At 46.4% G+C, this 56893-nt stretch overlaps 1 protein-coding gene across 1 annotated transcript; it reads right to left on the minus strand.

Annotated features, from left to right (window-relative positions):
• Positions 1 to 1064: 1064 nt before the first annotated feature.
• LOC119446081 (uncharacterized) lies at positions 1065 to 38670 on the minus strand. Its single transcript, XM_049663889.1, has 10 exons — positions 38442 to 38670; positions 28426 to 28868; positions 24054 to 24263; positions 20470 to 20886; positions 18310 to 18479; positions 17226 to 17340; positions 13686 to 13931; positions 4812 to 4942; positions 2186 to 2294; positions 1065 to 1538 (listed from the first exon to the last, which is right to left on the minus strand). The coding sequence occupies exons 2-10, from the start codon at positions 28846 to 28848 to the stop codon at positions 1401 to 1403; spliced, it is 1959 nt and encodes a 652-aa protein (XP_049519846.1). The 5' UTR covers positions 28849 to 28868; positions 38442 to 38670; the 3' UTR covers positions 1065 to 1400.
• Between the last annotated feature and the right edge of the window lie 18223 nt (positions 38671 to 56893).

Raw genomic sequence — 56893 nt, forward strand, 5'->3', positions numbered from 1 at the left:
CTTAGAAAAGAGGCACACTGCAGCCCTCAGTTCCCAATTACGCTCAATTTAATTACAGCGCAATCACCCCCGAGAATGGTCACATGACGCACGTCTACACTCAATGTACAAGGCGCTATGAAAGTTGTTTTAACGCCGCCGCGTTAGACGTATGGTTTGGAATGTTTTTATATCAATGTTGCTATTTTCAACCAATCTCTCTAGCGGGCACCGTTCTTGTATTTAGTCCCCGTGTCGCAGAAAATCTAGTGTCGGCGTGGGCTCGCCGGCGTCGGTGGCGGAATTAATCATTCCCGAAACACCCCGACGGGGCAGGCCCTTCGCGTGACGCAAGGCGTTAGGGAACAAAATTTAATTTCACAAAGTTAAATCTGTCAGAAAAAACCACAACCTAAAGACATGATAGCGTCGGATTGTAATTTGAATATACGAGAAAAAAGTCTGATAAGCAACTGCATATTTTGACAGGCGAATTGGCTTGTATATGTCATTGAATTATAAGCACCCCCATCTTGCTCGTCACTGGCTTTCGATAGTGTTATCAATGTTCTCTATAATCCATCTGGCATTGATATAGCATCGTAGCACACACATTATGTGCGTTCTCTCCCAGAATGACTTAGTGCGCTCGTCATAATCATGTTTATACCCTACTGTGCTCTGCTTCTGCCACTACGAGTACGCCTTTCTCTGTAAATGAGTTTGCCCTATTTCGCCCATGTGAATAAACCCCCTGTTCCGTTCCTCCAAACTCTCGTGAAAGTACGGACGACGGCGGGGGCCCGCTTAGCCTCCGTGCGACATTCCGGTAGCACAGGCCAGCTATCCCGTTTCGAGACGCTCTGGCAGCGTAGGCTAGAGCACGACCAATCCGTGTGACGCCCGACTCCAGAGACCATGACACACAAATCTTGCAACGCATATATGACAGGTGCATCACCCAATTTTGAGAGAAGCCTTTCCTGCATTGTCGACAATTGCCATGGCTATTGGCTTTCAGACAAAATAGAGCCGTCCGTTCCGTCAGTCATCGTTCACGCTGCATACGAAGGAAGGATGCCGCAGACGAAGGAAGAAAGCACTTTATTCCACTTCACGCCATCCGTTTATACAAGTCGCACACTACTGCACTACTCCAGAATAATGTGGCATTAGAGTGGAAGGCACAAGGCCTGCTCCCGCAATACTACGATTGTGATTGCACTCCACACTGAAGCAAACGATGCTCTGACGAAAGACACGCGGTGGGCAAACACGGGTATGCCCGTGTTTGCCCTCCGATCTTCTTTTTTGATTGGCTCGCGGACGAGCGTGTTCATATACGATCGCGATGGTTTGGTGGCTCACGCCAAGTGCAGCTTTTCCTCCATGGCCTGATTATTTCGAAACGGCATCAGGGTTTAAGAAGCGGCGGAAGGCTTCTCGTGCACAACCCTTGAAAGCGAAGAATTCGGGTCCCTTATTTCGATGTACCGGGGCGGCGCCATCAGATCCTGCAGCAGACGTTGTCTGCCCTCCAGCCTGGTGGTCAGCGCCAGCTGAAAAGTACGCAGTTGAGCGTTCACTGTACTTCACATATTTGTAACCTTGTTCAACAATAACTAAAGCCAACCTTCGATATATTAAACTCGAATTCAGCTCAAAGTATAGCATCTGATATTGCTATTTCTCTCGTTCCTGCGCTGCTGCTATGTTTGTTTGCCACGTCACGGAATCGGGCTCCAGTGTGAAGCGGCATGGTGAATAAGTGGAAGATTTGGCCTGTACAATGTTTACCACGTCAATGTCTCGCAGCTAAATTTTTGTTATAATAAACCAAAACGTAAAACTTGACTAAACGGAAGTTTCGAGGCTGATGAAAGCATATATAGTAACGGCTTTAAAACGACTGTCATTAGTGGCTGGTGTTAGCCGTGGAATATGCAAGCCGTCTGACCGAAACATTCAAGATTTTCATGCTTGGGCGAATTAGACTTGTCTGTGTATGGAAGAATAGAGTGGGCTCATGTGAGATCGAGCACTTTCTCGCGTGCTACTTGAGATTTCCGTGTAGCACACACTGCCAGCGTTCGTGACAAACTCTACAAGTCAGCATATATATCTGGCTATAGTGTATGAGGCAGATCTCTGCTATTAGTTTATTTTATGGCTCTAGCGTTTTATTGATTTTTTTTACTGTACTCACAGGCACCAACTCCGGCTCTTGCACGCGACAACCGCACGGAGTGCCGTCCTCTAACTTGACAGGGCACCGCATGCAGTCCGCGTCAACTGCCATTCGGCATACGCAGTCCCTGCAGAAGGAAAAAAAGAAAAATTATCGATACGAACTCTCCATTAATAAACCTGAAGAACAGTGTGGCCCTAGAAACCATTCCCGAGGTCCGCCCGTTTTTTCAGATGCATTTTCAAAGTTCCTTGCAATGCATCGTGCCCTAAAGATTTTATTGAACCATTAAATGCCACCACGTGAAATTTTGGAAATACACCAGAAGTTGTAAATCACCATCCTATAGGAGCATCTTATCGCAAGAATTTTGGAAAAGGCTTCCCTAATAGCCGAGATAGAAGCAAATATAATGTTTCGACATCATGGTGGGATGAGGCTAACATGCAGCAAGAGCTCTCTCCAATTGTCTGCAATAGAGTCCGCAAACGGCATTCGTCCCTTGTCTACTCCCTTATTGGAGGTCAGGACCCACATGACGCATACGTCCCGACTCCCATCTACGATTTGCTTGCTTGCGTGCTTGCTTGCTTGTTTTATATACTTGCAGCGCAGCGGATTTTCGCTGGCGATTTCATGAGCTTTCCGGTTCACGTAGTTCACGTAGCTGGCGGTTATTTTTTGTGCGGCAGGCGTGATGTGTGACGCGCATGCTAGGACCTGTGACGTCGTCTCAGTTGGTGGGGATGTTTGAAGAAGTCTCGGTTGGTACGGGAAAAGGGGCATGCGTGTTTTCATTTGAATTTCCGGCTGTTCTCGCGGAGTACGTCGGGGCCGTGATATTTCGCAGACACGATCATCACCGCGTGACGCACACACCACCCGTGTATGCAATGCCAGAACATTCACCTGGGTACCATTACTCCGCTGCTAGTGAGGGTTCTTGCAAATACGTTTACGAATACAACCTCTCGTTACATCCGGAGAGGGCCAGCACCGAACGATATGTTCAGTCTATGCGACAGCCAACGCTTCTAACATTCCTCACAAATTTGTTGAGGACTTCGTGGTTTTACCACAGACACCTAAGAGATTTACCAGTATCTGCGTACGCCTGCTCGGGAGCACTCGGAAAATCGCTTTTATACACGCTGAAAGCCTGCAGGAGGCAGAAGGGACGCGGCACACCATGATTAGCTATTAGTACCACGAATAATTCCAGCTGACACACACAAAAAAAAAAAAACATTAGGGCAATTTTTGAACCAAACTAGGTGACCGCCGAAGCTGAAGCTCATAACCGCTGCAGGATTAATTAAATTAATCACGAAAAAGTGCGGAAGCAACACGTGGTAGGTGGAGACAGTCTCAGTGTGCGCGACTATCGCGGTCACAGCTTTTCTGAGTGGCTTCGAAGGCAGCGCGTCTGATGCTTCCTCTGACGGTGTTACCTTGCTTGGTACGTTCACCTCATGGCTGTTGATGCAACGCTTACTCACGACGAATCCCACGGTGTGTTGGCATGAAACACCTCTAAATCGGATGCCTCCCTGCGGCTTAGAAATCAGAACTCGAAACTAAGATTTCTCTAGAGCCCACGTGATCAATGCCTGATCACCAAGGGTGCGCCAGCCTACTAAGCATTCCGCAGTGGGCACATCATACCATCCATGTGCCATGATTAAAACTAACATTTCTCCGTAGTCTGCACGGACAAGTAAACTCCGGTATATCACACACGATACTACTGAATGGTCCCTATTCTCTAAAAAAATGTGGATATCAAAAGCAATGGGGATCAGTTTAGGTGAAGTTTTCATTGGTGTCTGCAAAGAACGCTGCTCTTCCTTGGCTGCCATTTCTAAGTGCAAAGTAAACAGCCAACATGGACACATTTTGTGGCGCACACGTCACAAAAACCGGTTCCGAAAATGGTGTCAATCAAATATTTTGCCCTATACCTGGGACTAGCCAATCGTGCGAGACAGCAGTCACAACCCGAAAAGTGAGGGCAAGAGGCACAGGAAAGCTTCGTTTTTAAAGAGTTCATAACCAGACTAAGAATCGCTGCGCAATGCCTTGCTTTCATTAATTTTCTTCGGTTACGCTGCACAGCAAAATCGTTAAATTACACTTATCATTTTCCTAAATCGAAATTGAATACTACGTAGTGCCAGAAACTCCATTTTAGATCCCGATGAAGATTTCGCCCAAACCTGTAAGCCACCTCACAATTATGTGTCATATGACGTGCACACTTCTTCACAAGTGGTACACGCGAAAGCACGTAAAATGAAATCGCTCCTTCTGTATGGCGATTCACGCCAGAACACACAGTGGCGGAGCTGCATTCATGCGTTAGTGCAAAGTTCCTTCGCAATCTTTGCGAATCACGCCGCATGATCTTAAAATGGAAGTTTATATTTTATCCATATTAATAGCCCTCAGAAAGAGAAATACAAAGTGCGGCTGCTTTAATTGACGCGCGGTCTCAATTTATCTTCATCACCTCTCAACTACGAAATGTTTTCGTAACCTTAGGCTACGTTTGCAAAGGAAGCCTATGGTTTATTCGATGTAGCTCTTCACCTGTTTCGCATACCCGATTCAGGCGAAAAAAAAAAGCAAAAAGAGCGCGTCTCACCTGCAGATGAAGTGTCCGCAAAGCTCAGCATTTATCATTTGCTCGAGTGGCGTATCGGCCATACAGACGCCGCATTCCATCCCCGCGTCCTCTGGAAGTGACTCAGAACTTGCAGACCCTCTGCGGACCGACTGGAACGAAACAATAACAAAAAGGACTACATTTACCGTGCTCATACGGATGCGTATGCAATGTGAATATATGCTTTTTAATTATACGTTACGGGACTACGTACTTTTTTTTTCTCGGTCTTCAACATCTTGAGTGCCGGCGATTGGCGAAGTGTCGATACGGGACACTGCTTTCGAAGCATACGGTTGACAACATAGCCGCGCCCTTTCCGCGAGCTTATTACAGCTACTTCCCTGACAAATTTTCCCACTCGGCTCCAAATGCGCCGCAGCTCGAAGTGGGTGATCTCCAGTTCGGACACCACTGCGCCGTAGCGTCCAGCTCATTGAAACCGCCGTCGTCGGTTTCTACATCAAAAGCGTAGAACACCCTCTCCATTGGTCGCCATCATTATTACTGCGAAGTTTAGTAGTAGTGGTAATATTAACAATGATTTCCCACTGCCTGAACAGTGACTGAATCCAGACTACTAAAAAGTTTAGTAGTAGTGGTAATATTAACAATGATTCCCCACTGCCTGAACAGTGACTGAATCCAGACTGTTAAAGGGTAACGGAAAGGGCACTAAAAAATATGCAGCCTGAACCACAGTATTATGAATATCGACGTTAATGCGATTAGCATTGAAGCAATGCAGTGACACACCGTACTGCGACCGCCGAAAAGAGTAACTTACGAGGAGTTTACCCAGCCAGGCTCCTCTTTCGCGCCTTCCTCTGGACACGCAGGGCCATCTAGCGGTACTACCATGAGGTCTACGCGTGTGAAGTGTGTGACTATACATTTGGACAAGACTTACTGAATACACACGACACGGGTTCGTTTCCGCCCAGCACCCAAGAAACTTGAAAGATTTTAAGGCGAAAGCCCTAAATCTTAAATGCCTCATTAGACGGTGGCCTTGAAAGCGCGGCGTGCGGTACAGAAATTGGTTCCAAGTTGGTTCCAAGCGAACCAACTTGGAGCTCCCTTAGCACAGCAGCCCGTTGCTCAACTCCAAGGCTTACCTTTCTTTTCATCCCTTTAAACCCCTTCCCCCGTGTAGGGTAGCAAACCGGACGTGCTTCTGGTTAACCTCCCTGCCTTTCCTTCTTTTTTCCTCCTCCTCCTCCTCCTACCCAGTGACCAAAGTTGGCGTGAAAGACGTTAGGCGCGGGTAAACGGACAGACACACTAAAAACTGGGTGTAAGCTTCCCGAAGAATGGTAATGGGATTAAAACTGCGGTATTTAACGTGCCAAGGGGGCGCGGGGCATTGGGCTGTGATCTGACGCCTTTGAGTCGCTCGACTGCATTTAATACTACGGAGTTTTTTTTTTTATCACGCATAACATCTGGCGGACGCGGCGATTTCTATATAATTTAACTATATAAGTCACATACCAGCCTCCCGTTTATACGCAAAGTAGTAAAGTTATGTTGAGCGATCAGTTTGGCGATAATCGGGTGACTTATTTCGGCGGCTATTAGCATTTTACTAAAATAGGGCAACATTACCCTAATGGTTCTTCATATTAAGCCTACCGGGAAGCTAATGCAGGTTTTTGAATAACCAGCGGCTCCACAGACACTAACTCGTTTGCCTCATATATATGGCATTACCGCTTTGCATGCACTTCCCCGCTGATCCGCTGTGCTGCTTCACTGCATTATCACATGCATTGCCAAGAAGCTGCGCGACGCTTTATTTAGCTTCACAGCAATGCAGGTCAGATTACTGTGAAGCCGCACTACAAAGCACAATTCTCGTAAAAATTGGGAGTGGTTGTTAGAACGCACCTATTTTAATTGCAGATTAATACTGCTTCCCTTAGATCTTGTAATCTGCGGTAAAAAAGGAGTAAAAAGGGTGGGGATCACGGAACGCAGAGGCTAAAACGACATGGGGACACTTGGGAAGCGCTAACCTTGAGAAAACTTGTACACGGTGGTCTTTTCCAATGCGCTGTGGCTAGACTACGATGTGACCGAAAAGGTCAAGAGCCTGCTGTCCGCGAACGTGCGGTCAGAAGAACACCACAGATGATGACTCACACCTATATGTTTGTGCGCACCCGGGATAAGAAAATATGCACCAAGAGAGGACGCGCTCGTCTTATATTACCTATATTATACGCGCACATTGAAAGACGGTAAAATCCGTGAACCTCGATGACTCTATTGCGCAAGCTCGGGCGAGAGAGCCGGCGGGGCTCGCCGATTTCATTGGCATTTTGTTTCAGCAGCCATGGTATGCTGAAAGATACATAATTAAATGTGAAGCATTTCTTGGCGAACATTTGCTACTTTGACAGTATCTATCTATCTAGCCGCCTACGTCTTCGTGCTCTCATGGTCGTTTCGTTAACTTGATATGTACCAAAATTGGCACACTATGACAAAAGTATATGACGAACATAAATGATAGGTCATGACATGAATATCATGACATGCGTGTCATGTAGGTCATGAAACAGCCGCCTACGTCTTGGTGCTCTCATGGTCGTTTCGTTAACTCGGTAGGTACCAAAATTGGCATAGTATGACAGGAGTGTATGACAAACATAAGTGATATGTCATGACATGCGTGTCATGTAGGTCATGACAATGACCCAGCGAAAAAGATTAACACTCAAAAACCACTGGGTTCGGACGTGGGCACCGAGTGAAGGAAACACTAAAGGATGATAGTAGAAGTCATAGTCATGACCATCACTGAGCAAAAATGACAATGACTCATCGAAATAAGATGAACACTCAAAAGCAACTGAAATGGGTTCTGACGTGGGTACTAAGAGAAGGAAACACTAAAGGATGATGGTAGAAGTCATAATCACGGGAATGACTCAGCAAAAATGACAATAACTCAGCGAAAAACCATTAATACTCAAAAGCCACTGAAATGGGTTGGAATGTGGACACTAAGTGAAGGAAACATGGAAGGATTGTGGTAGAAGTCATAGTCATGACCATGGCAAATGTAAATGAGAATGACTCAGTGAAAAAAAGATTAACACTCAGAAACCAATAGAATGGGTTCGGATGTGGTACTAAGTGAAGGAAAAGGCTAAAGGTTGATGGCCGAAGTCATAGTCATGAGCATGACTAAGGCTTTCGCCTTAAGGTCTCTTAGGTGTAGCTAGAGGGACTCCTGAGGACTCATGACATGAATGTCATGACATGCGTGTCATGTAGGTCATGAAAGAGCCACCTGCGTCTTGGTGCTCTCATGGTCGTTTCGTTGACTTGGTACGCTCCCCGCACACTGCTTCGCATAACATCGATTCCCACAGGGCGTGGGATCTGCCGGCTTTTTTTTTTCTTTTTAATTGTGCAGATCGAATGCTCATATTCGAATCCATGTCAAGCGAGGTTTTTGTCAAGAGGCGTGCATGAAAACCCACAAAATTACCGGCTATCCGTAGAATTGCGCTTACTTGCATCCTATACAGCGTGCGACCCCATGCAGTGTTTATGTTTATCCCCCACAAGGTCAAAACATTAATCTCATTAATTTTTTTTATGTTTATGCGCGACACCGCTCACAAGCTACGCCAAAATGCAATCAACAAATCAGGTGGATGCGCAGTGCGAGACGGCTACTCGGCGTTGAAACGAGGGCGAAGGCGATGCATGATGCTTATCGAGAGAAGGATGGTGGTGGCAGGTGTACACACAGCAGAGTAGTGCGACACATATATTGCAGTAATTAGGATTTTGTGCCTCTTGTGCCACAAGGGCACATACGCAATCTAAAGGATTGGCTAAAATTGGCACACACACACACACCGAGTGGCACATACCGAATGACTAAATAAAAAGAATCAATTAAACAATTCGTTCAATACAATGCGTCGTTCCATTAAGGCGTCGGTGTGCTTTAGCGATCCCTATGAACCGATTTTATATGTCCACGTTTTATTTCAAGACGTTCTGTCTTTTCTTACCCAGAAACCCGTCGCGGTGGCTCAGAGGATATGGTGTTGCGCTGCTACAGCACGAGGTCGCTGGGATCAAATCCCCGGCCGCATGCGGCTGCATTACGATTCGGGCGAAATGCAAAAGCGCCCGTGCCCCGTGCATCGGGGGCACGTTAAAGATACCCTGGTGGACAAACTTGATCTGGAGTCCCGCCACTACGGCGTGCCTCATAATCAAATCGCGGTTCTGTCCCGTAAAACCCCAGAATTCAATTCAGTTACCCAGAACGTAGGTGCGTTTACTGGAACTACTTGGTTAGTTAGCAGACAGGAGTATCGTGGCACGACGAGCCTACCCTGAGGCACACGTCAATGAAGCCTTGAGGCAGTACTGAACAGCCTACTTTCGCTATATTGGTGACATCAAAAGAACTAGAAGAAGGATAAGAAAAGGAGCAGCTTTCTCGTTCCCGCCCCTGACCCGCTGAGCCTAGTTGGAGGAGGAGGAAACAACTTCATTGAGAGACATTTCAGGGCTTTATAGATGACAACTTTGTAGGTGGCCTCTTCCGCCCAGGCAAGGATTACTTTTTGTAATTTTTCTTCGCGGAACCGTATTAGGGTCTCCCATGTCGTTTCTGAGGGAGCTGGCAGAAGCTCTCTGGGTGGGGGAAGGCCCTCGCATTCCCAGAGGATGTGGCTTCGGTTTGCTATGGAATTTTTATCGCAGTTTGTGCATATTCTAATGTCTCTAATGGTGTGCTGTTTAGTATGTTTCACTTTGAATTTTACTTTTACTCAGTGGTAATGTGGGGGCTATGAGCGCTGCTGTACTAGTCCCATTTGAAGAATTCCATATTTATGATTATTGTTAGGTCGGGGGATGTGTTCCGACAGACACTGTTACCTACTAGGGTGGGGCGTTCTGGGTCGGCAAGGAGGGTTAAGCCCAGCTCTAGGGAGGTTGTCCATAGGCTGGCCCCTATCTTGTCACAAGACTGATAGCCCCATGCCGAGTTGTGAGCATTGAAGTCCCCTACTATAATTAGTGGCGAGTTTCTGGCATGTTTCTGCGCCTTTACGATAAGTTTGGAGGTTACTGTGCCGCTGTTCATTGGGGGATGATATGCGTTTAGAATGTATAGGGTTGGGAAAATGTATAGCGTCTCGGAAGTGGAGCGTAGTAGGCCGACACGGTGTTTTTTTTTCGTTCGGCGTCTTCTTTTTCTACGTCCCAACTTATTCCGGTGCCTCAACTGTGTTGCAGCCAAGCTCCAGGTAGTGTATCGACGGTCGTTCTAAGCAGGTCGCGAAGCTTGGAACAAAAGGCGGGTGAGGACCTATTGCTAGATTGTTTTGATTGAAGTGCTACTACATGCAAGGGAGCGGTACGCGAAAAAAAAAAAAAGGTTCACAAATGTTGAATCAGAAATTGTCAAAAAGTATCAAATCTCCTTGCAATAAATATGGGTGGGCTAAAACAGCAAATGTTTATTTTTTTCTATTTGACAATGTATTAATTGGTTCTTGGAATCGCTTTCGGTTACCCTTACCCCATGTATAGCTATTATGTAACCCATGTAACCCTCTGTATAGCTATTATAGCTATTATCTCGTGCGCAATAGCGTCGCTCCCTCGAACGCAGCATTTCGTCCGAGTTCTTTTTGTTTTCTTGCATGTTTGTTTAAGGTGTGGTGGTGCGCTTCCCTTCCAGTTTCGCCCGAGCAAGCGCAAGGCACTTATTCGCGAAAGGTGTGAGTGCAGACTGTCTGTTGTCGTGCATGTTCGTGCTGATGCATCCCACGGACGCGCTGTCTCTCGTCGTGAAGATAAATGCGAAGTAACGTCGCGGTATGTTTGTGCACTCTCCATAACACAGGCTCTGAGCGCCCTACAAGCAGCAAAATGAGTAGGTTTAAACGTTTTCTAAATGGTAATGTGGTGAAACGTTGCCTTGTCCGATATATGTTGGATACGAATATACGGTGTCACTCGGAATTATGAAAGTTTCCAAAATTCTGTGAATAAGTTTCGCAAATGTTACTGTGTGCTGGCCATAGTGCTCTTAATACATTGAATTTTATTTTGTCGTGCATATTGGCTGCATAATTCTATGCGAATAAAAGTGAAGCTGATTTTGAAAGCTCCTTGGCACTTATTCATTCCCATCCTATTCCATCACGTTCTTAAGGAACATAGAGAAGCAATTGCTGTCAGTAACTGCTTAATTATGTTCAGCTTAAGATACAGGTCCGTCCTATAGATTAATGACGCGCTGGCGCGTCAGCAGCGGCGAGTCGCAAGCTCAGAGAAGAAAATTAACCGCTCGCTTAGCGGTAGAAATGTCGGACTCTGAAGAAATTGAAACGTTTGCGCCACGCAGCATAAAACCTCGACGCCACTTTCATTTCCGGGCGTGACGTCATATTTTTATTTTCAATGTGTTGTCCCCACGACACACAGATGGCGACGGCTGCAACACGCTGCCACTTTCTAGACATGCGAGTTCCTATGGAAGCTTCGCTACCAGTTTACATATACCTTGGTGTATCTTCTGCGCGGGCCTTTTCGAAACTTTTCCGTTATCGAGGCGTAACAAGCATGCTCTAACATTTCTCTCGTTGACGGGGTACGCTTCCGCATCTTTTGCCAGGGGCCACAAGCTTTGCTTCATGGGGTTTGTCTACCACTACGTCAACTGACTTTAAAAGGTTACTATTAAAGTCAAGTAGCATTAATATGCAAGCGTGTAGCAGCTTCTTCCCTTCATGAAAGAATGCTGGCTACCGCTATTCAAGCTTCCTCTCATGTAGCAAGCCTCACTGTCACTGACGATGCAGGAACAAAACGTTCTTATACGTATGCCGTGACCAAGCTGGCAGCTCGTTAGAATAGCCGATCTCGCTCTTTAATGTGACCGCTCATACCCTGAACGTGCTGTAATTTTTTTTCATATCCATGCTGTCATCTTTAAAGTCAGGGTTGCACATAGTTGATGCGAGTCTTTTTTGCAAGAGATGCGCTGTATGGGTCATCAAAAATCTCTGGCTGGATGGCCCGGCAAGATGCGTCTACATAGCAACTCTTGTTTTTGGCGACGTTCCCTTTACACAAGCGTAGGGTAGCCAACTGGGCACGTCCTTGGTTAACCTCCCTACCTTTCTCGTCTCGTTTTTCTCTCTATATATATTCTTTGTCTCTACAAACGTCATACAACTGTCCCAAGCTTGCAGAAGAGGCAGTCAACAGATTTTGCCTTTCCCGAGTGTGATGTGCACAGCGTAGATGCTGATGGCACATTGCTTGACATGTAGAACACGTTCTCATGAACCTTGTATCGCAGATCCCTCGTTGCTTTTTATCTCGATGCGGGTAAACTACAGCAATTTCTCAGGCTGATGGCGTGGCGATGACGTCCGACTGTTTGTAGCGTTTGATGTCACTGGATCCATGTCTATTATACCAGCCAACTCACCCGAATTTTTTGTAAAGTACGTATTTGGGCCCGTTGTACGATTTTACGTATGTTACGTCACGTTTTACGAAAAAGAAATCTAATTCGCGAGACCCTTTAAAGGGAGAAAACCTAGAGCGTAGGAAAGACGAGACATGAAGGTGAAATACAACACAAGCGTCACCTTCCCCGTGTCTCGTCTTCACTGTGCTCTAGGTTTTCTCCGAGAATGCAATGCTAACTAGCACACCTATGCATGCTATTGCAAAGATTTAAAGGCGTTGAAAGACGGGCCGGTGCCAGATTGCAAACAAAATGCATGCCATAAAGAAAGTGTGATGGCCATTGCACCGCCTTCTTCTGACAGCGCGAGACAACGCATACCGGAGGGCTACTTAATTCGTTCGAGTAAGTTTGTTCAGACAAGTTCTCGAAGCAGGCGAAATCGGCATTGGCCATGTCACTGAAAAGCTCGCCAATTTAAAAAAAAAAGCATTACGCTTTTCAGTCCTTGCTGTGCCAAGTTTGCTACTGCGTATGCGCTACGTGTAGAGGTAAATCATCGTTGATAACGTGCACATTTATGCCACAGAAGATGTGTGCTTAAATCGAAGTTCTTAAAAAAAGCGTGCTACGAGAAATGCTTTTTTTTTTTAGTTTCTCGTTGCTAGCAGCCAACGCTCCATGGTGAATGTCGCTCTGTTGGCACTGCCGCTTCCGAAAAGAGATGTAGCCTCGTTGATTAAATTTATGTTTTGCGGCCCATGAGATAATCTCTTCGATATCATACTTTCCATGACAACAGTGTGCACGCAGGAATCCATGAGATTTCGTAAAACCGTTGACGTTGGTGGGTGCGGCCCCCGACAAGGCTTACGGTGCGCCAACGATTATTTCTCGAATGAATCGTCTTTGTCGGTGCTTTTCACGCTGTCGTCCGTCTCGCCGAAAGTCCGCTGATCCTGGGATTAGGCAGCATGTTTTGTGACACGACGGGCCGATCCTGAGGCGCACGGCAATAAACACTCAAGGCAGTACTGAGCATCCTGCGTTCGCTTTAATGGCGACATAAAAACTAAAAGTAGCAGCAGCATTGTCGTGCCCTCCGTTGATCCGCTGCGCGCAGCAGGCTGCCATTCTGCTTTCTCGGTGTCTTTTTTTTTTTTACTTTTATTACGTCCTAGCAAGGGGTTATATAACTCGTTTGCCGGCACTAGCATTCGACGCACATATAAGCTTCGTATATTTATCCACAAATGCATCCGCCGAGATACCAAACGGCCCGGAAGCAGACAGCAGCCAGCAGCAACAGCAGCAGCAGCGACATCAAACCCTGTAGCGTAGGCAAAGGAAGTTTCACCATGCGCTACGAGAATATATGCACGCACCTCATTCGCCTGTCCACCATCCAGGGCACCACCATCGTCGACCACGGAGCGAATGAACTGCTCGCAAGTCCGGCCCGGGTGGTTCGCGCTGCAGGTCACGCAGTACTCGCTCCGGCACGATGGGCAGATGAGACTTTGCGATCCCGGCCTGACTGAGAACTTTCCCGAACAGCTCTCGATCGGACACCGAAGAATGGGCAAGGGCAGCAGCTCCTTATGGAGTGCGTACTCCCCTTCAGTCATCACCTGCAGGCGCGGAGGAACAATATATCTTGCTACGAACGAGACGAATAGATAGAATTCGAGGGGCTGCATTTCTTTTCCTTAGTCGTCAACCGTTCGATGATACAATGAAACAAGGGAAAGCATAGGGGACGGTAATTATTATGTTTAATTGAAATGTCGAAGTAAAAGTCACGCAGATCCAACGCATATCTTGGAATCTATGTAAATCGAAGCTGGCGTGAAGCGCCCAGTCAAATGTTATAAACTTCCCCAGTTCATTCCGGCATCTTTGGCGCAAAGGAATACTGGCAAGCACGCATGTGCTCCTGCGCATCCGTGCTATACGCAATGTAATACCCGCATGCGATCATCTCAAAAGAGATAGTTGGCGGCGGCACGATAAAGTATACGTGCGATTTGTGGCCTAATGGTTGAAACACCAGGCTGCTGTGCCGGAGAAACAACAGGGGTGGTTCGATCCCACCGTCGGGCGCGCAACTCAGTTGCTTTATACTTGGAATGCCAGCAAACTTGGAAGTAGAAGAAATCGAGAAGAAGACATAGACAAAGTGACAGGAAGGTGGCTGGACTAACAACTGAACTTCATACATGAAAACATCGTCCCACAAGTCCGCACTGAACATGCGCAAGGCACAATATAACATAAATACGGTCATCATCTAATCTATACACGTCTACACTGATCAAGAAATAAAATCTCTTTCTTGGTAAGGAACACAGATGGCGCGCTTACACACTTCTCGGGCCCTAGTTTATAGATTTGATAGGCTTCAATCAGCTCTCTTTCCTACTGAGTCTTAGCCTTCCCCAAGATTGATACTTCACTGAAGATGGGATTACAACCACACTCCTTACAATGTAGCGGAAGATTACCTCCTGTGCCTGTAGGTATCAGATTCGCATGCTCACGCATCCGATCATTCACACAGCGACCGGTTTGTCCTATGTAATCTCTACCACATTTCAAGGGAATACTGTACACTACACATGTGTCGCACGTGCGGTGCTTCGCGACATGCTTGCTATTGCACGTACTCTTTCGCGAACTGTGCTGCGAGACCTTCATGCACAGTTTTGAAAGCTTACAAGGCGCGGAACAAAACCAATCTGACGTCGTTTCTTGCCGCAACCTTTTTCAATCTGTGTGAAATGCCATGTATATACGGCATAACCACCAAGTTCTTTTTTATTTTGTCTCGTACTTCGCGATCCCCTCTGTTTTTCATTTTCAAACGCTTGTGCACAGATTCAGCCACTGCAGTGATCAAAGTCCTTGGATATAGCCTGCCACTAACAGTCTCCTCTCTTGCTGGGAGGCACTGTCTTGCATTAAATGCGTACAACTCTTTTCCACCGCATTCGACAAGCACAAAAAGGCTATGCCACGCTTGATCAGTTTCGAGTGAGCGGATTGATACGGTAGCAACATCTTTTTAGTTCTAGGACTATAAGCCCAGCAAATGTGACCTTGAGTATGAAAGGTTAGAGTCAAATCTAAAAACCTGATGGAATTTTCTTGTGGTGCTTCGTGAGTGAAGCTAAGATGTCGAGAGCAATGCTGAAAAACTGATAGGATGCTGCAAATGATGTCAGTGAGACAATCACTTCGTCCGATATTTAAGAGAACAAGGAAATCATCAACATATCTAAAAATACGAGCAACACGGTAATCGGTAATGGCGTCAGAAAGAGACTTGTCAAATTTCGCTAAGAAAATACCGCACAGTACCGGCGCAACACTTGACCCAATACATATGCCATTCTTCTGTAAAAACACCTTGCCATCGAATTTAACAAAAGTTGCTGACAAGTAAAAAGATAAAAGTTCCATAAAACTCTCAGTCGAGAGGCCGCAACTACCTTGAAAAGAAGTCTCCCCTTAGCATTCAATAGCTTCCCGCACTGCCACAAAAAGTTCTTCGTGTGGAATAGAATAATAGAGTTCTTCAATGTCCACAGAAAAGGCCGTGTTCGCTGTTAGCACTCCCGATTTCAAGGCGTCGATCACTACGTTTGAACTGTCAATGCCGAAAGGGTCCTCAGTAGCAAGTGTATTCAAGGAACCGTTGCAAGAACCTTCCAACAGGTTTCTGCCACGAGCCTTCTTCTGTCACTATGGTTCGCATAGGGCAGTCAGGCTTGTGCGTTTTCACCGTGAAAAATGCGGAAAGCACATCAGCGTTGCTCTTCTTAACAGTCTTTTCTAACAACTCCAGGTTAAGCCTCTTTAGAAGCTCCAAAGCCCTTTTTTTCACTTTTTCTGGTTTTACGCAAACTACCTTGAAGTTTTTGTTGAAAGCTTCTTTGGCTTTCTTACTGTACGAAGTATTCGGGAGGACAACAAACCCGCCTTCCTTATCAGACTGTAGAATTGCAAGGTCATTATCAACGCAGAAACGTACAACGCCAGGGCGCATGAGCTTTTCCGAGGGACCACGAGAAGTTCCTGACCTTCTGATAAGCACCTTTCCTTCTCCTCGGAAGGCGCTTTTCGTGATATCTCCCGGACAGTGGCTAGAAGATGGGGAAGGCTAAGACTCAGTAGGAAAGAGAGCTGATTGAAGCCTATCAAATCTATAAACTAGGGCCCGAGAAGTGTGTAAGCGCGCCATCTGTGTTCCTTACCAAGAAAGAGATTTTATTTCTTGATCAGTGTAGACTTGTATAGATTAGATGATGACCGTATTTATGTTATATTGTGCCTTGCGCATGTTCAGTGTGGACTTGGGGGACGATGTTTTCATGTATGAAGTTCAGTTGTTAGTCCAGCCACCTTCCTGTCACTTTGTCTATGTCTTCTCGATTTCTTCTACTTCCAAGTTTGCTGGCATTTCAAGTATAACCATGTACCAACTAGCCCAACAAGCCACTCTCAGTTGCTTTATGCACGAGCTATTCGGCGAGACAGCAGCAGCACGCAGCAGCCACGGTAAGGAAGGTCCCGGAGGGTTCGCAAAGCAAGCTTCGCTTTAATGAGATAGAGGAAAATGAACTTGAAAGAAAAGCTAAATTGCCGAGGGTGGGAACCGAACCCACATCTTCCGCACTACGCGTAAGGTACTTTTCATTTCCACTTCACTTTACCTTATTGCCCTTTACCTCCTACTTAATATTGCAGACGAGAACGCTCTGCAGTGTGTAATGCACTGTGTATCGCAATCATCAGAAACGAAGGCTGCGAGGGACGATGTTATCACTCCAACGCAGGCCTTGATAATGGCGTAGAAAGCTCCCGAACAGGTAAGCCTTTTTATCTTTCTTTCCTTCCTTCACAGCCGTGATCGCTATACTTACCGATCGCAATGCTGACTCTTGGATGTAGGAGTCGCAGGAAATGCCTTCCTCTGTGACGACGGGGCAACGCACAATATACGTGAGCGAGCCAACTCCAGTGGTGTGAACGCACTCCCTGCAAGGACGGCGGATTAAAGCAAGCGGTTGCAGTCTTCATTGACTTTGCACTATTGTTGTCGAGGTGTGCAAGGTTAACTTATCCTGCTCTCCTACCATGGTGCAATATCGAGTAGCATAATTCGGCGCATCTGCGTTTCCAACTTTGCTGCGTGTTGTGCTTTTTTTTCTCTCATTAATAACTACGTAAAACACGCGTTTATTCAAAAGCCTAAAACATAATCGGAATGCAGTGCATTTGACAGCTGTCATCGAAAACAACTCGAATGGTGTTGAAAGAGCGCCATCTCTTAGAAGCTCATACCACTCTAAACAGGACGTTGTGCTGGAGACTCCTTTATTCGAGAATGGCGCTCGCCAGGTAGCTGTAACTGCATCTTCCAGAGTTTTCTTATTTTCCGCGGACTACGTTTACTCCACTTGTGTCCCCTAGGAGACAATATATTCTATTGGCGGAGTTCCCGTATCCCCCAAATAGAGTTAAATACGGCAAAAGTGCTCCAAATCTAATTAAATTATCGGGTGATATACAGCACACGGGCAAGCGGAGGATTTCAGGTTGCAACCACTCGAGTTTCATCATCGCGCACTGAAATCGAAGTACACGAAAATTTTTGCATCCGCGCCGATCTGAATGTGGCGACCTCGCGCTGAGCAGCAGAGCCACTAAGCCACCGCGGTGAGACACAAGCAGTTAATCGCGGAAAAGGAGTTGCCGGCACTGCGTCTTCTTTCCGAGCTAACGGGTTCGGCGCAAATTAAGCAGTGATAGAGCAATGGCTGTCCAGATGGTTCAAACGGCCGCCGTGCCACTGATGCTTCAAGGGTGCATTAAGCATGCAAGGCCATACAGTGTATAGCCGGTTACGCTGAGAGTAGAGCCGCATGCACTGGCGATATATCATGCAAGTATACAGAGGGCAATTGCCACTCATGAACAAATTATGATGCTTGCCTATCGCCTTACCTGCAGAGGAAATGGCCGCACGGAGCGACTTCGACAATTTCCTCGTAGGGCGATTCAGCTGCGCAAGCGCAGCACTCGAGCATCAGGACTTCCGGCGGCGCCCGAGCCGTCTCGGGCCGTGCGATGTGGCCGGGTTGAGACTGCTTCGGCACAGTTTCGTTCCGATGTGACTACGGACAAAAAAAAAAGCGAAAAATACATAACGCTCGCTTCCCTGATGCCACTTCAGCTTCCAGTACTCAATGTAGCGCATAACTTCGAAATTAAAGAGAAAGAAAACGTATTGATTGTTATAATTTCAACATTATTTTAAAAATATAGAGGTGGGATACGGTGTCTACTTCGTGCTTCTTGCATCTGAAATCAGAGGACATGGGGGGACGGGGTTTTAGGTGTACTCCACCAGTTTCGAACACAACTACAGCTCTTTTTGTAGTTCGGTTCACCCCGCGCTATACACATCGACAGTAAGGTACCAACACGCCCAAACGTGGGTACAAAAGGCGCACACAGAAATAAATACTGAATGAAAGGTTGGCTGACAAATAAAACAGTTAATAGTGCTGGAAGCTAAACATTTTGACAACTAGCCTGTCTGTTTGAACTTTATAATTTATAATACTTAACAGTGCTTTATCTGACCATCACCTCGTCTGTCTGAATTAGGCCTGTTGCTGCCTTCAGTATATTTCACTGACTCGCACATCTAATCACTTCCCAGCAGCGCCCAGCACCCTGAATTCATCAGTAGTGTCATTAACGTCCACATACTCGAGTAGGATGGATAGCCGGTGGGCCATTAGAGTTACAGAATGGATACTAAGAGAAGGGAAGCGCAGTCGAGGACGACAGAAAACTAGGTTGGGTGATTAAGTTAGGAAATTTGCAGGCGCAAGTTGGAATCAGCTAGCACAAGACAGGGGCAATTGGAGATCGCGCAGGGAGAGGCATTCGTCCTGCAGTGGACATAAATATAGGCTGATGATGATGACTCGAGTTTGCACTCGGGTCTGAATTCGAGAATTAAACAGCGCAAACGAGGGGTGTGGTTGCCACTTGCTTGTTCCGAATTTCGCCTGTTTATTTTGAAGATAATTTGAGTTTATTGCTAAGGGAACACATGTGTTCTAATCTCCAGTCATTCCCCTGTACCAATGACTCCAAATTAAATACAGAGGACTTCCTGATTACCACCCAACGCTGGGATTTACAATCTCATTCCAATATTTGATCTTCTTGCGGCGTGCCTTCTTTACTATGTGTCTATTTTGTCTCTAATCGGCGGCTTGTTTCCTTTTCTAAGCACCACATTTGGATGAGCCCTTTTCCTGCTGCTAATTTCAGCTGTAATGTAAAACTCGTGTTTCCTTTCTAATACGTATTAAACAAAATTTCCTCAATTTGAATACTCCCGCTAATCGTCATGAGATCTCTGTGTCATGTTAACATTACGCCTGTGTTTGCTCAAATCATTCGATGCATTCAAGCAGCCGCGCAGAGAGCCAAAATAAAAAAAAATTTAAATTAGTGCATTCACTCAGTCCTTCAAGCTCCGCTCACAAATCCATAAAGAAGCTAAAAGCGTCAAAGCATGTATCGCCGGTTCGTGGTGCCAGTGCAAAGAAAAAATGTGTCGGAAGTTGCGGAGGTGTTTGACGCGAGTGATTTGCTGGGCTTCATGAACCACCTTTTACATAATGAGCCGAGATATTGTGAAGCAGCAAAATTTAGAAAATGAAAGTTTAGCAGTCATTTTCTCGTCGAGCAACCAACCGCATACCATAAAATTATCGCATGTACAGTTTTTAATGTATGCATTATCAGTCTAGACTGATTTCCTATATTTTATAAATTTAGTATCCCTTTAAAGCAATGCTCGAGACTGGGAGTAAGTTTACTCTAATTAGCTTTTTTTTTTAAGAATTGGTTTTCATATATTTGGCAGAAAGGGGGCGGCTGTTAACGGCGTTACCGGAACGGCAATGTTTCTTTGATTGCGCGCCTGATCCCTATAATGCGTCAGTAAAATGCGATATTTCAAAGTATGTTCGTATTTTTGGAGCACCCTTGTTTGTTTAGAACTCCTAAAGACTCCTCAGACTGAGTTTATAATGTTAAAAAGCAACGTAATCCTATTTCTCGTATGCCGATTTCTGCTACCTTGGTCCCTGTCCGTCCATTGCTCGTGCTGTTCACTGCCTGCTGAGCAAGGACTTCCTTCTGAATCGGTGCTTCTCGGTCCATGACTGTTTTCGAAGCCGCGACACCAGCCGGTGACCGGTCGCGCGACTCGGTGTCATCGCCCCAACTGGCTCCCGCGTTTGGTTTCTCTGGAGTAGTCTCGCTGGGCTCGTCAATCGTTGCAGCCGTCGCTTCCCGCTGTGCGCCGCGTGACCGGCGGCGTTCCTTCTCGTAGGCCTCGCATGTCCGGAACTCGTGCACGGCGCAGCATTTGAGGCACGTGATGCTCTCGCACAGCTGACACTTCAGTTGCTGCGTGCTAACGCCAACGAAGGCTGTAAATTCGCAACCTGCGCCGGCGCACTGTACTTGAATCTCGTCCTCTTCGTCCTCGAGCTGCAGGGAGAGAAACGATGAGAAGTTTAGGGAGTGATGGTTTGATTGGATTCACTCACTCACTCACTCACTCACTAACTCACTAACTCACTAACTCACTAACTAACTCACTCACTCACTCACTAACTAAGTAACTAACTAACTAACTAACTCACTCACTCACTCATTTTCCCATATTCTAGAGCGTTCCTCCACTCACCTCTCACCCTCGACCCAAGAAAGCGGATGGTAACGCAACCCCTCGACAGAAGTATTCACAGCGCTTCATTGATTCGTGGTTACGAAAATTCAGCGCAAACACAAGGGACAACGATGGAGATGCACGGCACGAGCGCTGTCAACTGAATTTTTATTGGGATCTACCCGGGGCGCTCAGTAGTGCTCCTTAAAGGGCTGCAGAAAATAGCGCACATTCCCTCTTCACAACCGCACACTCTCTCTCTACCCTGAATATATACGCATAAAAACGGAAGGAAGGAAAACAGAGCAAAGACCGCAGAAAAACCAATCCACTACGCAGAATCGTAGACAGATAAAAAAAAGAAGCGTGACGCACTCTCGATCGCTGTGAGTTTTGTTCGAGCGGCCGTGGTTGTGCACCCGCACATTATAATCATACCGGGGTTCCTGCTGAGCTGCTTTGCTTATGCTCTTGTATGAGCAGTAAACGTCAAGATAACGTTATCTAATATTTCAAAGTGCGCTGAATAACCTTGACAACTCCCCATCGGTCTGATTTCGCGCACCGTCGAGGTGCAACGCATGCAACGTCATTGGAGGCGCTCCTCGTCACGCCAGCATATAGTTAATATGACCAACTTTAGAGGAAAAGCTACCCATAGAGTCCATGTATTGAAATCGGTAACCGCAAGGGCGCCGCCATGTTGGTACTCTGTGCAAGGCGCGCAGGCGCAGACGACTGAGGACTGAGACTGAGGTTTAAAAAAAAATTCTGAGATACGATCGACTCGGGGGAGAGGCGCAATTGACGCGATCCGGAGCCTCCCTCAGTATTGTGGCGCCATCTAGTTCAAGTGCCTAGAAACGCATACTTTCGTGGACCGCAAATTTTACATCAACATTTTATAAAAATTCATCGGATCTTTCTGAAAAATATACTGGATTACCTTAACACATTGTCCATACGTACGTGCTACGTGCACGTGCCTGCTCTTGCCTGATATTTTTGATATTTTTCGCATTACAAAATTCTGCTCGGGTGCCTCAGCAGAGGAGCCAGGGCTGAGTTCTGCCTTCCGCTGCCGGCAAGAGCTTTGTGAGCACAAACATTAGCGTTGCTGCTGTGCAGCTGCTGTGCAGCTGCTGTGTGTACAGCTCACCACGGCCGCACAGAAACGCTAGTTCTCGCGTCACAGTTTGACCGTGAGCCCACCGTGTGTGTACAGCTCACCACGGCCGCACAGAAACGCTAGTTCTCGCGTCACAGTTTGACCGTGAGCCCACCGTGGTACACACGAAAAAAATTATCATCATCATGAGGAATAAGATGAAACGTTCCCGCGTACTTTCGGAAAGTGCTGGGCTACGATCGCCTAGCTTCGCTGTTCCAAGCGTTGCGCGGCCGAGCGCATGGTTAAGCGTTCTTTTTTTTTTTTTTTTAGTGGCTTTACTCTCCCCTCACGCAAAACCTGGCTCACTACTACGACAGCAGGTGTTCCTTTTCGCCCGCTCTGTTCCGTCGAGGCACGCTCGTGTCGTTGCGTCGCATCCAATGGGAACTCCGTCGAGGCGTGGTCGCGACGTGGCATCGAAGCAAATAGAAATTTAGGTGCCGGTTCGCTGCTAGAGACGCGGGACGCCGGCTTTTTCGCCCAATGAGCCATTTGACGCTTTCGCATCAAAATGATTGCTAAGCCTCTATCAAGAGCAAACAGTGCATCAAATAAAGTTGATCTGCATGCGACATTATCTATTAGAAATAAATACGTGTAGATGTCATTATTACATCGTTCTTTACTAGTCATTTCTCTTTACTAGTCAATCTGAGTTTAGGCGCTACTTTCCATGCTTTAGATAAATGTATTTCTTTCACTGCGCATAGATTTACGATTTAGGAAATGAGTCAGAGAGTGTCTGGCCGTCCCTCACGTTTTAGTTCAGGCACGACACGACGTGACTCAAAAAGATATACCTGAAAAGAGATTCTTTGTTTCTTTCGTAGAAAATCCAAAAGCAAGTTGAACAGACTCCATGTTGGCTTCCTATATTAATGAACACTCAGTGATCGGCAGTGCCCAAGGCGGCTTTGATGGTGGTCATCGTTTGTACACCGGCGCTAGCTGTTGCGCTGAATCTGACAAGCTTTCCCGAAGGCCAGTGTCAGTACACCACAGTAGCTCTTTAGAGAGACTGTTATAACCACACGCTGCGTGGAGATACTGAATATGTCTAAAGATTTACCTTAATTGTGCTGCGTATACAAGATAATTCGACGTAGATCATGACACGCCTATTCAGATCCACACGCTCACGAGCAGGTGGAGCCTTTTTAAGCGAAGCTTTATAGGTTCACAAGTGTCGGCGGTGGTGGTGGTGGTGGCGGTGGTGGTGTCGCGCTGAAAAGTGGGCCGATCCTGGCGATTGTTCAGAAAGGATCCAAGCTCAATGGCACATATCAGGGGCAAAAAGAAAGAGAAAGAGAGATAGAGAGAAAGAAAGATAGATTGAGAGAAGGAGAGAAACAGAACGAGAAAGAGAGAAGGAAAAGAAAGAGAGAGAAAGAAAGAGAGAGAGAAAGAGAAACACAAATAAATTCATCACGAAGGTCAATTACACACACGGCAAGGTCCGCTTACCCCCATTTTCTCGACAGGGGAAGGGCTGGTGATTTTTTCAGAGGATATCAGAGGGACATGAAGCAGAGGTAAGGAGTACCTCAAGATAGCATGAATACACGCAAAGGGAACGGAGGAGGAGATTTTAATGAAGAGAGCGGAGGAGAGGTCGGCCTGGAGAGCATGTCTCTAGCTTGCTAAACCTCACTGCGCTAACGAAAAAACGGGAGATACAGGAAAAGAGAGGGTTACATGGCAGTTGACTATGACATAGTACAATGAGCCACTATACTGTGTGGAGCCACCCCACTTAGCCCAGCACTATTTCTTCTTGTCCTGTACACATCGCAAAATCTACACAGGTGTGCATACCTGCCGCCTATACTCTTCGCAGGTGAGGTAGCCGTGTACGGCATTACACTTCAGGCACGTGGTCTTCCGGCACTTGTAGCAGAACAACTCCGTGTCACCCTCGTTCACGTGATCCTCGTAGCCGCAGTTCTCGGTGCGACAAATGGCCTTGCGCTGCTGGTGCGTTATCCCTAGGTCTCCTGGCCTGGTCTCCAGGTCAGCTTTCACAGGCTGCTGAACGAAGCGCAGCATGGAAAAAAAGGAGCGGGGGGGGGGGGGGGGGGGAGAGAAAAAAATGTGGAAGTGAATAAGTGAGCATAGACAAGAAATGTGATTGTTGTGTCCTTGTTAAAGCGAAGCTTGCTTGGGACACTGGGTGCGTGCTGGGTACGTACATGAATAGACTGCTCGGGGCACTGGATATGTGCTCATTGGGAAATCATGTAAAATGTGGGTATTCCACTTTGACACAAAGAGTATAGAAGCCTTAAATGTGTTTACGTATCTGTCGTACTTCTCTTTGAAAACACATCTAACCAACATTCCTCGAGGGACCAGCAACAACAGCTTATGTGGTGGGCCCGGGAGGCAGCGAAAGTTACAGGGAACCCGGACTGAGGGGGTCTTCCAGGCGCAAGCAAAAGGAGCAGCCGGCTTCAGTTTTTTTATTCCTTAAATAATGTTGCGTCATCCTACTCCTACCTCGGACAAACACCATACAAGGGCTTCATCTCAGTCACACATGGAGCTAACAGCTAGAGGAGACCATGCTGTGCACGTGTCATCCACTACCACTCGTATCGACATTGCGGCCATAAGGTTATTTAGAAAATTGTTAATCAGTGCTATTTAATAGTTGACAGAGAAGACGTTGTAACTGATAATCGGATGTCGAAGCTGGAGTGACGGCGATAGAACGATCACGACGACAATCACGACGAAGGTAGGACCACGAATGCATGACGACGATGACGACGCAATCACAACGATGTCATGACAACGGTAGCTTGGCAATGGTGGCACGATCACGATGTGATGACCACAGCCTGATCACAGCGTCGTGATGACGATGCTATAATGACGACGGAAGAATGACGGCGACGGACTGGTGAACACGACTTGACGACGGCGGCGTGATGAGTAAATTACAATGCAGGGGCGATGAGAAAAAGAAGACGACTGATTCGGACTGAAGGACAGCGAAGGCACGGCAACGAAGGAATGATCACAAAAGAAATGAAGGCGATTGAATTACAACGACGCAAAGAACGACGGCACAACGGTGACGGCATGTCTTTGTTGGAGCTCACGTCCGCTCTTATGTGCAACACCTGCCTCCCCAGGCTGCCTAGATGATTCGCACTATATTCGGTGATGCCCCGACACTCGACAATCGCGCAAGACAATCGTATGCATTCTTTTGTATATCCGACGAGATACCGACCGACTTAGCAGCTGCCAGCGGCCACGCCCAAACCGGGAGTCCTCATTCCATTCAACTTTCTTGTGTTCTCCTTTTATCCAGTGCAAAGTAAGTAGCCTGCCTCATAATCAAATCGTGGTTTTGGCACGTTACCCTAGAATTCAGTGTGGAGTAGCCGGCCAGAGACGCTCCTACGCCCAACCTGTCCACTTTTTTTTTTTCTCATCAAACTTCTGTCTCTTTCTCTCTCTCAACCTGGTAGGCATAGGGAGCTTCGTTTTAAAAGGTCACTGTTTGTTAGGCTTTCTCAGTAGTATTCTAACAGCATACAGTGGACCTCATCCGTATAGAAGGCTTGCCTTTAAAGAAAATAACTTCTCTGTTTCATCTGGGACACCCGATATACATACGTTTATTTATTATTTATAATACGCTCATTTTGTTATTTGTCCATTTGCATGTTTACTGTTAGCGTATAGCCGAAAAATTATTTCCCAGCGACATACGGTAACTGACATTACGCGCTTCATGCTGGCTGTCCTCGTTACCTGTAATAGCGTGCATGTTACGTATTTGAATTAACAGTAGCGTCGATTACAACGTTAAAAAGCCATTAAACCTTCCGGAAATCGACAATATGACTTTTCCTCATTTCACAAAACATGGCGGCTGGGACATCGTTTAAATGGCCATTAAGAGCACAACGCCTGCATTCTTCTTGCTTTTATAATATATAACGTATGAGGGAATGGAATGAGAAAGCGAGAAATAAGGAATGGCAGCGATGTTAGCCATTGTCGCGCCCGGTTGGCTAGCCTACACTGGGAAATGGTTAAGGGGGAAGAAAGAAACAAGAAGGAGATAATGTGCATGCGCGAACTCGAAGATGAATGCGGCACTCACGTATACACTCTAAATTCTGTTGCATAAGTTCGGGAAAGTAAGTGGAACAAATTCGCAAGAATTATCCACTTACTAAGTAAACCTATGTGGAGCCAATGTCCTTGACCGTCGGATACTCCTTCGGTCGAGCTTGTTGCCACTGTTACTGCATGTCAGTCTTAATGTCGTTCGAAACAAGTTTCACTAAGTAAATGGAACATTGTTGCAAGTAATGTTCTACTTAGTGCAACTTTTATGGAACGAGATTAAAAGCGCAGTCACAAGTGCACCTTTAGCCAAATTGACTTCATGAAGCGCCTGAGCGCTTTGGTGGCTTGCATGCTAGAGTTCTTCGGCCAAGGTCCCAGGATCTTTGTTTGCGAGAACGCTCTACCGTCTAAGCATCCGAGACGCCGAGCATATCGTTGAGAGTCAAATGATGGGCAGTGGCACAGAATGCGTTCAATGGTTCCATCATATTATCGAGAACGGCATGCGGCGCTTTTCGCCATTGCGAAGGTGAATTAATAAGCTTTTGTGAACGCGAAGCTCAACCACACACTGAAGTTGTTTCACGACGGGAGAGTCCGGCTGGCAAGTGGATGCAGAGACGCAACAATGCGAGAGGGGAAGACTGTAAACCCTATTATAACGTGTTGTCCAACGCATTCTGGGCAACTATGCATTGCAAAAATATTAGGTTAACAGTCTTCAAAGGAGTCTACTATAACTTCTTTATCGGCAACGTCGTGTCCAAGTCGACCAACGACCTGCCATTCGCTACTTCTCAGTTGTGAATTCGCAGTTTTTTTCTCATATATCGAGTGTGAATGGCAGCTGGAGTCTTGTCTGGACCGCTCATCGTTCTTTAAACCTTGGCCACAGTGTTGGCTTAGCATACACCTGCCTTTCTCTGTCTTCTCTCTCTCTCTCTCTCAATAAATGTGACTATACTGTGCTCAGCTCGCGCACCTCTCTAACTACTAGGCTTTTGTTTTCTTTTTCTCAATGAATTTGATCTTGCTTCCATTTTGTAAAGGGTTTTAGGCGTACCACGTGGAATCAGTCCTTCTCCCACTAGTTATTCCTTCGCATTTGTAGCTGCCAACCAATAACAAGGACGAGGGAGACCGTCACTCAGCTCATCTACCAGCTTGAATGGGCGAAAAGCAGAAGAGGAAACCAGGGGCTCGACTTTATTGGTCAGTTACAAATACAACTATACATGAAGTCTACAGACAAAGCAGCAAAGCAAGGCAGTACCGAAAAGTGATTTTTTTTTTCAGCTCCAGTACTGAAAAACGCGATGTGGATCAGAGAGCCAACAGGGATAGGTGATATTGTAGCTGACGTAAAACAAAATGGAGCTGAGAAGGCCATGTAATGCGTAGGACAGATAACCAGTGGACCATTAGAGTTACAGAATGGGTGCCATGGAAGGAAAGCGCTGTCGAGGACCGGCAGAAAACTAGGTGGGGTGAAATTAGGGAATTAGCAGGTTCAAGTTGGAATCAACAAGTGCAAGACAGGAGTAATTGGAGATCGCTGAGAGATGTCTTCATCGTGCAAGTAGACATAACAAAATTAGGCTGATAATGGTGATGACTGAAATATTAAAGAAAGAAAATTTAAGTGGATGAAAAGTCTACTCGCTACCGGCACTAACACCTTCCGCATTTAAGTTCAGCTGACCACCGGCGGCGATATGTCTTTAGTTCACTTTCATTCCCCCCCCCCCCCCCATTTCTTTATTATTTCTACATTTCAATTGGAATAATACTCTTCCCTTCGCTTTGTTTGTATTCACTGGTAGATGGCTTTTTTCCTTTTTTTTTCTTTTTTTTACCGCATAGGTTGCCACAACGCATACTATGATTAGATAAATGGGTGCAGGCCTTCTTCGTTAGAAAAGAGAACAAGTAGCTTTTGGTACTTATTGTCCATAATTAGCCACTCTTAGTCTGCGGGCAAATCTGTCCATAAACGAGCAGCTCTAAGCCCTTTCTCTCGCGTGGTCTTTATCCCTGTACACTCCATGCACAGTTGTAACACTTGAAAATGCGGCAAGCAATCCGTTCTTGCACCCACCTTGCTCGGCGATGTTGACTGACGTTTGACGTCCGCGGAGCGGGGCGAGCATGTCGAGCTCGAGCTCGCAGAGGCGTTAACCGAAGGGGGTCTTTGCAGTGTCGCGGCGGAAGCCGCGGCGGCTGATGGCGGCGAGTCCTTCAGCAACGCCGGGTCTCCTTTACTCGACCGGCCACGGGCTGCGGGTGACCAGGTGTCGAAATTCTTCCCGTCGCCCGTCGAATTGGGCGGGCGAACGGGACTCTTTACCGAGGGCCCTTGTTGCGCCTGGAATTCGGCGCAGTTCATGCCCTCGTGCGCCGCCTTGCAGCGCAGGCAGTTTATGTGGCAGCAGGCGTCGCACTTGGCGAACCTGGCGCCGGGCCTTGCCTGCAGGGGCTGCCCACAGGTGGGCCAACCGCAAACCGTCTTCTCGGCCTCCATAGCGTCTTGTCCGGCCGCGCCTGCATCGCGATATTGGGTGTGTTACAATTCTGCCTATAGCATTGCAGACAATCCACGTTGACAGCTTACACGACACGCTTCGAGCCCAAGTAATGGAACGCATCTGGAAGACGTCTCTGCGACTTGACATCACCTCGCATCGGCAGAAAAGGTTAAGGGAAAAAAAAACATATCGCGCTATTTCAATTTTTTTTTTCATGCGCGAACCTATGGAAAACACAACGTAACTTACATTAACCGCACATGAAAGCGTAGATACCGTTTTACCTTGCGCAGACGACCTTCCAGCCAAGTTTCGAGGCATTCTGCTCAGCCGCCATTTTGTTTGGAGAAGAAGTAACCCGCATCATCTTCTACTTCAGTGCTGTACTACGCGAAGCTGTCTTTCCTGCCGGATTTCGTCAAAATTTAAACGAGACGACCTAAGATGGCCGCTGTCCGCTCAAACCGGCTACGCCGCGAGTATTGAAACAACCATTAATTTCTGTTCATCGGTGCCGCCCTGTTGGACACCTTTACGAGTTATTTCACAGGATTTTGAATAGTGATGTCAATTTATTATGGTCATGAAACGCCTGAAGGCGCAGTTTGATAATCAATTTTCATTGATATGGATATTCCATGTAGTACCGTGCCATGGCTCGTACAGTTATAAATCACCCACTAGAACATCCCGCGAAAGCGGCACAACTTTCTCGTTAAATCGTCTATAAGTACCTAAAGCAATGGCGTGGCAAGTTAGAGCTTGTGAAAATCTTGCGCTTGTGTAGTTCAAATCCAGCGTTAATGCAGCTCCACTAACGTGAAACATGGGGAATTTCAAAGCAGTGATGCGCCGGTGTTTCCCTTGTGTTAACTCACCGTTGATTTGAACTACACAAGCGCAGGATTTCATTGGAGCTACATTAAGCGCTGGATTCAAATCCAGCGCTCGTGCTTAGCAACCTCGTGCGTAAAAGCCCAACACCATAGCCACTAAGCAACCACGGCGGGTGTACTTGGGTTTGTAACGATGGGAAAAGTGCATGGGCTGATCAATAAGGCAACGCATGCCCTCGAAGGCGTAGGTACAGTCTATCACGATTTGAAGGTTATCGCGCGAGTGTCGACCGGCCTAGCGTCTAAGGGGCCTAGCGGCCCGTTTCGGGGAGTGAAAATCAAGCATTCGAATTATTCTCTCCCTCGTTGGCTGCTCCATGTTACAACAATCACCCCCACGACGAACTCGCCACTCTTTCTCTCTATTTTAAGCTTTCAATTCGTTGCGATCAAGCGTAGACTTGGATTGCCTCTTCGCGGACTGATAAGAAAGCGTCCAATTTGGAGCGTCCAATTTCTGATAATACCGAAGAATACGTTGCGCGCAATACCATCACCGAATGTTCCCTAAGAAAAAAAAAAAGCCGGCAGATCCCACACCCTGTGGGAATCGATGTTCTGCGAAGCAGAGTGCGGGGAGCCGACCAAGTTAACGGAACGACCATGAGAACACTGTCACGATTCCCTTAGAGCTGCAGATGCCCGGACCACGTTAGGGTGGCTAGAATTCTAGCCACCCTACTACGCGTAGCCAATTCCGATTCACTTTGAGCGGCCATGCTGGGACCACGTGCAAACGCATGGTAATCGGCGTGCCTAACAATATCGCTCGTCAACATGAATAGACGTGTCAGTCGCGAGGGTAAGAGACGAAACCTGTCGTGCCGCCCTGCAACCCTTCCTCCTCCGCTGACGACGTTCACCCCGCTACGGTCACCCACCATCTTCTGGTGTGCCCCATGTCCTGCAGTGGCAGAGGGGAGAGGGGGATATTGCGCAGGTGGTGAAGGGTATAAGAAAGCCACCTAGCAGCCACGTGGAGAACACTTTTGCTTTGCCCTTTTCTTGTATGCTTTCCTTTGGAGCACCCCACTCACCCGTAACCATGTATTACATTTCTGTTGCTTGTTTTTACGTCACCTCGTCTATCCCGCCAGACCCTATGCGATTGTCAACCTGGTTCAAGCTCCAAGCAGACGCTGTTGAAGGTTCCCCAAACCTCGGCCCGTAACAGCACCAAGACGTAGGCGGATGTATCATGACCTTCATGACACGCATGTCATGACCAATCATTTATGTCCGAATCCATTCCAGTGGATTTTGAGTGTTAATCTTTTGAGTGAGTCATTGCCATATTTGCTTAGTCATGCTCATGACTATAACTTCTACCATCATCCTTTAGTGTTTCCTTCACTTAGTACCCATGTCTGAACCCATTCCAGTTACATACCAAGTTAACTAAACAACCAGAATAGCTCCAAGGCGAAGGCGGCTGTTTCATAACCTACATTACAAACATGTTATCATATTCATGTCATGACCTATCCTTTATTTTCGTCATACACTCGTATCAAACAACGACAATTTTCGCATACACCAAGTTAACGAAACGAGCATGAGAGCACCAAGACATAGGCGGCTGTTTCATAACCTACATTACAAACATGTTATCATATTCATGTCATGACCTATCCTTTATTTTCGTCATACACTCGTATCAAACAACGACAATTTTCGCATACACCAAGTTAACGAAACGAGCATGAGAGCACCAAGACATAGGCGGCTGTTTCATGACCTACATGACAAACATGTAATCATATTCATGTCATGACCTATCCTTTATTTTCGTCATACACTCGTATCAAACAACGACAATTTTCGCATACACCAAGTTAACGAAACGAGCATGAGAGCACCAAGACATAGGCGGCTGTTTCATGACCTACATGACAAACATGTCATCATATTCATGTCATGACCTATCCTTTATTTTCGTCATACACTCGTATTAAACAACGACAATTTTCGCATACACCAAGTTAACGAAACGAGCATGAGAGCACCAAGACATAGGCGGCTGTTTCATGACCTACATGACAAACATGTCATCATATTCACGTCATTGACTCATTATTTATGTTCGCCATATACTCTTGTCATACCATGCCAATTTTGGTGGCTACCAAGTTAACGAAGCAACCATGAGAGCACCAAGACATAGGCGGCTAGACAGACAGACAGACAGACAGACAGAGACAGACAGACAGAGACAGACAGACAGACAGAGACAGACAGACAGACAGACAGAGACAGACAGACAGACAGACAGAGACAGACAGACAGGACAGAGACAGACAGAGACAGACAGACGACAGAGACAGACAGACAGACAGCCAGACAGACAGACGAGACAGACAGACAGACAGACAGACAGAGACAGACAGACAGACAGAGACAGACAGACAGACAGACAGACAGAGACAGACAGACAGACAGACAGACAGAGACAGACAGACAGACAGACAGAGACAGACAGACAGACAGAGACAGACAGACAGACAGACAGACAGACAGACAGACAGACAGACAGACAGACAGACAGACAGACAGACAGACAGACAGACAGACAGACAGACACTGTCAAAGTGGCAAATGTTCGCCAAGAAATGCTTCGCATTAAAAAAATGAAAAAGCGCCTCCCTCGGACGGGAGTGACCGCAGCTTAAAGAACAGCAAAAAGAGTGAGGGAAGCTGGTCCTCTTCTCGAAAGAGGATTCTGGGCCGCGGCGCCATTCTTGTTCTTGTTCGACGCTCGCGCGATGACCTTGAAATCACGCTATACTGTACTCTGCATGCCTTGTCGGGCAGCGGTCCGGAATAAGTTAGGACCAGCTTCTAAATTTCCACTGAAGAGAGCAACGGAGTGGCGCCGCTACACCCGGTCTCATTTCTTTGCTAACTCACTGCTTGAACATTTGGTACAGACCTCGTCAGTTGTCCTCGTCGTCCAAGTTTCTGATTCGTCCATGCTCGTGTATACTTGACTGTGACGTATAGGCTTAGGAGGTGCGTTTTGCTTAACGGTGCGTTTCGGCTAATATATGCGTGTCTCTTTAAACATTTACACATAACCTTGCTGATTATTGCCAGTTGGTCCTACCACCAATATCTCTAAACGGGGAATCAGAAGAAAAAAAAATAAACTAAATTCAGTGACATTACCAGAGTTGCATACGAGTGCGTCACGCCTGAAGTAATCGAATAATGAAAATAGTGAAAATGGCACAGAAGGGCATTACAAAATTCGTTTAGACCGGTAAAATGTTCGTTTCAACCATTTTTTATTTTACCTTTTCGTAAACATTGTTATTAGCGGAGAAAATAAAGGGCAATGCCTATATTTCGAATTTTGCGCCGTTACATCAGCGGCGGTACATGTCACTGTGACCGTTACATATTTAAAGTACTTACTCGTCATCAGGCATTTATCGCTCAGAAGTTGTTTAAATTTGCCAACTTGAGCCTCATGCTCATTTAAAACGCAATAGACATCTCTTTTATTGATAAACAATTAACTAGACTCCTATAAAACGCTGTCGGAATCACTGACGTCACAGCAGGTAGGTACGAGAAGTTCATGGAGGCGTCGCCATCCGTCTGGCGTCTTGCAAGGTACTAGTGGCCGTTCCGCTATCTCAGAAGCAGGGTTTATCAAGAAAGCATTGCGTGCCCATTTTAAATACCGAGATGCCCTGTCAGTAGTAATGTGCGCTTAATATCCCCTTGAGGCGCAGGCAATCGAACTCACGACATCAAGCTCAACAGCACAAACGCCATAGCCACTAAGCCACGGCTGCGGGTAAAAAAAAAAGAAAAGAAAGAAAGAAATGGAAAAAAAGAAAGAAAAGGAATTCCGCCTCCATTCCACCCTGTGAAAATGGATGTACAGCGAAGCTGTTGCCGACGTCACACAAGCGCCACCACCATAAGGCGTCGCGCCGCTGAGATCAATGTAGCGTACACGACCTAGTTAGCGCGCTTTCCGTTGGTGCTTCGACGCCGCGGTGCACGTTCGCGGCATCCATACGGTTGCGCGTAACCCGCAATCACGGTGTGAACGTCATTGTAATTTTAGATGCGAGAGCATCTTATGCTCGGGATGGTGTCCGTTCTGCGGCGTCCGCACCCATACTGCTCATGCGCAACTCTCCCTCATTCTCCTCTCCACGCAGGTGTGCGCTCTCCCCCTCTCCGCCACAGGTGCGGCGCAGCAAATCATTGCATACAACTCTCTCTTACTCTCTCCCTCTCTCTCTCTCTAAGGGTACGCCGATAGGCGGCGCAAGTGTCGCGGTGAAGTATAAGTTCCCTTTCCCCTTCTCCCACTATTTCCCTCCTTCTCCCCCCCATACCCCTCCCCCCAGATGCTGAGCCGTGCTCCCTATAAGGGCTGCAGAAATACGCATCTTTTCCCAACCTAACCTCTACTACTCTACTACTGAAGTATAAAGTGCGCGTTCGCTGTGCTTCCGTCACCGATTCCTAGCGCACCGACGCTAGGAATCACGTACGATCTCTAAATAAAGACGCAACAACCCCGTACAAATGTCTCCTCTCTTCTCAATACATTCTCTCACTAACTTTCATTGGGTTGTGTTGCCAAGTGAAACCAAACGGAAACTCGATACGCACCCCCCGCGATGCTTTCGCATCCCACCATGGTTGCCCGTAGAGTGAGATGATGTGATTTTTTTTTAAGAATCTTGTCCTGATGTCGATTAAGGTCGCAGCAGACTCTGCGCCACCGATGCAACGGACAGCGCACCCACTCATCAAGGACAGATACATCGTGTGCACACTTTCGTCAGGCGCGCACGCAGGTGTGCAGCATGTATCCTCATTCTAGTAGACCCTACTCCGCCTGGCGCAAGTGCGTTATGGAACTAATTCAATTTTTCAAAGTGCATCACAAAATTTGTAAAGTACGACTTACGTACACACAACCTGCAGACATGATAGCATCAGACTGTAATTTGAAAATACGAGAAAACATAATTTTGTTCGGTGTAGTACACATTCCTCTAAAACAGGAACGAAAGCTCGTTCCTCGTTCCTTCCCAATTTTGGAACGAGTTCCCGTTGCAAGTTTCTTTAATGCGAAAGGAACGCGCTCCAGTTTTCGAATATTGGAACGTGTCGTTACATTAACGTTGGATTTGATTTTTTAAATTAATATATAGTGCTGGACAATCCTGAGTCGAAATAAAGTCAGCAATTTAGAACTCACGTCGAACTACGTATATTATACAAATTTGAACCATTATCTGGACATAAAGACAAACCAAAGAAACCGCTCGTAGACGACTTTTTTCAGTGAGCACCGGACATACTCCAGACATTTCTAACTGCAACTTTGGTGCTCGTCTATTACAAGTGCAACACATATGGCCCTTTCCACTTCGGTCTTCAAATGCGCAGATTTTCAAGTAGAAAGTTACTCACATGCACCAATATAATTAAATTTCTTGTACAAGAAACAGCATCGAAACTTCGAAAGGAACCATACATAGGCGTTTAATGAATGCAGATTCAATATTGCAGTAGGAGTGGAAAAAATGTCCAGAATACATAATCGCAACTAAGTAAAGTCCCGTGTTTGAACTTAGCAAGCGTTGCATCTCGATGTTGGTGTCCGACAGACGAAGCCGTTTTTTCGTCAGCACTTCGTTGGTAATGCTGAAGAGCCGTTCCACCGAAGAGCTCGAGGGTACTGCCGTGTTGTACTTCAGGAAACGTTGGTTCAGTACCTTCGAAGTTCTTAATCTGGTACCAACAGGTACCGCGACAGCTCGTCCTGTGCCTCGGCTGGAAGGGTTTGGTTCTCGAACGATAAGAATTCTTCGGTCGCGGACGAGGTGGCAACATCTTCGCTGGCTGGTTTGGTCATCGCAGCCAGCTCTGTCTTTATGTTGATGGTCGCCTGATCTCGCATAGAACTGTCTGGGATCTAGAACAGCTTGAATCTTGAGATTAAGCCACTGGCGACAACGAGCTCGCGCTTTCTTTTGAAAAAAAAAAGAAACTCGCGAAAAAAAAATGCACCATAATCACGTGACAGGCAAGCGGTAGTTAGTTTGCGCCTCACGCGGTCGCCCGTCTGCTCTGCATGATGTGCTGCGTACGTGGTGCGTCTGTTCACTGCCGTGGAGCATTTACAGAAGGAACGCCGTTCCCTCTGCCGTTCCTTCGTAAACCTAACGAGTTACCGTTGGAGTTCTACCAACGCTTAACGGAACGGTGGCGTTCCTCCGTTCCTTCCAAAAGGAACTAGTTCCAGGAACGCCGTTCCGTACAACACTGACTCTGTTACGCGGAAACTCAAAATTACACTAGCTCTGGAGGCAAAAATTTTTCTTTGTGGACGCGACGGTGTATATGTACACGCACGGAGGCAGAAAACTTGCCGGCGTAGCCAGCTTCACTGCAAAACAAGACTACGTGATTTCGAGCACGATATGTAACTGCAATATTGTTCGCGTCTTGGGTGACAAGAAATGCAAGTATTGCTTAGATCGAAAGCGCGGCGTGCGTTACGGCTTCTCGTTCCTTCTGAAATGATTAGTGGAAATAATTGAGTCTATAGCTTATTCGGACAATCGATTTGCAGCATACGGTGACATTCGGCAACTACGAGATTCCAAACGGTGATGGCGGCGTATATGAAGCACTCGGGCTACGTAATGGGAGCCATGTATTTCCGTGATTCATAGACTGCACTAAGGTCGGCGGAGTTGGAAAGCGGATCGCGCAGCGTTTCGTGGTGCTACCTGTACAACAACAAAATTGTAGCCGTAATGAAGCTAATGAATATGTTTTATTTATAGTCCGCACTGTTTTACGAGCGGTGCCTCATCATTATCATCATCACCATTATCATCATCATTAGGCTTGGCTCTACGTCAAGGATGTGATTGTCGTACCACAAAATCGGATTTGTCCCGTAAATTTTGTATTTCTTTTTCTTTTTTAAGCTAGTCAAAGGTCATCTTATCATCGATACCTCTGACATTCTAGCGGAATTATTCTCCGGGTTATGCCACTCGGAAGCAACACATATAAAGACAATAAAGATAATTTCTCGAATGAATCGCAATTTTGTTCCTCCTAGTTATTTATTGTTCTCTTCTAAAACTATGTACCCACCCTGCCATATTCTTGCACAAGATTGCAGTGTAAATAAATAAATAAATAAATAAATAAATAAATAAATAAATAAATAAAAGCCTCAAATGTTGCCGAACATGCGCGGGCACGCGCGTTAGGTTCCAGAAATACCGAAAATACCCTAGGTGGTGAGTGCAGTTTAAAGCTTCCTTGACGGCACTGGCTGCAGCCATCTCGCAAAGTTTGTTTTTGCCGCCACTAAATGGTATATTGTGCGGTGCTCAACAGGTGTCGCCACTGCTCAAGAGAGGCAAATGTATGCGCATTATTTAGCGTCAGCGAGAGTACAGTCACGCATGCATACATGCACGCATACCATTCAAATTAAATATGTATTCATGTATTTGAGTCAGTTGTTTTTACTTGGCCCATGAAACACTCCATATCACGCCGCCAGAGCACTGAATTGGAGCTACATTCGGTGATCGTTGCTGTTGAAAGAAATTCCACTTCGGGGAACATTTTTTAATTTACTTTTTCTGTACGCGCGATTTGTGGTTCGCGTGTAATTTCTCCTATACAGAAAAGAGAGAAAAAAAAAACTTTCGCAAACTTCAGCTTCACATGACAGCAGCATTTACTGATAAGCCTATCAGTTCAGAGAAGCAAGGGATCAATCATCGACTCTACGCCCATAAGATTCCATAATGTTGCGCCCTACACCCAGCCGAAGCGCAAACGGTAGATGAAAAAACAAGTAAAGTCGAGCAGTTCAAGTATCCACGAACATTCAAGGGATCCAGAGAGAAAAGCGCAGCTTACATTCCAATGTAAACAACGTACGTTCGACGTGAGTCACCGCGGTGCCATATTGTGAACAGTGGAAGCAACTTTCTGAATCCATAGTTTCGGAGGGGCCCGAAGGGGCAATAAATCGAGCACCAAAATTGCATCCGTGCATGAAGGATAACGCGCCACTTCCATGGTTTCACAATTTCGCAAACAGCTGTTCTCCGGCCCATCAAAAAAGGAAGAATGCTATTTCTGAGCGATGCTTATCAGCATTGCCCTGCGTTGTGAGCACAAGTACCGTGATAGCGTGCAGGTTGTATCGAGCAGGTCGCGTGAACGAAGACGAAGTATGGCATATGAAACGCACTTCGCACTCCACTCGGCGTACAAAGTCGCCCGCCCACATCACCGAATTAAAGTAGCGATTCGGAGTTTAAGCCTCGCACTGTTTCAGTTTTTGTTATCCTGCAGATGGTCAACACACGCCAGACTTTTGCTAGCCCATCTATTAGCTACTTTTCTCGTTCACGTTTTCGATAGTATATGAGGTCAACCTTTCGCATCAAAGCCGAAGCCTGCCTTTGACACACAGACGCCAGCAAGAAGCCAGCAAGATGCCATCCGCCGATGCGTGCGAACGCCAGCAAGAAGCACACGCAGATATGGCATTTCCCTAACGCGCCACACTTTTCAGCTTCCGTGATAAAGGTCAAACTGCGTTGACTCCGCGAGAAGACGTGCACTACAGACCGTGGTGTCGGAATCGAAAAGAACGAGTGAAGTTTTGCACTCACCTTCTAGCGCATGGGCGCGGGTGAAGTTTTGTATCCTAAAAGTCGAGCACAGCTTGAGTTGTATAAGGGCGTCCCTGTCCACTGGCACTGAACACAAGCACGTGCATGCGAACACTGCGTTGCCCTTAGACCCGGTGTCACAACACGTTTGCCCCCTGCTTGAGCGGCCGTCACAAGGGGCGGCAGGGTTTGGTGTGTGGCGCGCGCCGAGCCCTGTCTCGTTGATAAGCGAAGTGCGTAGGAAAAAAGAAAAATATATGCGGCTCCAAACGGAATCCGATAAGAATGCCGGCGACATCGGCGCTGCCGTCACTCAGTTGCTATAGTTCCGACGCGAGCAACTGACGCGTTTTCTTTCTTTCTTTTTTTTTCCTATTCCGTGTTCCGGAAGCTCTTGCTGTTAAGGGTACATTTGTATGCACTTGGAACGCCTGGGCTTTATGAGGTCGTAATAAGCATTCAGGTTATCCATTGAGAGTTGTGATACGGGTTAGCAATTTCTTTTTGTGCTTTTCGGTTGAATACCTTAAGTAAAAAAAAAAAAAAAACTATGCGTTAGCACTCGAAAGTTTAATGAAGATATTTGTATTAATTAAGGAATGTCGCAAAAATTAAAGCGTATACGTACATGTATTTACAGAAATGCATCTATAGGTTTCCGCAGAAAATAAAGCAATGTATTGGCCGAGGGATTTTAGAATTGAACCTATCCGGGCACATCAGGCTGTGTACAAAGGTGCAAAAGTGGATTGAGACAGCAAAAGTCTGTGCAAAGCCTTCAGCGTTGAAATGAAACAGTTCTACGCGTGTGTAGTCCTTGCTAAGCGCAGTAATCTTGTCGCTGTTCTACAATTGTATGATTACGCAGGCCTCTTACACAAATTTACACTGCCGTGCTACTCCGGTAGATGCGATTTCTGTGGCGCCGGGATTTCTGTGCATTCGATGTGTATGGCTGCGAAGTGCAGCTTTTCTTTTTATAGGGTCGGGGGGGGGGGGGGGGGGGGCTTCTTTGAGTGGAGCTTATTGGATAAGCTGATCGGTAAGAGTTCTGGGAATTATATTTGATGAGTCTTGGTCAGAAACCCTCTAAAGCTAAAACAAGTCTCACGCTATAGGTATTTTTAAATGGTGGTAATGTGTCTTGTCCCCCAGAAGTCAAAGCGCAATATTTACTACACGCTAATACACTCCCGATTAGCGCACTGTTTATTGCTGTGGTCGACAACAGACACAAACTTGGCTTTGTCTTCAAATACTTCAAAACCGAATAATATGTGCAATAGCAGACCTGGGACGTAATGAGCACATTACATCACATTATAACGTTTACCAAACAATCACAATAACAATATTTCATAAGCACAAATTAACGTTATAGGATTTACGACAATATCAGACAGACAGATAATTCTTTAATGCATATCTTATTCGTATAAAGATGCCAGATACGATATCAGGAGAACTTTGATCAATGAACCCCGATGCGGAACAAGGCACGGAGAACTAGAGCTAGCTGTTTAAATACCTAACACCTTAGATCATTATCCCATCGTCTTAATTCAAAGCACGCCAAGCAATATGAAAGAAGACTGCGGAACGACTGCTACTTGGTGAAAAATAAATGACTTTTAAATAGTTACCTCATGAGGTAAACCGCTCTTTGTTGTGAATTATTGCCATGCTGTGTAAGACATTTTTCTTTTTTCTTGTTAAAAATGTATGTATTTGCTAATTAGAGTGTCTTTTTTTCTGTTTGGTCATACCACAGCAAGGGTGGATCTTCCCAGTCAATCAAGTGCAACCTGTAGTCGAGTCACCTTCTTCTTCTTTCTGGGGTTTTACGTGCCAAGACCAGTTCTGATTACGAGGCACGCCGAGTCACCTAAGGCGCATTCTTTAGAAATCTGCCTTGAATAAGTGAACAAAGAAAGAACGAAATATAAGTCGCAGACGTCGAGTTGTACTTCGTAAATAGAGAAAAGCTCTTCAGATGCAAAGAGAAGCGAAAGAAGAAGTGACTCTTGTTGTGTCCCCGCTATCTCAATATCCTGGTCTATCACCGTGAAGATCTTCATATAATCACAATATTATGACGAAGGCGGCGCTGGGAATGAAGCCCAGTGACAGTTGCTCAATGACCACTGTACATGCTAAACCTAGGCGCTGTGTACAGCCTCTTCAACGTGTACATGCTGCACGTGAAAGTGCGCATTCCTTGACGAGAAATAGCTGATGTCATAGTTCAGAATAGAACTGCGTCGCTTAAGTAATAGGGTCTTTTTCTGGACTCCAGGTGCCTTAACAAGGGCTTGTTGGGCTAGTCAGTGTTAAGGAAAATGACCCAACTACAATGACAGTCACATAGACACCCGTCACAGCTGTTACATTGTGTTCTTAGCGCCTGTGACGTGCGTCTGTATACGTGCCCCTAATTGTTCCTGCGTCGTTGCGTATGCAACATGCCTTTTATACAGCCCGAACAAGTAGACAACAAACAAGATTTCAAGTGCAAAACTTATTGCGGAGCTTCAAGCATATAGCAAAAGAAGAAAGCCGGCAGATCCCACGCCCGGTGTAAATCGATGTTATGCGGACCAGTGTGCGGGGAGCCTACCATATTAACTAAACGGCCATGAGAGCACCAAGACGTAGGCGTCTCTTTCATGACCTACATGACACGTATGTCATGAAACTCGTGTCATGAGTACTCAGGAGTCCCTTTAGCTACACCTAAGGAATCGTAAGGCGAAAGCCTTAGTCATGCTCATGACTGTGACTTCGACCATCAACACCTTAGCCTTTTCCTTCAGTTAGTACCACATACGAACCCATTCTATTGGTTTTTCAGTGGTAATCTTTTTTCGCTGAGTAATTGTCATTTTTGCTGAGTCATGTTCATGAATATCATTTCTACCATGATCCTTTAGTGTTTCCTTCAATTAGTGCCCACGTCCGAACCCACTCCAGTGGCTTTTGAGTGTAAATCTTTTTTCGCTGAGTTGTCATTTTTGCTAACTCATGCTCATGACTTTGACTTCTAGCACAATCCTTTAGTGTTTCCTTCACTTAGTGCCAACGTCTGAACCCATTCTAGTGGTTTCTGAGTGTTAATTTTTTTCGTGATTAGTTGTCATTTTTGATTAGTCATGTTCATTACTATGACTTCTACCAGCATACTTTAGTGTTTCCTTCACTTAGTACCCATGTCGGAACCCATTTCAGTGGTTTCTGAGTGATAATCTTTTTCGCTGCATCATTGTCATGACCTACATGACACGCATATGTCATGACATTTATGTTATGACCTATCACTTATGTTCGTCATACACTCCTGTTATACTATGCCAATTTTGGTACCAACCAAGTTAACGAAAGGACCATGAGAGCACCAAGACGTAGGCGGCTGTTTCATGACCTACATGACACGCATGTCATAACAATTCATTAATGTTCGTCATATACTCTTGTCATAGTATGCCAATTTTGGTATATACCAAGTTAACGAAACGACCATGAGAGCACAAAGTCGTAGGCGGCTAGATAGATAGATAGATAGATAGATAGATAGATAGATAGATAGATAGATAGATAGATAGATACTCGTAGGCGGCTAGATAGATAGATAGATAGATAGATAGATAGATAGATAGATAGATAGATAGATAGATAGATAGATAGATACTGTCAAAGTAGCAAATGTTCGCCAAGAAATGCTTCGTATTTAAAAATGAAAGCCTATAATCATAAGCCGACTGGATTCCCGGAATCCCAAGCACTATATATTTATAAGCGTCGTAGTCTATGCGAATTCCGCTCGCCCAAGAAGCTTCCTCAATTTCCTCTACTCCCTTGGGTTCGGGCAATGGTTTCATTTGTTTTCTTGTTATTACCGCAGGCGACGAGGCCACAATTCTCTCCCGCTTCTTTTCGCCGCTTAACGAAGAAAAAAAAAGAAATAAATACGATTTCATCAACAACCAAGACGGGACCTACACACGCCAGTTCACAGCTCGATCACTACTGCTATAGAGCACTCGATGCAGCACAGCCTTCGCGAACTGTTCACGGACCATTTCGCGGTGTGCATCTCTCCCTATACGATCGTCGTCGCGAGAGCGCATCTTCCAATAAAAGCGGGACGTCCATAAATCATTGCGCTTTTAATCTGATGGCACCGCCTTTGTCGTATCGCTCTCTCTCTCACCCCGGGTTCCACACTTGGTCTGTGCATTTCTTTCTTTCTTTCTTTCTTTCTTTCTTTCTTTCTTTCTTTCTTTCTTTCTTTCTTTCTTTCTTTCTTTCTTCCTTTCTATTTCGTATTGCCGCATCTCTTCAAGGGGAGGAACTCCTGGACACCGTTACAGAGGTTCGTTGCTGTTTACATAAGGTCATGCAGTCTGTACTTTTCATTCGCTGTTCTCTTCCAGGTTCCGCGTGGGCGAGTCAAAGGGCCGGCCGATATAGAGAGCTTTTAGTCGACAAAGGTGGACGCGTAGATCCGCGTCGTAAGTCATTTTTCGCGTCACTCAGCTAGGTTGACGTCAAGGAGGAGTGAAAAATAGATTTATAAGACGGGGAGGACGCGGCAGAAGAACTGAATGCCGGGAAGGCACACGGCTATAACACTTCAATGGACCTTCCTTCCTGCAGCATGGTCCGGGGGTCCTCTTTTGTCACGGTTTGCTTGATCGACGGTAAAAGAACGGGGAAAAGGGAGGACGACGCCCTTATGGGCGCATACACACACGCCCCCACGCGCGTACAAATGTATGCACGAAGGACGTCTCTGAGATGGATTGGCTTTGGCACAAGAGATGATGCCGAGAGGTCACCTCCGACGGCGCCGGCTACAACCCATGGCTTGTACACAAACTGAACTTATTTTCGCTATTAAGTTATCAGTCTGGAAAGAGAAAGTTTATACTAAGTAGGCGAGGGCTGATGGATAAGCACGGCCAACTTCTTTCTTTCTATAAGACTTTTTTTTTTCTCTTTTCAACTCCCCGGTTTATGCACAGCGTCATTCTGTGATGTACTTATATGATCTTCATGAGAGGCTCGAGTAGACGCCGCATGCGCTCGGCCGCGCGCACAGAGCGGGCTGGGGTGACTGGGTGGCGCATGCGCCGTGGCACTCGGAACAGCACGGCGACGGCCCGAATGCCCTTCGAGTATCCGTGTAATTGATATCGCAATAAAAGACGAGAATAGAAAAAAAAAACAGCGCACACCTCAATTCGCCATGTTCAGCGGCTTACTTGTGGCTTCAACTCTCGAAGCGGTTTCTTCAGATAATTGGTTCTGTCCTTCCGATAAATGGCTCTTTTCCGTCCTTTTCTTCCCGCTCAATACTACAATTTTGAACCTTCAGAAATAGCGGCCACTCGCTAGGTCTTTCCGATTCGTTAATCTACTCATACCCTTTTCAAGCTTAACAAAGGTGCCCGAAAGTGAGGGGAACAGGTGTGTTGGGGGTTTGTCGTATCATGAAGGGCACCAACAAAAACAATGCAATGGCTTAGAAGAAAAAGCAGCAGGAAAGTTCGCGAGTTATCGCTCTCGGCACCGGCGGTGCCTTGCGCAGCTCAGTCAGTGACGATTCATCCGATGATAGGACCGGCGCAACCAGCCCGCAGCAATGGAAGTTCTTATCAGTGACTTCTCCGAACGCGAGAAGTGATCGAGTAAGTGACCCCACGGAGTACGCGTCCGGTGATTGGCGCCCACTGAGGCGCAGTGCGCCGTGCCGAGATATATACGTATATACCTAAAGGGAGAGTTAAGGACCTAAGGCTGAAGAGAGAGAGAAGGGGAGGCAAGAGGGAGGCCCTTTCTTCTTCGAAAGAGTCTCAACTATATCCGGGATACATCCTTCGGGGCATGTGCGCACTATGGGGCACACTCCATCCCACTCCGAAGGTCGGTATTGTGCCCCAAGCCTGGCTGTCTTCCTTTTTTTTTTTTCGGTTTGTGTGTAGACGAACGGCGCAGGGAAGCTGTCAGAAGAGCATTACTTGCAGCTTTCTTTCTTTCTTTCTTTCTTTCTTTCTTTCTTTCTTTCTTTCTTTCTTTCTTTCTTTCTTTCTTTCTTTCTTTCGTACTGGCATGGCTTTTACGAACCTCTACCCAGTGAAGGACAATTCAATGAGAATAGCTAGTACCTAAATTGCTTCACCTAAATGGCAAAAAATATCCGTATATAGGCTGCCTGAAAGGGAGGCATTCTTACTGAATGGACGGGGTTTATTGAGCAGAAGTAACCTGCTCCATTCGTTAGCTAGTGAACTGACCCATCTGTGCAACAACCGCTGTTCTTTTGCGGTAGAGGCAGTTCCCTCCACCTCTCTCTCTCTCTCTCTCTCTCTGTCTATCTCTTTCCTTCGAAACTCCCATAATTGTTTTTATTTCTCGTATTCTAACTAAGACGAATATTTGAGAATTCCGAATAGTGAATTAACGAACCGAATACCAGTCAACAGCCAAGATTATTCTGTTAGTGGTCAAAATTACGAATTTTCGCACACTCCTACTTTTTTAATCTTCAGCGAGAGAACCGTCATGATCAGAGAGGGAAAGATACTGCCCCTCAGCACAGCACCCGGATGCGCTACGCATTCGACCACGGACTACACATTGAGTCAGGTAGGCGGTAAAATGGTTAGATAGAAACATAGGTGCATACGTAGCCCCCTGAAAGTGAGCGAAGTACCCGAAGAATGCTAACGCATAAGAAGAAATGTCGGTCGCATCAATACATTAAAAAATAAAAAACGTCAACTGATGTCATGAAGAGGTACACGAAGTTAGACACAGAAATTAACATAAAATCAGGTCAAATAAAAACACACAGTAAGGTTACCGAACATAAAATAAAAACTGTAATCAATAATTCGCAGCAAAGTTGCTCCCTTAATGAAATATCTGGAGAGCCATTATCACTTTCCTTTGAGTGTATCTGTCCACCATTGACCTCTATAATAGGGGGGGGGGGGGGTAGTCAAGAACGAAGGTTAGCGAAAAGTATGTATTACAGATCGTCCTTGTACTGGAGTTAGTTATGGCACCGGCTAGGTACAGTCGAGTGCAAAATATTAGAGACCACGGGAGCGGCGACTAAACTGCATGGCTGTTGTGCCTTCTGACGGCTGCGTGCTGAAGTTCGAGAGCGCGTACTGCGCACGCGCGTCCTTTCTTACCTGCCAGCCTGCTCGTTCGCTCGCTTCAACCACGCGCGCACCGGAACGCGTGAGAGAGCGCAAGGTGTCACTTCTGCAGTCGCATTCGAATCGCCCGAGTGATGATGTCGTCATATCGTGACGAAAACACTTCATTTCCCCCTTCTCTTCCCTGGCTCTTCTTTCCGTCTGCTCGATATTCGGTGGTTTCACGCATTTGTCTGGGCACATGATATTTGGACTGAGTACCACAAATAATTGCATCATGCTTAAGTTTCCGGAAGTGGAGCGCAAAAGACATCGCTGCTTTCTGACGTTATCACAAAACTCGATTTCAGAAAAAGTGACGCAAAGCATGTTTTTCGCGCCGCGGAGCGTCGATAAGCAAGGCGCAGAGAGTGGCGCGCTCCGAGCGCTGCCAATGCAAACGAAGTGTTTTCGTCACGATATGACGACATCATCACTCGGGCGATTCGACGGTGACTGCAGAAGTGACACCTTGCGCTCTCTCACACGTTCCGGTGCACGCGCGGTTGAAGCGAGCGAACGAGCAGGCTGGCAGGTAAGAAAGGACGGACGTGCGCAGTACGCGCTCTCGAACTTCGGCGCGCAGCCGTCAGAAGGCGCAGCCATGCAGTTTAGTCGCCGCTCCCGTGGTCTCTAATATTTTGCACCCGACTGTACGCGGACACCAATATTCTTATTATAACACATTTTCGCCTGCAGCCAATAACATAAGGATACACATGTGAAAGATGTCATACATGGTTTACTCAAAAAAGGCGGCAGATGCCACGCCGTGGGAATCGATGTTATGCGAAGCAGTGTGCGGGAAGCCTACCAAGCTAACGAAACGACCATGCGAGCACCAAGACGTAGGCGGCTGTTTCATGACCTACATGTCACGCATGTCATGACTCCTCAGGAGTCCCTTTAGCTACGCCTGAGAGACCTTAAAGGGACAGGCAACCGCTCAGAACATGAATTGAGATAACCCCGCGGATGGAAAGATCGTCCATCGTATCGGCTAGAACGGGCCCCGTTTTTCTCATTAAACGTGGATTTATATTTTTAATTCTTCACTAAAAGTCGTGAAAAATGACCTTTGGCGCCCCATGCGGCAAAAACATGAACCTATTTAAGAGGTCTACCACGTGACCCTCTACCAGTGTATGCTGTTCCTTGTCTTTTTATTAATATTGAAATGCAGTAACATTCTTTCTATTATAAGTTTTTTTGAACTTACAATGTGCAGATAAGCCTTCGTTTGTAGTGAGTAGAAAAGTGGCGCTGCCTTCGCCTTCGTTTTTGATGACTTGGCTTGGCTCGTCTATCGACTGAATAACACCGACGGAGGCCAGCCAGCCATGACGTAGGCGTGTACTTGGGAAAAGAACGTGGTGCAGCTGTAAGAAAGGTCTGTACAGCAACGCAAACTTATTGTAGAAGTCTATTTACCTTTAAAAGTGGCTGGAAAGGTGACGATATAGGTGGCTAACCACAGTTGCACGTCCTCCAGTGAAAGCAGGACGATGGGCGGCTTTCACAATTTCCGAGGCGGGTAATCGGCATCGCTATCACTTCTCAGCGTTGCTGGAGGAGGGACTCTCATTTTTTTTAAGGCTACTCAGATCGAAAAATTCTGCTTACAAAATATTTACGCACTTTTGGAAGTAACCGCTGCAGGTGTAAACACTACCGAGGGTGAGCTTTTCGTTGCGCCATAAAAAACTGGGTCCATAAATATCGGTTGTCAGTCCCTTTAAGGAGAAAGCCTTAGTCATGCTCGTGACTATGACTTCAACCCTTAGTCATGCTCATGACTATGACTTCCACCATCAGCCTTTTCCTTCACTTTGTACCACACCTGAACTCATTCCATTCGTTTTTGAGTGTTAATCTTTTTTCGCTGTCATTGTCATTTTTGCTGAGTCACGGTCATGACTCTGGCTTCTACCACCATCCTTTAGTGTTTCGTTCACTTACTACCACGTCAGAACCCATTTTAGTGTTTTTTAGCATCAATGTTTTTTTGCTGAGTCATTGACATTTTTGCCAATGTCTCAGTCATGCCCCCAGTCATGCCCTCAGTCATGCCCCTGATTATGACGTCTGCCATCATCTTTTAGTGTTTCCTTCACTTAGTACCCACGTCCGAACCCATTTCAGTGGTTTTTGAGTGCTAATATTTTTTTCGCTGAGTCATTGTCATTTTTTCTCAGTCATGGTCATGACTTTGACTTCTACCATCATGCTTTAGTGTTTCCTTCACTTAGTACTTACGTCAGAACCAATTTCAGTGGCTTTTGAGTGTTAATTTTTTTCGCTGGGTCATTGTGATGACCTACATGACACGCATGTCATGACATTTATGTCATACCTATCTCTTATGTTCGTCATACACTCCTGTCAAACTATGCAAATTTTGGTACCTACAGAGTTAACGAAACGACCATGAGAGCACCAAGACGTAGGCGGCTGTTTCATGACCTACATGACACGCATGTCATGACATTCATGTGATGACATATCATTTGTGTTCATCATATACTCTTGTCATAGTATATTTTGTACATACCAAGTTAACGAAACGACCATGAGGAGGAGGAGGAGGAGGAGAGATAGAGAAGGCAGGGATTTTAACCAGAAATGCGTCTGGTTGGCTACCCTACTCTGGGGGACAGGAAAGAGGGAATAGAAAGATGAGATAGAGAGAGGAGGAGGGGGGGGGGAGGAAGGACACTGTGAGCTCGCGCACGCACGCGGAGGGCCTGAGCAACTCGAAGGCGTTCACATACGCCAGTCGTCCTCAAGTAAGACAACAGTACCTTCACAGCTTTGTGGGCCGACGAGCGATGGGGACGGTCTTCAAGGAGCATCTGCACGGACAACGGTCGATTGTCAAGTCGTCGCAATGCGTTCGATGAAGTTTGTCACGAAACGACCATGAGAGCACAAAGACGTAGGCGGCTAGATAGATACTGTGAAAGTAGCAAATCTTCGGTAAGAGACGCTTCGCATTTAATAATGCTTGTCACAGAAGATGCAAGCTAAAGATCGTGTTGCAGCAGGCTGTTTTCACAGATCAGAAAACAGGTAATTAGAAATAAATTGCGGCATGATGAGCTAAAGTGTGCACCACATATTATTCCTTTTAGGGCACTGTTCACATCTGTTAAGCATGCATTAAAGGGTCAATAAAGGGGCGGAGCGAGAGATATTTATATTTAGACACCATTCCGACTTATATTGTGTCGTTATCACATTTGTATTTGCTACGCCCCCCAAAAAAGGTGAGGAAACAAGCACAGATAGCATAACCAAGAAAAGGAAAGCGGGGACCATGCATCACAAAGACAAATTATGTCTTTACTTCTGAGCGTATAGCTAACCCGAAAACTTAACCTGAACCATTACGCAAATGCAACGTCGTTAGGTCATACTAAAATGGGACGCGTCGTATTTTGTTTTGTTTCTGAGCTCGTGAAAGACCACGATGCATGACAGGGACCCCTAACGAGCAACAACACACGGGTTCCTTCCAGGAAAGGCTGAGTTAACGGTCTCATTTCTTTACGTCTTTGTCAGACGCATTAGTCTTGAGATATGAACACGAAATGGACCCCCCGCTGTGTCGCTCATTAATCATGGTATGGAGTAGGGCCCGACATGAAAGTATCAAAAGCAAGGAACCCGAGAAATGCGCCTGGTGACCCACTACGACGCAAGGGTATAACAGCCGCATCATCACAGTGGCTTTGAAGTTCTGCTGCGTTTTAACAGAACCTCAAGGTTACTGTGTTGATGCGGTTCTGGTAGCTTTGCGTAGCAGTGTGAACGCCTAATACACCTCTTGGAATGCGCCGGTCGCATTCTCATGAAAGCGCACTGCAACTTAAAAGCGCTCGTTTGCAGGTTAAAGAGGGCCCAGGGGGTCGAAATCCCTCTGGAGCCGGCCCACTGTGTCGTTTTTCATATAGCCTGTTAGCTAGCTGCATTGGGACGTTAAACTTTATTATTTAATTAAATCTAGCAACCGTTATAGCTAGTACCTAACACTGCCGAGCGCTAGAGAGGTCAAAAAGAACAGAACTTGTGATATCGCGGACAAATAAAACGCGAACAAATTAGGGCTAACTGGAAAAGACTTCGCGTGATGTCGGCATCATTTCGACTTCTACGCATAGTACGCAACATGTGCACCATAACTGGTAGCGAAATATCAAGGGTACTAAATTTCACGATTCTGTTATAGTAGTAACATAATTTCCTGTTCGCGTGTCATTGGTCCAGGACAGTTCCACATCGCCTTACCACAGCTGAGCCCGAGAAGCATAGTGCTTGCCAATCTTACAGGTAACTTACACCAGTGACATTCTTACTGTTCTCATCGGAACGAAGTACGCGCAGAAGCATCTGGCTGACGACAATGAAGCTTCAAACGGTTTATATAGTAAACTTTTACAACGGTGCTGCATTGCAGCTTCTTCGCCTGGTTCACCGTAACGTGATGGTGGTCTGTGATTACGCACGTGACCTACTTTATTAATAAAGAAATCACACAAATTTCGGGGGGACTATATAAGGCCTTCAAAACAGATTCCTGCGGTTTGGAATGTCACTTTCATAATATAAGAGACTATGCTAGAGAGGTAACTCAAGCTGCAAATACTTGACCTGTGAAAGAACAACAGAAGCCTCGGTGCTAGCCTTATCCAAAGTGGATTTGTCTGCGTCGGGCCCTCACTTCAGGCCCATCCACACCGAAGGCGAGTCGGTTACAGCGACGGAAACCTCCTCGCGGAAGGGGAATAGCGGGCGAGAACACGGCGGCGAACAGTGATCGCTCCCGGACCGATTTCTTTCCGCGCCGGAGGAGCTTGCAGCCATGCCGCAGCCAGTCAGAACGCGAGTACAAGAAGGAGCCGGCTGCAGAAAAGTCCGTGTGCGACACAACGTACAAGTGGATTTTTCCAAAGTAGGTGCCAGAAGTAAAACACTAAAAGAAATCTCAGGTTGCTTAACGCGCGGAGACACAATCTGTATAGCATGTGATGTCGCGAGAATGAAGGTGAGGCTGCAAAGCGTTGGCATGGCCCATTCTTTCTAGTTCTTGCAAAGCCGGGTGAACCCACCAGCGGCGCGGGTGGGGTATCCTTCTTCGAGCTTTTCGCTACTCTCCTTGAAATCCCACCGGAGAAGTAGCCAGCCAAGGAGGTTATAAAAAGCCATAGGCTCAGTTGTGACACCCTGATCTCCCATACAAATTGCCAAGACCTTCAAACTTCAAGATAAAACCAGCGACACAGACAGGCACATCGAGGCGCATCTGTAAGGCAAAATTGGCCTTGTGAAAGTCATCGGAAGTGAGAAGAAAACGCCTCCTGTTCTCCGCCAAATGCCAACGTTAATCGATTCCGCTGCTAAGATGGCGGCGGCCGGCTTCACCTTCAGGACATCATCTCCACTCCAGAAGTTTCTTTCACATTTTTTTTTAGGCCTCCTTCTAGCCAGCAGAGTACCAACTATCTCGTATTCTTAATCAAAGCTGGTCATCCTGCACAGGCGGTGATCGGGCGGGAGCGCGCGAACAACTGATAGTTACCGGAAGTACCGCGAGCTCAGGGCGCGTTCGTGAAAGCGCGAGGTAAACCACCTCTGTGGGCGGCGCGGGCTGTCCAAGGAGGTTATCAAGGAGGTTATATAAAAATTGGAGGACGCTTAAGCTTCGCATTGAAGAGTTGAACGCGATAGCGTTATCGGGCTCCATTCGCATCACATTTTTCTTTATTAGTAGGCTTCACTGCAACCTACAGCGTGGGAAAGCCAGCTTACAAAGGTCCCGCTTACACTGATCTCCTTAAAGTCAGCTTCACTTTTAAACACAAATGCATTGCTGAGAAGACATAGTTACAGGAGCAATTTAAGCCGTCTTATATAAAAATGTGAAGGCCCTAGGACCTTTTTTTTATTATTTAATTGTTTACTGTTGCCCCGAGGCGCACGCGTGTCCAAAATTTAGAAAGGCTCGGTTTTCAACATTTCCCTCAATATGAAGCCTAGAACCAAAGTACAGCGGCACACTGTCAGAATTGGAGGACGCTTAAGCTTCGCCTTTAAGAGTGGAACGCGATAGCATTCAAAGATCCCTGGCTGCTTATCAGGCTTTTTTCTGGTATATTCAAATTACAATCCGACGCTACCACACCTGTAGGTTGTGATGAAGTCGTACTTTACGATTTTTCTGACGGTTTTTACTTTGAGAAATTCAATTTTTGTTCACTAACGCCTTGCGCCACGTGGAGGCCCTGTGTGGTGGGGGTGATTCGGTATGATGTGGTTCGGCATGATTATTTCTGCCAGACGCCGATGCTTAACGCCGAAGCCGACACCGAAGCCGACGCCGGATTTTCTGCGACACGGGGCCCTTAACGCTCACGCGTTAAAACTTGTGGAGTGATAGGCCCAGCCGCCGTCTACGGCAGCGAGTGAAGCAGGCGGAGGCCATATTGCTAGAGGCAAAAGAGTGCGGCTCCAGCATAGGCGGCCGCTGGATACGCGCGGCGCTCCCTGTGTTTACGGTTCCGCGATGAAAACTAAAAAATAAACCCCTTTAGAAAGTATATCATCGCGCATGAGCGTGTCGCTGTTGATGAAAAAAAATATTTCTGCGTATTGCCGCAGGCTTTGAGAAAAGCTATAGGCGGGACGCTTCATCAATCGCACTTCCTCGCTTGGTTAAATTATGAACGGTCTCTCCATACAAACTAAGCTCGTGTGATTTGAGTGCGTAATGAACATTCATCACTGTGTACCAATTGACGTGAAAGGTACGATAGGCGCTGTTGTGCGGCGCGTCAAGTGAATGGTCTTCGAAGTCGCGCAGTGCATCACTTCGCCGTGTTCATTTAAGTCGGGGGCATTTCTGAAATGATGTTTGCCCAATAACCTTGGTGGCTGTTATTGACGACGACGCCGTTCTCGCCGTCAGTGATCAATACGTCAGAACTCGCCCTTTCACTTTATTAGGTAACGATGAATAAAGTCTTGCGGGCATCCGCTTTTTTGCGTTGTTTCCTGTTGTAATCAATTTTTTTTCTTCGTTTTCTGAGAGACTGAAAGCCCCTTCGCAATATATTCGTGGTGGCGTTATTTACGTGCAAATACCGTAATTGCTCTCCATTTTAGTACAAAACATTACCGAACTGGTTTGCACATGCAAGGACGCCGCTAGCTAGCTATGTGTTTAGCATCCTGAACAGCTTGATAGCCATATGCTGAGGTCAAAGCTTGCGTCATGAACTTCACTGAGTACGGCTTCACTTACAAAAGGACGGGGGTGGAGGATATGCCATACAGAAGCTACAACACACGACCACGCAGATCTTGCGCATGATTCAACGAATTACCAGCAGGAAGAGGGGACTCAAGGAACAGGACCTTATCCGACTAGTGCAGGCTCTGATTGTGAGCCGCACTGCGTACTCGGCACCATATTTAAATTTCAGTAACGCGGAAGTGGAGGCACTCGACCGGCTGATACGCAAGGCGTATAAGCAAGCGCTCGGACTCCCACCCGGAACGGCTACTTTCCGGCTCGAGGCGACAGGTGTGTACAACATCGCACGGTAAATCATAGAGGCCCACCTGGTAAGCCTGAAGGAAAGACTACTACGCACAATAGCTGGACGCTGCGTCTTGGAGCGTCTTGGATATTTCGTACGAAAGACCAGCGCACTGACCAAAATCCCAACACGAATACAGGAAACTATGCACGTCTCACCGATTCCCAGGAACATGCACCCAAACTTGCACATCGGATGGAGACAAGTCCGAGCGCAGGCGCTCGCGAGAAAGTATGGAAACCACCCCAATTTCTTGTACGTAGACGCGGCCAGCACCGCAAGAAGCAACGCATTCGTCACCAGCGTAGTCGACAATCACGGGACCGAAATAAATGCGTCATCGGTTTCCAGAGTGAGCACTGCGGAGGCAGAGAAACTAGCAATAGCGTTAGCCATCACGACGAGACCGCACTGGGATTGCGTCATAGTTCTGACGGACTCTCAGATGGCATGTAGAAATTATTCCAGGGCCAAAATTTCCAGGGCCGCACAACGCATTCTGAATGGAGCGCACCAGTTGCCACCATACATACAAATCGTGTGGACTCCGGGGCATGAGTGCTTACGCGGCAATCAGCAGGCACACGGCTACGCCCGAGCGCATGCACACCGGGAGCCGCGAGATGACCGCGCCGAGCAGTTCCAACCACAGCCCACACTATTAACCTACACGAACATCCTACAGCACTATCGCCTTTCACGAAGAACACTATCCCCACCGCATAATGTTCTGACGCGAGAGTAAGCCGTAATATGGCGAAAACTCCAAACAAACACATAGCCACATTTGAGTCTTCACCACGCCATACACCCTGCGCTGTATTCCTATAAATGTCCACACTGCGATCAATGTGCAACGCTTTACCACATGGTATGGGCTTGCGCAAACACACTATAGCTCACAACCATAACACACCCCACAACACAGGCAATGGGAGGCAGCGCTGTCCAGCTCCGACAGGAACGACCAGCTCAACCTGGTCAACCGAGCGAGAAGGGCAGCTAAGGCCGCTGGACTCCTGTACTGAGGGGACCACCCACTGCAAAGCGGAGGAGCAACCTACGCTCGCGTGCTCTTTGATTAAAGTTTATTCTCTCTCTCACTGTGTACGCTCCTATATATTAAGGCGAAAGCCTTATATGTCTTGTTTGTGGGGACTTTGATAAATGGTTCCAAAATCGCAAAAATATCCACGAAAAATTGATAACGCATTAACGTAATTACAAACCCCATAATATTACATATCAATCGATAGGTAATTACATGATGAATATAAATATCAATAAATTAACATGATAGTCCTTGAATAATTATGGTAATTAGCATGACAAAGCGTAAAAATGGGTCGGAAACCCCGAAAAGTGGCCAAGAACCAAGAATTAATTATAGTAATGGGTATAAATATGGTTATGATGGCAATTATAATGATAGTAGAATATAGTAATGACTCAATAATGACCATGACTCAGCAAAAATTACAAAGATTAACATTCAAACACCGGTGGAATGGGTACGGAAGCGGGTACTAAGTGAAGGAAACGCTTAAGATGGTAGTAGAAGCCAGTAGTCATGACCGTGGCTCAGCAGAAATGACAATTACTCAACGAAAAAAGATTATGGCTATGATTCAACAGAATTAAGAGTAAATCAAGGGGTTATGAAGTGGGGGAGTGACTTGCAAAACTATATATGTGAGATTTGAGGGCCCAAGTGAGAGTGACTCACCAAAAAACAAGTGCTCAGTCACAGTTTTAGTTAAGCATGGTGAATCATAGAAAGCGTGACTGGCAAAAAAAAAACATGATGACTTGCAAAATTGACTGTAAATTGTGGTTTCACATTGATGACTCAGCAGAAAAAGTGCTGATTCATGGTCCGAGTTTGGTGAATAAAGGATGACTTGCAAAAATGACTGCAAAATATGGGTTCAGAATGATCGTACGATGACTCAGCAAAAAAGAGTGCCGAGTCTTAGTCTGAGTTTGATGAAATAAGGATGACTTGCAAAAATGAATTTGCAAAATGTGTAAAAAATGGGAATACAGAAAATAAAGGAAATGTCAAAAGAATTTCACAAAGCGTGAAAAGTGCTCGTCGTGTCACTGAGTTAGCGGCGCTCGGGGTTTCGCCTTCAGGTCGTCTTAGTGGTAACATGAGGGACCCCTACTAACTTTTTCATATATGCTCAGAAAAGTTGATGCCACTCATTCATCCCGTATAGAACTTCTTATTGTAACACACACGAGAACTGAAGCATCAGACAAATATGCCACACAAGGAGACATAGGAACAGCAGAAAACATTTCCAATTGGCACCTGGACTTTTACAATGCAATATATTCACATATAAGTTGAGTTTGTAACTCAGGTTCAGTGTTCATTAAGTTCTAAATATTAGAGTCTTGAAAGCAGAGTTCCCGCTTTTTTCTTCACAATTCGCTCGTTTAGTTTTCTTGGTGATGTGGTGTATCCAAAACCTTAGATAGCATTACGAAACCTTCTTGTAAGAGGGCTCACGCTCTAGTGTTCAGAAAATTTGATGCCACTCATCCTTCCCGTCTAGAACTTCTTGTAACACACACGATAACTGAAGCATCAGGCAGAAATGCTACACATGGAGACATAGGAACCGCAGAAAACGTTTCCCAGCTTTTACAACAGAATTTCTTGCTGGCCTAATTGGTGCAACTTATTATTGCGATAGCAATTATATCCAAAGCGGATTTCTGCCGTCGGCGTTGCCGTCGCCGTCACCGTGAGGTTCCGTATGACGTCAACTACGATGAAATCGTTGCCGCGCTCCGGACGCTGTATGTGCGAGTGAAAGGGCGCGAGGGACGCGCGCTTTCACGGGGAGCGAACGCACGTCGGAGAACAAGCGCGCGTTCTGCGCCGTACTCCCTGAAGGGCTGCAGAATTAAGTCTCTTTCCTCATTTACAATCACCATATATAGAGAGCAAATGCGACTTCTTCCGTCGCGCGAAAGGCCGTAGGAGGACGGGGGGGAGGAAGGGGAGGCGACGTTTAGCTGCGGCACCAAATGCGTATATATAAAAACGTTGCGAGGCGAGAAGGTGGGTAATATTTCCGACGCTGCTCGACAAGTGTCCCATTCTGATCTTGTCGAAAACCTCCGAGCCGCCCCCAGAGGCACCGGTGACAGTCACGAACGCCGCGCGCGTTCGGTGCGAACGCGGGCATAACGCCGACGGCGTCGTCAACAGTTCTGCGCGTTGCTGGTGCTGCTGCATGTCCAAGTTTATACAGCTGATATCACGACTATCCTTACTCCGAATAGCTCTCTACTAATTTGCTATCGCAATTGATGCTTCGCCTTTCGGGTGAAACTGCGACAAATGTTTTGAACAACAAACCTACGAAGCGTAAGGACGCAATAAAAGTGGTCAGAAGGAGTACTGAACTTACAACTCTTCACTTCTAAAGCCCGGCACACATTCAACGTTCTTACCGGCGTCTCCGGCCGTTGCGTCTCTCGGCGTCGTTGCATCAACGGCGCCGGAGAGGTCACCCAGCCACCTGAGACGCACGCAAACAGCGCCAGTGCAGCGTCGCACAATGTGACCTGTCATATTCGAATGTAATTCAAGTGAACTTACAGAAATGTTCCTGATTAAGGTTTTTTAATG

Source organism: Dermacentor silvarum, chromosome 3 (assembly GCF_013339745.2).
Source record: "Dermacentor silvarum isolate Dsil-2018 chromosome 3, BIME_Dsil_1.4, whole genome shotgun sequence".
Lineage (NCBI taxonomy): Eukaryota > Metazoa > Arthropoda > Arachnida > Ixodida > Ixodidae > Dermacentor > Dermacentor silvarum.

Excerpts from the sequence above, each read along its gene's own strand:
- LOC119446081 (XM_049663889.1), bottom strand. The coding sequence starts at position 28,848 with ATGGAGGCCGAGAAGACGGTTTGCGGTTGGCCCACCTGTGGGCAGCCC. Across the intron at positions 18,480-20,469 it reads ATGGACGGACAGGGACCAAG|TCACATCGGAACGAAACTGT; the intron begins GTAGCAGAAATC and ends TTTTGTCCGTAG. Across the intron at positions 17,341-18,309 it reads TGCGGCCATTTCCTCTGCAG|GGAGTGCGTTCACACCACTG; the intron begins GTAAGGCGATAG and ends CCGTCCTTGCAG.